This window comes from Anguilla rostrata, chromosome 3 (assembly GCF_018555375.3).
Source record: "Anguilla rostrata isolate EN2019 chromosome 3, ASM1855537v3, whole genome shotgun sequence".
NCBI lineage: Eukaryota > Metazoa > Chordata > Actinopteri > Anguilliformes > Anguillidae > Anguilla > Anguilla rostrata.
This window is the reverse complement of record NC_057935.1, coordinates 4,438,302-4,506,744: the sequence shown is the minus strand read 5'-3', so window position 1 is coordinate 4,506,744 and position 68,443 is coordinate 4,438,302. Positions and strand designations below refer to the sequence as shown.

At 46.9% G+C, this 68,443-nt stretch overlaps 7 protein-coding genes across 21 annotated transcripts in view; 6 read left to right on the top strand and 1 right to left on the bottom strand.

Moving 5' to 3' along the window:
* Positions 1-2,543, top strand: part of cldn7a (claudin 7a) — a 10,993-nt gene extending 8,450 nt beyond the window's left edge. The window contains exon 4 of the mRNA XM_064325596.1: positions 1-2,543. This exon is cut by the window's left edge and continues 375 nt beyond it. The gene's annotated coding sequence lies outside the window, so the exon portion shown is untranslated.
* A 10,788-nt stretch (positions 2,544-13,331) lies between these two features.
* On the top strand, positions 13,332-19,079 carry LOC135249907 (placenta-specific gene 8 protein-like). Of its 2 annotated transcripts, none has more exons than XM_064325594.1 (4): positions 13,332-13,485; positions 14,168-14,291; positions 14,943-15,097; positions 18,721-19,079. In XM_064325594.1, exons 2-4 carry the CDS (start codon positions 14,174-14,176, stop codon positions 18,817-18,819), a joined length of 372 nt encoding a protein of 123 aa, XP_064181664.1. In that variant the 5' UTR covers positions 13,332-13,485; positions 14,168-14,173; the 3' UTR covers positions 18,820-19,079. The 2 variants fall into 2 exon arrangements, with proteins under 2 accessions (XP_064181664.1, XP_064181665.1); XM_064325595.1 differs by having other exon boundaries at positions 13,333-13,520.
* A 2,398-nt stretch (positions 19,080-21,477) lies between these two features.
* LOC135249906 (cornifelin homolog B-like) lies at positions 21,478-26,074 on the top strand. 2 transcript variants are annotated; one of them, XM_064325593.1, is made up of 4 exons: positions 21,478-21,968; positions 23,752-23,914; positions 24,242-24,396; positions 24,966-26,074. In XM_064325593.1, exons 2-4 carry the CDS (start codon positions 23,809-23,811, stop codon positions 25,086-25,088), a joined length of 384 nt encoding a protein of 127 aa, XP_064181663.1. In that variant the 5' UTR covers positions 21,478-21,968; positions 23,752-23,808; the 3' UTR covers positions 25,089-26,074. The 2 variants fall into 2 exon arrangements, with proteins under 2 accessions (XP_064181663.1, XP_064181662.1); XM_064325592.1 differs by having other exon boundaries at positions 21,479-21,968; positions 23,796-23,914.
* Positions 26,075-27,310: 1,236 nt separating this feature from the next.
* LOC135249904 (cornifelin homolog) lies at positions 27,311-34,385 on the top strand. Of its 6 annotated transcripts, none has more exons than XM_064325586.1 (4): positions 27,311-27,452; positions 28,071-28,187; positions 29,348-29,532; positions 29,760-30,173. In XM_064325586.1, the coding sequence occupies exons 2-4, from the start codon at positions 28,079-28,081 to the stop codon at positions 29,913-29,915; spliced, it is 450 nt and encodes a 149-aa protein (XP_064181656.1). In that variant the 5' UTR covers positions 27,311-27,452; positions 28,071-28,078; the 3' UTR covers positions 29,916-30,173. The 6 variants fall into 6 exon arrangements, with proteins under 6 accessions (XP_064181656.1, XP_064181657.1, XP_064181658.1 ...); XM_064325587.1 differs by having other exon boundaries at positions 27,353-27,463; XM_064325591.1 differs by lacking the exons at positions 27,311-27,452; positions 28,071-28,187; positions 29,348-29,532; positions 29,760-30,173 and adding exons at positions 30,275-31,082; positions 31,739-31,855; positions 33,249-33,406; positions 33,634-34,385.
* A 2,580-nt stretch (positions 34,386-36,965) lies between these two features.
* Positions 36,966-41,293, top strand: si:dkey-165a24.9 (probable G-protein coupled receptor 132). 8 transcript variants are annotated; one of them, XM_064325584.1, is made up of 4 exons: positions 36,966-37,770; positions 38,136-38,177; positions 38,353-38,964; positions 40,324-41,293. In XM_064325584.1, exons 3-4 carry the CDS (start codon positions 38,387-38,389, stop codon positions 40,736-40,738), a joined length of 993 nt encoding a protein of 330 aa, XP_064181654.1. In that variant the 5' UTR covers positions 36,966-37,770; positions 38,136-38,177; positions 38,353-38,386; the 3' UTR covers positions 40,739-41,293. The 8 variants fall into 8 exon arrangements, with proteins under 8 accessions (XP_064181654.1, XP_064181653.1, XP_064181650.1 ...); XM_064325583.1 differs by having other exon boundaries at positions 38,136-38,190; XM_064325580.1 differs by having other exon boundaries at positions 36,966-37,785.
* A 542-nt stretch (positions 41,294-41,835) lies between these two features.
* On the bottom strand, positions 41,836-48,055 carry LOC135249903 (prostaglandin D2 receptor 2-like). The gene is made up of 2 exons (XM_064325585.1): positions 47,708-48,055; positions 41,836-44,386 (listed from the first exon to the last, which is right to left on the bottom strand). The coding sequence occupies exon 2, from the start codon at positions 44,290-44,292 to the stop codon at positions 43,150-43,152; it is 1,143 nt and encodes a 380-aa protein (XP_064181655.1). The 5' UTR covers positions 44,293-44,386; positions 47,708-48,055; the 3' UTR covers positions 41,836-43,149.
* A 4,130-nt stretch (positions 48,056-52,185) lies between these two features.
* Positions 52,186-68,443, top strand: part of fxr2 (FMR1 autosomal homolog 2) — a 22,756-nt gene continuing 6,498 nt past the window's right edge. Inside the window, exons 1-11 of the mRNA XM_064325575.1 lie at positions 52,186-52,890; positions 56,978-57,030; positions 58,645-58,738; positions 60,534-60,605; positions 61,665-61,813; positions 62,112-62,209; positions 63,286-63,581; positions 64,135-64,215; positions 64,471-64,578; positions 65,464-65,550; positions 67,796-68,018. Coding sequence (XP_064181645.1) covers positions 52,840-52,890; positions 56,978-57,030; positions 58,645-58,738; positions 60,534-60,605; positions 61,665-61,813; positions 62,112-62,209; positions 63,286-63,581; positions 64,135-64,215; positions 64,471-64,578; positions 65,464-65,550; positions 67,796-68,018 — 1,312 coding nt within the window. The 5' untranslated portion in view covers positions 52,186-52,839. The remainder of the gene's footprint in view (positions 52,891-56,977; positions 57,031-58,644; positions 58,739-60,533; positions 60,606-61,664; positions 61,814-62,111; positions 62,210-63,285; positions 63,582-64,134; positions 64,216-64,470; positions 64,579-65,463; positions 65,551-67,795; positions 68,019-68,443) is intronic.

The following is a 68,443-nucleotide window of genomic DNA, read 5'->3' as shown; positions in this document are numbered from 1 at the left end:
CACACTGGTCCTGATTTTTCATTTTTGGGGTACATTACTTTGAAACGCCCCTCCTGAAGGACTTGTTTTATACCTAGACTGAGAATGCTTCCCGAGTGCTTGTGTCTGCATCTTCGAACTCCTCTTCCTCATTCAGTCCACTTTGGTCGTCTCTCCAGGTCAATCTTCTTGCTTTTTCTCTCGTACACCTCTTCTCTTCACCCATCCCCTCTTTCCTTTCTCCTCTCCGGCCCCTCTGTACCTCCCTCTCTTCTCTTTCTTCAGTTTAACCCTCCTTCACTCATCTTTTGGGACGATTCCTCTACACACATTCCATGTTAATAATTATACCCTTTTTTTTAGCATTTGTTTGCATCATGATTCCGACGTGCTGACGTTACCCCCGCTAATGGGAGAAATGGCCCATTTTCAGTTTTGGGTTTAAAATGTTGGGGGGCCCAGCCAGGGGGTTGGGGGGGGTGCAGTTTCTAATCTCAGGGTGGAGTTGAGAGGGAGTAACTAACTCATCAGGGCATTTGCGTTCGTACGCCCCTGATTGGCTGTGTCCAGAGGGCAGCGTGTCACTAATGCACCAGTGTGACGACTGCACTGTGAATCTGCAGCGCTGAGCTCGTCCAATCACAGGGCATCTTTCACGCTGTTCATCCGTAATTGGTTGGCTTCTTTGCCACACATTTCTATACCCACCCAAGTCGAGAGAAATTACATGATTTTGTTTGTGATTATCAATCATATTTTTTTGTTTTAAAAAAGTGAATGTAATTTTCCTTTCAAACAACTGTTCTTCCCCCTCCCCTGCCAACAAATAATGTGTAACCAACATCATAGCCATGAAGTAGAAGTGAGTACAGCTTCTGAGTGTGTGCCCCTGTCTCCACCATCTGTTACTCATGGGGTCAGTGTTGATCCAATGGGAGTAATGTTCTTGTACTGTAGTTGCACAATCCTTGGTCCCCCCCCCCCCCTTTTGACTTAAGTAGACCTTTGTCCTCAGACACACATTGTGCCTTTGTCCTGTATTTCACGTTGGAATGCCGATCTGAGATTTTTAAATTATTTTTTAAAACACTGGAAAACAATTTAATTCTGCATCTCTTCCCCCCCCTTTTTAAAAAAATGTTTGTACCATAATGGCTGAAGAGCTAAGGTGGGAGTTTTAATGTTTTAATGTAAAAGTTCAGATCAACTCCTTCCAATGTGTCGTAGCACCATTTTTTGCTGACTTTTATTTGCAAAAATGTTTTTAATAATAAAACTATGAAATGCCACATTTGCTTGAAACCGTTTTGTTTTATATTTAAGGGAGCCTTGTACGTGACATTAAATTCACTACATGATTACAAAGGTGTGTGTGTAAGCTGGTGATTTCTTTTTCCCCCGCCCAAAAATGGACACGAGTGTCAAAACGAATGCAATTTTAATCAAACCCATTTTAGAACCATTCCAATACAACAACGCAGTCATTACAGAAAGTAACATTGCATGCATATACAGAAAGCGAATTCATATCCCTGTGAATCTGCTGCCATCTGTCGACTGGTTTCAAAATTACGCTGTTCACAGCAAGACAGAAACAGCATACTTTCAGTCAAGATTCAGGTGACGAGAAATGGCATCAAAATATTTTCAGTTGGTAAAAAACCCAATACAATCTAACCCATTACTTGAACATTGACTGTGTGATCTGTCTGTGTGATTAAAGATATGTTCTCCATCCGTTGCAATATTTTATTAAATCCATGCAGTTTTGGGCCGTGTCCAAAACTGCGTACTTGCTTACTATTGAGTATACAAGTTGTAAAACTTGCGTGAAACGTGTAGCCTATACTCAATAGCAAGCAAGTAAGCTGTTTCGGAAACGTCGATTGTCTCCAAACACCCTCGTGATATGTCTTTTTTTTTTCAGCGTCAACTTAAATTGCAAACTGAGGAGCTGCACAGTGTAACCGACTTAATGAGCATGTCACCAGATGTAGATATTTATAGCGATTAGGAGACATAAGTAGCGTACACAAGACGTTCAATATTTTTCTTTAAATTTTCCAACAAAAGCGAACATGCAGTATATGTGTATCACTGGAGAAATGCACAAAATATACCTTTGGATAACGCAGTCCTGCTTCTGATGACTGTCTATATTAACGTTTTGAGGTTCACCAAGCGAGTTTTTCTTTTTTTTTTTGCAATGCAGGATTGGCAACAATTTATGGGGCGCGTAAACCAGCGCACATCGACTGCAGTGAACATGAACGTATGTTCGTCTCTAAAATGCATGCACGTGCGGTACAAACCGCAAGTTGTAATCAATGTACTTCTTCCCACCTCCACAGAGGTACGACCCGTAAACACGAATGCTTGGTTTAAGCTCTGATTTGGCCAACTTGCACAGCTACTGTAAAATGTATATTGTGTATATTATACCTTAAATATGGTAAATAAATATTTTACACAAGCTTAAATGTCATTTTTTTTTTTTAAAGAATAAGTGTTACCGTAAAGATACAACAGGCTATACTCGCGCACAGTGAGCCTTATAAAGGAAATAAATATATATATAAATGGTTAGAAAAACCTTACGGTCCTTTTATAATCAAATTAGCTCTTTACCCATGTAAACGTACACGTTCTGGACCAAAATATCCCAACAGGTTTACTAGCTAATGTCTCCGAACGAAGTTATTTAAGTGTAGCTTTTCGCGTATCTTCATCACCGCACACAGACGTGTCTCATCAGCTATGAGCTGCGCGTGCTGAGATCGAGCCACTCAGGACATTTACGTCATCCTCGTCAATAAGATTACGTCAACAACAAAAAACACACACACACACACACACAAAATATTGTGAAATTATAATAATGTTCCTAATCAGCTGTGATGCGTTTGTGCACTGAGCCCTTCAGTAGTTTCAACGCCACCATAAAGTAAAGCGTGACGCTTTCCCCCAGGTTTCCATTGCAGAAGCTAAAGTACACTAGTGATCCAGTTCTATTTTTTCCTCGACAGCGAGATCGAATAGTATTTTAAACCAGCGTTTCTCAACCCTGCGGACCGGGTGTGTATGCTGGTTTTTTGTCAAAGCCCATCATCTCTTGATCGATTAAGGTTGCTGAAAATGTGGTTAAGTTCTACCATAGTTGCGTGGTTACGTTTACTTCAACACAACGCACGTTTTACTATTTGCTGTCAGCAAACTCCGTTCATTTCACACAGATGGCTTCAGGATTCCACACGCTCAGCACGAGGGAGCCACCTGCTTTCACCTGCCAGTTTGTAATTGAATCAATTAAACATATGTTCAGAATTGTCTGCCGTATAGTAGCTCACATAGAGCACAGTGAACGCTGGGATGTGAATATGGGACATTTATTTATAGGGCATACGTTGCTATTTCTTGCATAAGGTGGATTTAAGAGTGTATGGTGCTTCAATAGATGTATGTCTAATTAAGAACAATTACCAGCTCGTTACAATAGAGAGCTTGTTACTGCGGTTGGAACAAAAACCAGCATACACAGGGGCGTTGAGAAACATTGTTTTAAACGATACAGCTGAAATACATGCAGTAGGAAACGCCGCAGTGTGTTAAGACTGCGTTCTAAGCAGATCTATGTCGCGACACGGAAATGTGACTTCCGCTTCATAAAGATTTGGATAAAACTCGCGCTGGCTTGTGTTTTGCAGAGGTCTCACGTGAGAAAAAGCGGTTTAAGGTTTGGCCCCGCAGAGAGGGTCGATAGAAGCTGTGGTTGTTCATTCAGTTGACAGGTGAGAAGTTGAGGGCAACGGAAAATTGCCCGTTGTTGTTCATTATGTCGTCCAAGTCTTCATCTTCTATGACCACTGTAAAAATAAAAAAAGAGATGAAAGGATTAGACCTAGTGCACGTAATGTCTTCAAATCGTTTAGCGTATGATTAGGCTACTGTTCATTTGGAGTGACTGTGTGCTCTCTACACCATTAATACAACCACTAAATAATTTATCATTCATGAATTAATCAATAGCCTACGATGAACAGATAGCATTAAAATAAAGTGCGGGTACCATTACTGATCTCTTGCTTCAACCCCTAATTATGAGATTGCTGCACCGACATACAGCAGCACAATGCTGCTGTATGTGGTACTCTGAGCTACTCCGTGACCCGCCGCACTCACCTTTCTTCGAGCGTCCGATTAGTCCTAATTTTGGAGCCCGCTGTCTCCTCCGTGGAGAGTCGAAGCTTAGCTGACCGCCCAGCCCATTCCCCGTGGCCTGCTCGTGGACGGGAGCGGGCTGCAGGGAACTCGCCGGCGGGAGAAGATCGGGTATGCCCGACATTCCGTACATCTCCGGTTCTGCTCGTGCGCTCGCGGTCTCTCCCTCGCTCTGCCTGTTCAGCAACGCTTTCTCTCCGTTCACGCTGTCCTCGTCGCTACTTCCGCAACAATACAGCATACAGAAGCTTGACTTCCAGCGGCCAAAAATAGACGAAATTCGTTTTTTATCACCACCTAAGGTTTAGAAGAAAGGAATGTATAGATTGAAAACAGAGGACGCAATATCTTGTCAATAATTAACACACCATTTCAACGAGGTTAGCAAAGATCCATTAGCCCACACTACCACTTTCGTTCGCCGCTGCCGATTGTCATCCCGGTATCAACACAGACTACCTGGCAACGCCTACGCAGACTTATCAAACCTATACAAATGTTAATCATTATTAAAAAGCACAGTTACCTCAAAGTAGATATCTGTTTTCGTGTATCGCCAAAATTATTCCCGACGACAGGGCAATACTAAGTTTCGAGGGCGCCGTCTAGCTATAGGCTAGAATAACAGCGTTAAGGATCTGCCTCAAGGTGCGTCTTACGCAGACCGCCAACCTTGAATTTTTACATTATTTTTTACTTCGTTTGCCTTGTAGCTACATCGATGGGCAACATTTTGTTTCTTACCTGGTGGATAAACGGTCCTCTTCGGCGAAGAAAGTCTGCGCTACCCTCTTCTTGTGTATGCGATATTGTCGTCTATTTCATATGGCAATACCGTTTCAGGAAGTCCCGATCTCTTAAAGGAGTAGCAGCGCCTGGTAAAAAAAAAAAAACCGTGACATGGGGATTTCCCCCACGCGTGTTTACTGACTGCGTCACGGTCCGAGCGCACGGCAAGTGTACTTTCAAACCAGTTGTGTAGCATTCTCAGCTGCAGGCGTGGAAGGTTTCGGAAAAGGCCTCCCATTGTTCCGCTCTGATGTACTGAAAGGAACTTGGTTGACACTTTAACTTCCCGCTGTCTTCACCGTGGCGTGAAGTGGATTTGAACAGATTGTTTTTTTTTCCCTTTTTTTTTAACCGGACCGGATATGCTCAGATCTGGCCACTGAAACCAACAGTTGGCTCCCGCTGTGTTTCATATCACTGATTGATAGCTCAGTTTATTGATTGATTAATGGCACTGACTGGCCAGATATTTCGGTTTCGGTATTTTAATGATCACTGCTGTAGGCTGTATTGATTTCCTCATTTTCCTCTTTATATTTATATGTTTTGCTTTGATGTTTTCTTAGCCATTAATTTGATCTTTTCAGAACATTTCAGGACATCAGATTTATGTAGGCAGATGTATTTTTTTTTTTTTTTAACAACTTATTTCTTATTCATAGAGAGCATTCATAGATATATAAAACATTGATTCTGATTGTTATCATTTATATCAAAGGGAGTATAAAATTGAAATTAAATTCGATTTCTGAGATGAAGAGGAAGCCTTTTTAAATGATGTAGAAAATTATTTGGGGCAATGTTCCCTACTGATTGCCTCATCAGTTTGCCCCTCTAGTTGTTCCACGCCAAACTCGGCAAACCATTTTTTTTTTTTTTAATTGGAACTTGCTTTTCACACGGGGTCATTGCCATGCTGAAACAGGAAAGGGCCTTCCCCAAACTGTTACCACAAAGTGGGAAGCACACAGTTGTCTAGAGTGTCATTGCATGCTGTAGCATAAATATTTGCCTTCACTGGAACCAAGAGGCCTGCCCCAGACCATGAAAAACGGCCCCATATCATTAGTCCTCCTCCACCTAACTTTACAGTTGGTACACACTGCGTTTGGGCAGGTAGCGTTCTCCTGGCATTCGCCCAAACCCAAGAATCGTCCACCAGTTTATTGTGTGGACGTGTGAATCTAAATTGTGTGTTTATACGAGCTCGGAAGGTAGAGAAGTTAATGTCCTTAAGGGCTGAGAGTCTGCAGTCATTCCAGTTATTTTTGTGGGGAAACCCTTAAAAACGCCAAACTCTCGGTGCTGTACAGGTATGCCAAGCGGGTGGCATAACTGCCGCCACCCCAGTATAACAACAGACACAGAATATGCAAGCAAGGCATTCAGTTTCCCTTCCCTTAGCAATGCTAGGCCTGTTGCAGCCGCGTAGGCCTCACCCTCACGCTGGAGAGCCTGAACCAGCTCAGCAGACTGAGTATAGGCTCCAGGACGCCACGTCAGCAACAAAAACTGGTTTCCCCATTACGTTGCAGGCATTTAGAAGACTGTCTTATCCAGAGCGATTTACGCGGCTTTCACACACCATTTAGACGGATATATACTGAAGGAATGCACATTAAGTACCTTGCTCAAGGGGAACACTGGCAGAGTTGAACCTGTGACCTTTAGGTTACAAGACAAGTTCCTTAACCCTTTATACTACACTGCCGCCTGTGGCTGCCAGCTTTTCCTTTGGCTGCCCTACTGCATGCAATCAAGTATATATTAACATAGGCAGTTTCCGGCATCGCATATTTTAATACTATGACCATGGCGATCGTTTGTAAGATCAATTTTGCTGAAGGAAATTACGTACTGCGTCACCTTGCGCATGGTAAATGAGTTGCAGTTTCACGCCTACATTTGTCCAGAAGGGGGCGCAACAGAATTACTAATTGCAGGGTTGTATGGCGTGAAGTTCAAATCAAACGATGAGGTTCATGGGATTTTCTTCCTTTACATAATCATAATTCCAGTGCCAGTTCTGCTAACACTTGTAACTATACTATTTATATATAATATTTATAGTGTTGCTGTCTGTTTTTGCGTGTACTAATCTTTTGATTTATTGTGTCAGTTCCAAAAAAAAAAGTTTCATGTTACAATGCAGATGAATTCTATACACAAAAGAATGTGTTCTTTTAAAAAATGTGAATTCAAAATATAGGTATGTTCTTGCATGCATGCACGCATGTGCACAAACACATACACATCATGTGCGCATAAGGCTGAGAATATAAGGAATGGTAAGTCCTTTATCCTTGATGTTACACAAGGGTTTTCTTTTTTGGGGGGGGGGGGGGGGGGTGGTGGCGGCGGGGTGGCACTTTTTTGGCCAAAGAGTCACAGTCAAAGGCAAACAACAGCATGTTCAAGCACAGCCAGGTAATGGCTACCCTTTCTGGTCTCTGGATTTGAATATTTCGCCCGTACTCTTTTCAGATTAAGTGCATTCCTGCTCTGGACTCAATGGGGTTTATGGGCAGCTCTTATTTCCTACCTGGAAAGGATTCATTGTTCATCTACAATACGCTTCGTGCACAATAATTGACTGGCATATTGATCCATTTTGTTGGACCGAAAAAACAAAAAAACAAAAGATTATTTCCTGTGCAAGTGTTTGAAGAATAATAAATATAGTCACGCACATGATTCTTTGCCGTTTGGACATTGCCTGATAGATCCAGGTCCACTGGGACATTTTATGAATGAACAATGAACATTAGAGTTAAGGAGCCAAATATCACCACTGTAGAATTATCTGAAAAATATATTTTTGAGTTTGTGTGGTTTTAGAATGTTTTGCAGATGTGTGCTTTGTCTTTATATCCATCTATCCATTCATCCATTATCTATACCCGCTTATCCTGAGCAGGGTCGCGAGGGGTGCTGGAGCCTATCCCAGCATGCATTGGGCGAGAGGCAGGAATACGCCCTGGACAGGCCGCCAAACTATTGCAGTTTATCTTTTTCTTTTTTGTGGGTGGGTTTATCTTAGTATTTCTCATTCTACATGGCCCCTTTCCTTCCACACACAGTAACACACATCATGCTGCTTGAGAAGGGAATCAAAGTTTTTTTTTTCTTCTCTGTAATAAATCTATAAACTTCGAAGTCTTCATTCCTGTACGCGTAACACCACCCCAGACTAATCTACAGTCCTCCGATCCGTATCCTAAATCGGTCTAGTATAGCAAAACACTGATCTAAGTTAACCCAGTCCCAAAGTTTTTTTGGAAATATTCTTTCAGAATGTGGGTTTGCACACATTTCTGGGGGGTTTTTTTTTGTTTGTTTTTTGAACATTGTGAATTGTACTCAGTTATGGCTGGACATCTCATGACGCATTTTCTGCCTAATCTCATGACTGCTTCAAGGTCCACTTGTCTGATGATGTTATGCTTGTTGGCGTAAGATCATCAGCATGTTATGAGTTTTTTGCATGCATTGTTGTGTTTATGCCCAGACCTGCTGTCTTCTGTCCGCAATCTAAAGACAACAGTTTCCTGTAGGGTCCCTGCGTCCTCGGGCCTTGTAACTGGCATCTGTGCAGATAGAGAGAGGAGTTATGAGGCGCTGGGGTCGACTGTGAGCACAGCTCTCCGTCATCTAAGTGTTATGGCGTTTGAACTTTGAGAATTGCCTTTCCTGAACAGTAGTGATGTAACATGGCGAAGGGGCTTTTCATTGGGAAAATGCAAAGTTGGGCGTGTGTTAACTGACTGCGGGAAATTAAACCGCAATGCAGTCGATGCAATTACAACATCGACGTGAAGTTCCTCGCAAGTTCTTTTGACCGTTTCCTTTCCCACATTTGCTGCGTGTAGTTCTTTCACAACTTGACCAAGTTTTGATAGATTGCTTTTGCAGGCGAGTCTGAGTCTGGTGGTTTCATTCAAGTACCGTGCCTGCGGCCAGACCTTTGAATCCTGCCCATTCGGATTCAGAAGATGGAAATGGAGTGTAACGAGTTGACAATTCTGTCTGATATCAGGCTATCAAGTACCAGCAGGCAGGGATAAAATTCTTACGTGAATAATGTCACACTTTTTATTTTCCCCCAAGACCCCAATCATCCATCACTGGATGTACAGCGATGTTGACCACATGACACAACCTTGATTATTTTGATGTATTGACCCTGTGGAAGGACTGTGAGGTTAGTCAAATCTGGCTAGTACCTGGGTCGATGTACCTATGGCGAAGTGGACTTAATGTTGTTTTGCTCGGGAGCTCTGTCAACAAAGAGTGAAACAGAGGAAGGGGTCAGAGGCCACAAATAAATGTCAGTTTTTTTTCTGGACTTTATTAAACGCCGTGGTTCAATTACAGCGTTATTAGCTGAGGTTTAAACCTTGTGCTTTTAAATCTTTAAACTTCAGGTTTAAACCCCTAGACTATGGAACTGCATTGCAACAGCAGCAGCTATCCGAATCTGTGAAACATGGATGCGCTGCTACAGTTATAATGCGGTTCTTTGTCTCCAGAGTTTTAAACCTGAGATTTAAACTCAATCTAAGCACACTGCAGTTGACCCCATAACCTCTGGATTCCTGTCACGATTGAATATCAGTAAACGTATATGTAACAGAGCCAATCTGGAGGCTGATCCATCGTCTCGTGTTAGTAAGGGGGGACATTTTAAATATGGATATGGGAGGCAGGACCTTCCTTCTTTGGCTCGCTGAAGAATAAAGAATGCATGTTTTTTTTTTTTTTTTTTTTTTTTTTTCCACAGTTATGACTTTCTTTCACATTGTTTAGATTAGACAAAGGACACAGTCTCCTTCCTCACAGTTCAAGACCTAAGGAATTTTCTGGGAAAAAAAAAAAAAAACGCCAACAAACTTCTCAAACGTGTCCTGGCAAATATGGATCAGGGTTAGACGGGAGCTGCCACAGTCACACTGGGGGGGTGGTTGTGTGATCTGTTGTTTGGGGGGGGGGGTGGTTATCTTGGTTATAAGAAGCAGAAGAAACAGGTACCACTTTCACTGCCACTCTTACACGCGACAAAGGACAAAAGCACAGCAGTGATCCAGATCGTCAAGGACTTCAGCCAGCATGTCCAAACTCTTCTGCCTGAGCCTTCTGTTCCTCCTGGTCATGACCTGGTGCAGCTGCGCAGGTAAAACCCTCACCTGTGAGACATAGGTAGCAGGATTTTTTAGAAATGTTCCCCCGACATCCACAAAGAAGAATTTTAAGCCAATCGGACACAGATTTTTACTTTTATTTTTCTTTACTTTTCAAACCCATGATTCATCTTCGCTGTGAAAGTATTGAAGTTTGTTGTAGGTTGCCACAGCAGCACGGTGTTTCAATGCCACTGGTTTATTAACAAATCTGTTAATTTCCTCCTAGAATGTACCATTTCATTTTCATTTTTGAGCTGGTCATTTGTAAAGCAACCACCAAACACCTCTTTACCTTGTCTCTGCCCAGTCGAATCCCGTCGACGGATCTGGCAGGCTCAACCGCAAAATGAATGCAAGTGCAAAGGTGAGCACGCCAGTAAAATTGATTTCGGTTTTTGAGCCGTACAAAGAATTATTTTCTGATATCTTTGAGTTTGTTTGACACCGTAAAATGTGGTAACAGGTTGTGGTGAATAAAACGTGTTTATCGCCGAAGAATAAAATTGCATGAAATAAGAATTTTGTTTTGAGTGGTCAGTAATCAGTAATTATTCAGTATTTCATGTTTTTCAAAACAGTCCTTGAGCCAGGTGTAGTGTGTGTTTTCTGTACTTTGAAAGAGAGGCATTGTTCAGAGGATAACAATGCATTTTGGGCAATAAAGCTTTTCTCTTTTCGTCAGAAATTCAAAATAAGTTTCGTGAACTGAGGAAGCAGGGGCTTCAGCCCGTTCACAGCAAAGCAACCCACCAAAATAAGACATGCTGTTTGCAATCCCATGTTTATTATTATTATAATTAGTAGTAGTAGTAGTATTAAATAAGACATGCAGTTTGCAATCCCATGTGCATTATTATTATTGTTGTTGTTGTTGTTGTTGATAGAGGGTTTTGAATTTGCACAGACTGTTCAAATCTTGCAGAAATGGGTGCAGACCCATTAGGTCATTTAGTTGCTGTGGATGATGGTGACCCAAAGACCAGGCAAAAGTAGAAAAGTTCAGCAACAGAAAGAACACAGCTACAGGGATTATCAGGTGGATTTTATTGTTCATTGTTTGTGCCCTCTCTCTCTCTCCCTCCCTCTCTCCCTCTATACAGTTGCGTCCAATACGAAACTGATCTGTATGAGGAAAGGCATGCCACGATCCCAAGAGCAGAAACTGGATGCTCTGAAATGCCTGTGCAAGAAGCATCGCTACGGTACGTTACTGCACCTGCTGGAATGGAGTAGGTACTGCAAGTGCATTGCGCTGACCTCGAAGTGCTGCACGTGCCTAGTGTAGAGGGGCAGCTGCCTCGAGAGAGAGAATTAGCTGCCACCGATGTGTCCTGGCCACCTTAACTTGAAATCTGCCTGTCTGTCTGTTTGTTTGTCTGTGCACAGAGCGAAAGATGAATGTACTTCGAAAGACCTGCAAGAACATATACAGAGATATTTCCATCCCTCTCACGCTGGCTTGAAGATTCCCACTAGGCGATGGTTGGGGGCGGGGGGGGTTGTTCACACCGGTGGTTTCATTTTTCATCACAATTGCCGCTTTCTTTCGTTTTCTCTCTCACTCCACTAAATTCCATCGCGACCCTTGTTGCGACGTGTCCTCCTTACTCCAGCATTTACGGGGGTGCTGTGAGAACGCGGCATTCTTTTTGATTTGAGAACACTTTAAACGGGACTCACGACTGTGGGAGAAAGACTCGCCCCCTCTTGAACCCAACACTGATCACAGCACTTGCGAAATCATCGGCTGGTGATTATAAACAGTTTGTGCAGCATTGTCCAATGACTGGCTCCCAAATAAGTCGCTTTGCGGTGTACGGCAGTGTAGAATCACTGGCTTCTAATTAAAATGTCTTGTGCAGCAGCGTGCAGTGATTGGCTAGACATTAAACAGCTCATACGTGATTGGCTATAGAATATATATAAAAGCTTGATGAGGCATCGTGGGAGTGCTAATTGCAACAATGCTAAATGACGTTTATGCTCGCTTCATCGCTGCACTCCAGGGCTTTTACGTGCCAAGTCTTGTGTGTAAATGAGATTGTCACGAGGCAAATATCGCATAATCTGTATAATCTAAATATTTTTCAATAAAAACATTTATATTAATCATTAAAAAACATTAAAGGTTTTTAATGATTAAATATCTACAGGTGTGGTCTGTTTTATTTGTGTCCTGTTATCAGTTTGTGTTCATTTGAAGAATGACTGGTGCATATCATCGGCTTTAATATTAACGATACTACTATTAACAGATCAGTTATCTGAGCCATATTCATTCCATTGTGAGGTGCCCTGGTAAAAAATGCAACACACTTTCACTTTAAAATACCCCCCCCCCCCCCCCAAATAACCCTTATCCCTTATCTGCCTCCATCCTCAACTTCTTCATTTCATCCTGGTGACACTGTTTACTGTCAACATGGGGATGGGATGGAGGGGGGGGGGGGGTTGATCTTACATCTGATCTAGACTGTTTACATACCGGCTGTGGCCTTGGTCTGATGTTCATCTTTCCCGATGCTTTCCTGGCAAAACATCTCTCTGGTTTCTCCAGGAGAAAATGTAACCTGCACAGCCCCTGGAGGTTAGGAAGGGTCGGAGGAGGTCACCCTGGGGAAATGCTGATTATTTTCTCTGTCCTTCCTTGGGTCCAGGTGTGATAAGTGTGATTTAATTGGCTGAAAGAATTGTTCTCTGCCTCTCCACGTCAGCTGATGTGTGGTGAGCGTTTTGGCGCAAAATGGCTGCCGTGCATCACCCAGGTGGGTGCTGATTATTGGTGGTGGTTGAGAAGTTTTCCCCTCATCACTGTAAAGTGCTTTGAGTGTGACAAAAGCACTATATAAATGCAATTAATTCATTATTATTAATAATAATAATAATAATAATAATAATAATAAATCAATTTTAATCTGTTGGTAAAGGAGATTACATCCAGAGATAATTAGGAACCTACACTGGTAAGGCATCATAAAAACAACCTGGACCAGGCCACAGTATCCGCAAGTCAGCACCATGCTCCTCGACGCCCTTCATGGGAACTGAGGCCAGCCGTGTTTACCCCCCGGGAAAGGGCTGTTTGCGCTATAAACACGACCCAGCGAGCGAGAGGAGGAACATGCCAGGCCGGTTATTTGAGCGGACAGAGCGACAGCCCCCCCCCGCTGGGCTCACTCGACTCGGCTCCCAGCCGTCAGCTCCTTCCCTTCCGTCAGTCTGGTCCGCCTCTCCGGTGCGGACCGCAGAACGGCTGGACCCCTTGTACCCAATCGACCCTTCACACGGGACTCCGGATCCAGGCTCACCTCTTCCACAGGTCGGAGTCCCGTCGCCAGTGAGCTCCACTGACAGGTATGTTTCCGTGGTTGTGTGAGATGGGTTCTCTTGGTTTTATCTTTTCTGACAACTTTACTAATCTATTGTGTTTTCTTACTTGGAAGGTGTAGCTCCCTTGAAAGCATTAACCATTTGAAGAGTAGGTTTTTTGGAATTTTTTATTTTCAAAATTCTAAGTTAGTGTTCTAGAACTCTAAATTGCATTTCGGTTACTTGTAATGATTGTTGCATCAGCATTAGAATGTTCATTTAGCAATGATCTAATCACACATTTGTTATCATTACACCTTGACTCACTGAAAGGGGATGTCTGCGCATGGCTATTCACTCAGTCTGCACTTTGAGACAGCTGACAGCCTCCTGCCTTTTGAGGACTAAGCACCAGACAGTATGTTGCCGTCTATGCCTGAATCTCGCTGAGGCACCAATATATCTGGAGTTAAAGGTGGAGCGTGTACCCACAAAATGGCAGAGGCCCAAGCACAGAACCTTGTGGAACACCAGTTTCCACATCGCCCAATCAGCACTTAATAATAATAATAATAATAATAATAATAATAAATTTTATATAGCCTATATAGCACCTTTACAGAGCCCAAACGGGGTAGGGGTTTTAGCTTGGACTGCAGGTTAGACACTAGGCGGTCTCCCTCTGGCCACAGGGTGGAATGGAGAGAGACGTGGAGCTGCAGCAGCCGCTGGTGGTTCAGTCGCAGCCGGGGGGAGCGCCGGAGCCGGGGCAGTGGAGCACCGGGCTGTGCGACTGCTGCAGCGACGTCGGGGACTGTGAGTCCCCTGCCTCTGAGTCGAGTGTCTGTGTTTCTGTCTGTGATTCTGTCTGTCAGCTGGGCCCTTCGATTTCTGTTTCTGTCTGTGATTCTACCCAGCTGGGCCCTTCAATTCCTGTCTGTGATTCTACCCAGCTGGGCCCTTCAATTTCTGTTTCTGTCTGTGATTCTACCTAGCTGGGCCCTTCCGTTTGTGTTTGTGTCTGTGATCCTACCCACCTGGGCCCTTCTATTTCTGTTTCTGTCTGTGATTCTACCCACCTGGGCCCTTCCGTTTGAGTTTGTGTCTTAACTGCATGATTATATCTATGGCTCAGATCTATGTCAGCATATTTCCTGTTGTTCTTGTCTGGGTTAGTCAACCTGCACCTTTCTATCTGTCTGTCTGTCTGTCTGTCTCTTTTTGTGTTTGTCTGTATGATTTTTGAACTGTATGTATTTGTTTGCCTTTGTGTTATGTCTATTTGTATAAATATATAAACGTTTGTGCTTGTGTGTGTGTGTGTGTGCATGCTTGTGCACACGTGTGTGTGCGTGTGTGTCTGCGCATGTGTGCGTGCCTGGCTGTTAATTTCCTCTTGCCCTGTGTGGGTGTGTTTTGTTTTCTCTCTCTCTCTCTCCCTCTCTCTCTCCCTCCCTCCCTCTCCAGGCTGTTTTGCTCTCTGGTGCCTCCCGGTGTTCGTCTGCAAGACCACGGGTGCCGTGGGGGCGTGTCCGTGCCTGCCGCTGCTGGACTGCGTGGGGTGCGTCCCGTCCGCGTCCCTGGCCATGCGGGCCACCGTACGCGCGCGGTACGGCATCAAGGTAACGCTCCGCGGGCGTTTCACCCACCTGTTAACCCGTTTAACCGCTTTTTTTTTTTTTTTTAATATACCCTCGAACACGGTTCTGAATTCTTAATTCCGGTGGAATTCCAATACCGTTGGTAATAGGTCAACTATTGCGGCGTATATTCTGCGGAAGTCCTGGGTACGTGATGGAGGAATGCACTGGAAAGAGGAAACGCTTAATAGCCTGCACACCTTTCAGTGTTCAGTCAATTAGCCGCGGAGCTGCGTGCATCTGAACTGCTGACAGTCACCGCTATCGCCTCCTCGTTGCGCAAGTAAGGCTATCAGGCGGTTGGATCTGCAGTTTACCAGCTTGCTCATATCGTCTTCACGCGCGGAGAGTGATGCGATCGCGAGTATAAAATACGGGTAGCGCGGTAAGCACAGCGTCACTGAACGCCCCCATCCGGAACCACAACAGGCAATGTTTATCATGGGTACGAAGGACCAGAGAGATTTCAGAGTGATAGGGAAAGTCACGACTCGCAACAACGCTGTAGGGTCACGTCGGTTGTGACAAAGACAAAGACGGTTGCACTTTTGCGTCTAGCCTTTAATTAAACCCCCATCAACCTGAATTGTGGTTCTAATTAAACTCCAGTTACCGGGATCACAACTTTAATTAAGCTATAATGACCTGCATGACAACTCTGAGTAAACTCTAATGACCTGAATCGCAGCTATAATTAAACTGTAGCCTAGCCACCTCCATCACAGCTCCAATTAAACTCCAGAAGTCGCGATCGCCATTCTAATTAGGCTACAGTGACCTGGATCGTAGAGCTAATTGAAAACATAAACTGTAATAACCTAACTCACAGTTCCAGTTGAGCTCTAAAACCCCATGGATCACAGCTGTAATTTTAAAATCTAACGACCTTGATCGCGGAGTAATTACACTCTAACGACTTGATCCACACCTCCAGTTAAACTCCAGTGACTAGAGAGGAGATTTTACTCCCTCCGAATACGTTTAAAAAGTCTTCAAGACCATGATACATTACTCCGGGTAGCGAACAAGAAACCATTTGCACGTGAAATAACCCGCATGGCCTTGCCTGTCCACGGAGCGGTCTGCAGTTTGACTATCAGATTCAGCAACAGAAGCAACTGGTCAGTTTGAAGATCAGATTTAGCAACAGAAGCAACGGGTCAGCTTGACTGTCAAATTTAGCAACAGAAGCAACCGGTCAGTTTGACTATCAGATTTAGCAATGGAAGCAACCGGTCAGTTTGACTATCAGATTTAGCAACGGAAGCAACTGGTCAGCTTGACTATCAGATTTAGCAATGGAAGCAACCGGTCAGTTTGACTATCAGATTTAGCAACGGAAGCAACTGGCCAGCTTGACTATCAGATTTAGCAATGGAAGCAACCGGTCAGTTTGACTATCAGATTTAGCAATGGAAGCAACCGGTCAGTTTGAATATCAGATTTAGGCAACGGAAGCAACTGGTCAGTACTGTGGACTCTTCCTAAAATGTCACCTATTGCCATCGCTCCTTCTTGCGCACTGAAAGCACCCCTACCCAGCTCACGCAAAGCATTCTCAAAATGTTGCTGCAATGTTGTGGCAATGCTACAGCATTGAGAAAACAGCATTCCAGTGACCGTCGTGAGAACATTTTGTGTTCGCTGGCTGCTGACCAGAGCGGTCTGTCTTGCGAGCTGAGCTCGGGAAACCTCTGAGGACCAAAACTCTCCCTCCCTGGGGTTAAGGAGGACTTGCATGGGCAGGGTTCGATTATGGGCCATGGGGCACATCCTCGCACGGAAAGACAAGCGTTTTGGCTGGGCTGGTAGGTCAAAGGCGGCTTATTTTCAGGTATTTCCAGTATAACAATGGCATGATTGTCACGGGTTTTCCACGGCATTAATTTGATACGCTTCAGTGCTCTTGTGTTGGAACAAGACTCTTTCAAAGAACTGTCATTCAGCCACTGTGGTGTGGGCGTGGGGTTGGGTTGGTTTGGGTGAGGTGGGGGTGGGGAGAGCAAGGAGTACAGTAATCATGTTTTAACTTGAATTCTTATTTGCAGGTTAGTGTTTCCTTCTCGTACAATTGATATCCGACCTTTTTTTTAAGTCGGCACAAACACGACCGCTCGGTAAAAAAAATACGTTGTCACAGAGTTGCACGACCCCAGTGCTCATAAACTGGCTAAACCAGCTGAGCAGCGTATCAACGAACACACCACTATTTAACAGAATTATATGATTACTGGCAGCGCAGAACACTACTGGTTTTTTCGGCCTTTGAAATGGGTTTATTTGATCTGTTCTGAAAACGTATATTTATGCTATTTTTATTCCTGTTGCTGGAATGACGATGATCAGCCGGGCCGAATCTGGAGGAAAAAATTCGCCTCTGGCTTTTACCGCTTTCACCGTTCCACCACGACCAGCCCTACACGCCAAGGCTTACGTTGTCAGGGGTGTGAGCAGACGGGAAGGCAAGGGAGATCGCGATCGCCAGGAATAGAGATTGTCATCGGGCAGGATTACCAGAAGGCTCAGCGTGGCCGTGATGATGATGATGATGATGATGATGAGGATTCTCAGCATTCTCTGTGTATATTCCCCGCTCTTCAGGATGACTTGTGTTTTACACGCACTACCGCCTCTTCACATCTGCAGCCGGGGCCCTGTTTCACGAAGCAGAGTAACTGAGTCAGCTGGATAACTTGCGCTGAGTAAAACCCGGAGCCCTCCCAAATCTGGAACGTGGGCTGGAGTAAAAAAAAAAAGGGCTGTTCTTGGTTTTGATTTGATTTGATTTGAATTTGCACTCATCATATAAAAATGACAAAATAGCACAAATACACTTACTTAAAACAATACTAAAAGGAGGACTACTGTAAAAAGTGAGATGTTAAAATGAGAAACAATTCGTAAAGCATTGAGTGCTGCAAGGATTACCCATTAAGCCAGCAGTAGCTGGCTCATTTTCAGTGGGGTCCTAGACTGGATTGACGTAACTAAATATACAAATCTGGATCTCTACATTTAAAAATGTCCACAATACAAAGACATGCACACACACACACACAGCGCATCAACAACAACAGTCAACAAGGATCACTGGGCAAGGAGAAAGTGCTTTAAACGATATTTAAATGCAATATTTTTTTTTTAACGCCGTGCAATTGTCCACCTGATTCGGGAATCCTGCTTTGTAAAACAGGGCCTGGGCGGGGGGGGCGGGGGGGCATTTCAGGAGGCAGGCTTGCTGAGCTGGCCGTGTGACTGCACCCGTGAAATCCAGTCCGCTGAGTGAAAGCCGGAACATCTCTTTTTTTAATGCAGTCCTTAACCCAGATTTTTTGCCAGGCTCCGGGTTTTACTCGGTGCAGTTATCCAGCTAACTCTGTAATCCTGCTTTGTGAAACGGGGCCCCGGGGGTCATAGTCAAACCTGTCTGCCATACATACACTGTATTGGCCTGTGCCTTGTTGTGTATAGCATGGAGGTAGATCGAGCTGTCTTGTGTTGTTCCACAGTATGCTTTGCAGTGCTGTGCTGTGCTGTGCTGTGCTGTGTCTTATGTTTTAATGTAGAGCTGACTGTGCAATTCCCCTGTTTTTTCTCTGCGCCAGGGCAATGTCTGGAGCGACTGTTTCTATGGCTGCTGTTGCTATGCCCTGTCCTGGTGTCAGATCTCTCGCGAGATGAAGCGCCGTGCACTCCTTCCCTGAACTTCAGGAGAAGGGTTCAAGCTACAATCTGCCATCACCTCTCCCCTTAATACGCCCCCCCCTACCCTCCCCCCACCCCCCTACAGCCCTTACCTGTCCAAGCCCCCACACCTTCCTCCCACCCTACCTGAGTTTTCTGAAGTGTCTCCTTATTACAGCGTTTTACCTTGAAGCTGATATCTATTAAGAATCATCACACGAATGATAAACGTATTATTATAATTGTTTTGTACTTTTCTAATTAAAACATCATCTGTCCTGCTGGCACGTCCTCTTGCACTTTGCATGTCTCCGCGGACATTTGTCTCCTGAAAGCTGTAAAAAAATAAAAAAAATAAATAAATAAAAAAGATTAGATATTGGGACCCTGGGCGACAACTCCATGGGAATGCCTGGGAATACAGATTGGTCGCCGTACTGGAATGAGGCCAGCCGAGACGTGACGGAATTTAAAAGAGGAATGCAGTGGGAGGGTGAGAGAGGGGAGAGGGAGGAGAGAGGCGTGGATGCAGTGAGGAGCTCATATTTTAGGGCTTTCATCCGTGTCACAGGTTGGCCCGGAAACCGCGGAGTGGCGGGTTCGGCTGGTTTGGTCGCTCGGGGCTTCTCATTTCCACCACCTTTAATTTTCACCGGATGCCGATTCAATTTATCTTATTTCTTTTTATTTATTTTCGTCAATTCACAGTGTGTTTCTATCAGAATCAGAATCAGAATCAGGTTTATTGCCAAGTAGGTTTACACATACAAGGAATTTGTTTTGGTCAGGTGGTGCATAACAGTGAACATAAAATAAGATAAATAAAGTAAGATAAACATAGTGCAGTAAAAAACATAACAGACATAACATAAACATAGTGCAAACGGTAAACATCGCTTTCACGCTGGTGTTCTGCGGCGATGCGCCCACCCGCCGAGGGTTTGAAACTGACTGCCGAGTCTGTCCGTGAGGATGCTGACGTTGGCTCTCTGCTCCCTCGTTCGTCTGTTTGGCGTTAGCCTGATTCCAGGGCTGAAAGGTTTTTGCGTTCTCATCCGTTTCCTGCGCGCGGCTCTTAAAATCGGACCAAACAAAATAAGAAATCTGACCGACTATACCACATCGCTGCTGAACCTTTTCCTCTGGAACACCACTTTTATTACTGGACGTGCAGCTAACATTACTAGGACTATCATAATAATATTAATAAAGTCCCATCAGTTGACTGTATTCGATAAACTGTCAAATTCCATTGGCTGGTGGCATTAGATAGACAGTCAAATTCCTTTTGTTAGTGCTATTGGTGTGTACGCATTCTAACAATAGTAAGTGTACAGATAACGTCATGGCTTTAGACTCAGACTGGAGGCCATTATTTACCTGTTTTGGCCTTTGTCACAGCCTTAGGGTCAAAATGTCAGTCTCCTTTTCATTTATGCCAAAGAAAATGGCGACTTGGCCTTAGAACTCCGGTAGTGTCAGTTATAGTTACGAAGACAGCTTTGTTGTGCAATACTCTCCCTTCAGAATGTGTTTTTTTTCTCAGAAACTGGGGTCACTCAAGGTTACATCCTTGGACCGCTGATTTTTATCTGCACATCAATGGCATAAACTTAACCCTTTCATGCCTTCTGTTTCTATACTCAGAAACTGCCGCTTAAGAGCAAAGAAATTGGAGGACAGATTGTGGGTACCAATGACCTTACCAACATTAACAAGTCGATGTCTGACAATTAAATATTCTCTGTTTTGATTAGACAAAATATAATATAATCTGCATGGCAACAGAGATAATATTTTTTTAGAAAAATCTAAATTATTGTTTTTTGTTTAATGGAGTAAGAGTAAAGGAAAATGTTCTGTTACAATATTTAGGATGTAAATTAGATTGCATTGTATCAGGTGGACACCTTACCTTGGATGTCATTGAAAAGGTTAATTCAATGATTGCCTTGACAAAGTGACCAAAATGATGACACAGTGTTATGACAGTGCCTTACCAAATAACTCAAAGAGAGAATTCAAACAGCACAAAATGAACTTAGAATCCCTCTTGCACTGCCCGAGGTTTATCATTTAATGAGGTTAAACTTGCTGCCGCTTCTGTAAATACAGAGAAAACAGAACTTTCATTGTGCAGAGAAAACTGGTCCCGATTTTGAAAAGCTGCGCAGTTCAGCTCACTGTTCCATTTCTCCCCAGTTAAACGTGTATCTGTGCAACACGTATAAATTCTCTTTGAGATACTCACAGCCATAAAGCACGAACCGGCATTAAGAACGCTGCATAACAGAAGCACAGCAGGGGAACGCATTCAAAAATACTGGTGCGGTACAAACTGAATACGTTTTACCAACGGAAAGAAGGCCCACTGACTCTCTGGGGAGTTTCAGGGGCAAAGTAAGACACTGGCCGCTGAGCAAAGTAGGAAGAGCTTGTTTTATTTTGTGTTTAAAAAAAATAGATTTATGTATTAATTTCACGCTTGTAGAGCATATTATGATATAGCTTATCATCCTCTAGCATTCTTTCAATCTTGCTGCAAAAAATTGAAATAAAATAAAAACCACAGAGGAAATAGGTTCTGTGACTGCATTGTTATCCCTGGTACTAAATTAATTATAGTACGTCTTCAGAGATATGTATGTTATTCTACTGTTAATTATCCAATCTAATCAATTAATCAATCAGCAGTAACTATCTCCTTAATACAGCCTTATACAAGACAATGTCTTTGAATTTGTAGTTTTGCAGCCAGATGTTTGCTTTTTTTTCTCTCTGATGATATTAGGAGGTTCAATAATTTTTTTCTGAAGATACACAGCAATACAACGATCTGTTTGAGGTCACAACCCAAAACCATGTGACTGAACAAATCCAGCTCTCACACCATAAGTCCAGATTGCTGCCTTGTCTCTTGTCTACCTCCCACCTTTAAATAAATATATTAGCACAGATGAGAAGGTTTTTCCAAAGTGCTGGTGAAAGATGCCATTCATATTTTTTAAGGTATTCCGGATGGACCGGCTGGTTTTGGTGTTTTTCATTTTTTCAAAGACGTCCTACTGCCTTGAGGCCTTTCCACTGACACTCCTGATAAAGAGTCTCACTTCCTGCCTGGCCTCATTTCAGGAGCCAGACATTGATGTGTTGAGACGACGCCACACAGGTAAGACATCACCTGTACGCTCGCATGACACGCGGTGCCTGTAGAACACGCTGGGCAGACGTTTCCGTCGATCTATAGCAATGCAGTTTGCGTTATAACTGACATCGATCTGCGCACAAATCCTGCTCCCGTATACTACAAATCTGTTGTTCTTTCTAGCAATAGTCTTTGGCTGTGTGCGAAACGTGACTTCATAGAACAATTATGAGGGAACAAAGACACAATCTGACACTTCATTTTATTTCATTTTTTGTTTTTACTTGTAGACTTTGTAATTATAGTAGCATAACAGCTGGGAGTTCTCCATCTGCTCTTTGTCACAATTGGGGATAGTAAAATGGCAGTGTGATGAGGTGTATGTTTGATAATGTTATTGGTATCAAAAATATTGTGCATCTATGGTTTTGTGTAAGTAAATACTATGATCCTTTATTTGGTAATCGATGCACCTTTTAAGACACCGCATAAAAATTGTAGTAGTAATTTGTCACCCTCTTAAAGGTGAGTGGTCTTTACTGATAACGGAGAAAAAGGTCTTGAAAAACAGCTTCACGGCAAGTTATGAGAACTTGGTTATTAGACCAGAGGCATAGGCTTCATTTCAAATTTGGCGGAGTCTCACGCGTGTACTAGCTAGTATAGGGGCCAATTCACATGAAAAATTTTGGGGGTGGCATTTCTCCCTGTCTCCCCAAACCTGCACGTTTCAGACATTCCAGTTGACTGTCCGCCATCTTGTTAAGGAATGTAATGCTAGGCTGTCTGGGTAGTGCAGAGGCATACGCACTCGCCTACCACCGCAGAGACCTGGGTTCAGTCCTGGGTTCAGCGGTACTTCCAGCTTGGTCAGACGTTCCTACAAACACAATTGGCAGCGTTCGCGGGTGGGAAGCCGGTGAGGGTATGAGTCCTGATCGTTGCATTAGCGACTGGTTGATCGGGGCACCTGTTCAGCAGGGAGGGGATCTGGGGGAGATAGCGTGACCACACGTTACGCTCTCCCAGTGAAACTCCTCGCTATCAGGTGAAAAGAAGCGGCTGGTGACTCCACATGTATCGGAGGAGGCATGTGGCAAGTCTACACCCTCCCCAGACCAACAGAGGATAGCGCATCTACCAAGACTGTGATACACACGGGGAATTGGTATAACGACTAAATTGGGGAGAAAACCATGACCTGCAACAACAAGAATTCTGAGAATTTTTTTTACATAGGTCCGCCACACGGCTGTATCTACAGCTTGTGCACTTTAACTGTACTCTCTCTTGCAGAAAACAATTAATTTACATTTTGGGCTTCTAGCAGACTTAGCTCGGATATCTTTCTCCAGAGGGATTTACAATATTTTTTATGCACAATCCTTTCATACAGATGGATATTTACTGAGGTAATTCAGGTGAAATACTTTTCTCAGGGCTGTATTGGCAGCACCCAGGCTGGCAACTGAACCAACAACCTTTGAGCACTTTCTGACGGACCCATTAGTGAGAAGGAACGCCCTGTGATGTCACCAGTGTATTTTCCAGTTTAGATCGTGATGGTTTGCGCATCACAATGACACATGATGCTTACGGTCCCTGGACCATTGCAGAATCAGTAGTGATGAGAATATGATTCATAATCCAGCTTTTGGTCATATGAAGCAAGTATGAGCAGATGGATCAAGCGCTTCTCTCTAGCCAATGCCTGTTTCCATGTGGAGTTAAATTTTCTTCTGATGTGTAAACGAAGAACAATATCTACCATTGTCTTCCTCTGGGAATCTTTTTTTTTAACCCTCAGTACAGACAGAGGAAATAAAAGCACCCCTTTCTGCTTGTTTCAAGACTTCCAGTTACCATGACGACGATGATGGTAGTCCAGCAACCGCAACCTGTTATGGTTTCCACTGACTCCAACCAATGGAGCTCTGGCATTTGCGACTGTTGCGATGATGTACCTCAATGTAAGTGTGTATGTGTGTGTGTGTGTATATGTGTGTGTGTACGTGTGAGTGTGTAGGTGTGAGTGTATATGTGTGTGTATGTTTGTAGGTGTGTGCGTATATGTGTGTGTGTATGTGTGTGTGAGTGTGTGTGCGTGTGTGTGTGTATATGTGTGTGTGTAGGTGTGTAAGTGTGAGTGTGTGTGTGTGCACGTGTGTGTGTGTATATGTGTGTGTGTGTGAGTGTGTGTGTGTATATGTGTGTGTGTGTGTGTGTGTGTGTGTGTGTGTATATGTGTGTGTGTGTGTACTTTCTCCAGTCTGACGTACTTGCTGTATCTCCTTTAGGCTGCTTTGCGTTCTGGTGCTTCCCGTGTTTCGCCTGCAAGACGGCGAAGGACTATGGAGAGTGCCTCTGCCTGCCACTATTGGACGGCTTCGGCGCCATACCGCCCATCACCCTGGCGTTGAGGGCGTCCATGCGCCACCGCTACGGCATCACGGTAGGGACAAAAACAGCCGCAGGGATGCTCATTCAAAGTCCTGGATTGGCTGTGTAGCAAGCGCAAATCCGCGATAGCTGCGACCGCACACGCGCATGCATCCACACACACACCCTCACACCCTCACACAAACACGTGACCTCTTCTTTGGCTCATGACCAACCTTTCCACAAAACCTTGTGCAAATCTGTGAATCCATTCGGGAGTTATGCGCCTTTTTGTGATAGGCCACGCCCATCTCCACACCCCCTCTCGGTCAGTCGGCCTTGAAAGTTACTCAGCTCTACCTTCGGTCATGACCAACGTCCGTGCCAAATTTCAGCCTCCTGGGGCGAAAACTGTGGCCGCTACGGGTTGGGACACTTTTTGTGGACCGACCAACCAGCCAACCGACAGACAGACAGAGCTGACAGACAGACAGAGCTATAGAGCTGCGGTCGCAGCTAAAAAATCTCGAGTCTAACCAGTAATGTCTCACCGGTGCATATGTGTGTGTACACAGACCTTTGGTTGCGGTTGCGTTCAGCGCTGACCTCCGACCTTTTTCTTCTTCTTCCTTCCTGTGCCAGGGCACCATCTGCAACGACTGCGTCTATTCCTTCTTCTGCGGGCCCTGCTCCTGGTGTCAGATGTCGCGCGAAATGAAGGCTCGCTTCCAGCCAATCACGCTCATCAACGCCCGGGCCAAGTAAACCTCCGCCCCGCCCCTCCCGCCTCCACCCCCGGGGCCTGACCTCTGATCAGCATTCCAACGGATCGCTCAGCTGTCACAGCTCACGCTGTCGACTGACCTGGGATCAGTACAGGCTCAGGGAGTAAGGCAAACCAAACAATGTGACCAGTGTTGCCCCACACCCCCACCCCCCCCACCCACAATTATCAGGACACGCACTCTCAAAACTGATGTGCAAAAACCGAATCAATCAATTAATCAATCAAGCTTTATTTATATAGCGCTTTCCATCAAATCGCATGCAATACGAAGTGTTTCCCATAACAACACACAGGCTTAACACTAAGCACACAAAACAAAATAAGACGTAGAAATACAACAACAAAAGGATGACGCATTTTGTGTTTCTTCCCACGCAGTCTGTATAAAAAAAAGTCTCCCTTTGTAACACATACATTTTGTAACGAAGAATGTCGAGTTGGATCTAAACCAGATTATTATATATAAGGGAGTCAAATGTCCATTATGAGCCACTTGTGATGGTGACATGGGTGAGGCCATTCCTTTATATCTTATTTCTGTGAGTGCGGTCTTACCATGGCATGATCAAAAGATCACTGTGATGATATCTAAGGCAGTGTCACTATTGTGTATTCAATTCATTAAATTATGTACTCTGAACAGTGAAAGATATAACTGAGAGTTTTGGTGATTTTCAGTACCATTGAAATATATACTCTTGAAGCTGTATAAAAACGCTATGAAATATTATTATATCACAAGCTAAACCCGCTCTTTAATAAGAAATGATATACATTATTATTACTGGATTTACAGTCATAGGCTAACCCCTGAGCAATGTCAGGGGTTGACCATTCAGATTTGCATCCTCAATAAAGCTCAAAATCTTTTTTTGCTTTTTTTGGCCAAACACCTATACTTAACTGTGAATTTGTACATGCCTCTGTAAAACCATCAGAAAAATAAAATGCTTTTCTTACACTATGGTGTTCTGTTGAAGCGAAACTTTCTGAACTCATTCAGATTTGGCCCTCGACAAAGTTCAAGCATCACTTTTATCTATTTATATTTTTTTGTCGAACACCTACACGTAACTGTGGATTAGCACGTGCCTCCGTACTTTCCTTACACTACAGTGTTCTGTTCAAGTATGACTTTCTGAACTCGATCGTGATTTCTTTGCTAAGACGCAGGCTCTCAGCCCACACGTTCAATTCAATTCGCTTTTATTTTTACATTACAGGCATTTAGCAGACGCTCTTATCCAGAGCGACTTACACAACTTTTTTACATAGCACTTTTACATTGTATCCATTTATACAGCTGGATATATACTGAAGCAATGCAGGTTAAGTACCTTGCTCAAGGGTACAACGGCAGTGTCCTTACCCGGGAATCGAACCTGCGACCTTTCGGTTACAAGCGCAGTTCCTTACCCACTGTGCCACACTCCGTCCGTCCTTCGTCCGTTTTATTTGCATAGCGCTTTTTTACAGAGACCGCTCACAAAGACGCTTTGGACTGACACATCCCACACATCCCCAACCTGTCATACCTGTTTGTGCTTAGTTCCTCTTCCGTGTGTCTCACTCGCGGGTCAGATACACTGCAGGCAACCCCGGTACCCAACGTGCCGGTGATATTTCTGGTTTTTTTTTTTCTCCGCTCTATCTAAGGCTTGATGACGAGAGATTTCGAAGGAACGATTAAAAGCCCGAGCCCGAATGTTCAGAACGACGAAACGCCGAGGGCCTCCAGCACACGGTCACCTGCGTTCATTAAATGGACTGCATTTATGTAGCGCTTTTATCCAAAGCGCTTTACAATTGATGCCTCGCATTCGCCAGAGCAGTTAGGGGTTAGGTGTCTTGCTCAGCGACATGCCCAGGGCGGGGGATCGAACCGGCAACCCTCCGACTGCCAGACAACCGCTCTTACCTCCTGAGCTATGTCGCTATGTCATTAGACCTGATTAATCAAAACTAATGAAAAGATTCCAGTCACGCGGTCACGGGTTTGGATGGAGCGACAGCGTGGACTGATCTCTCACACCCGAGGTGCGGGTATAACCCCTGTAATAGGTGACACGGACGAGGGTTCCTGCACGGAATTTGATAGTGACATTATCCGTTGGAATCACGCGTGACCCGAAACAAGACAGAAACCTGTGTTCACGCGGGGGGGGCGGGGTCGGGGGGGAGGGGGTGAGGGTAGGGAGATACATAAACAAAGAACAGGAATTTTAGTTTAATCGTAATGTTCCATCGGTACGCGCAGGTGCGAGTAGCCATCACCTGCGTTCCACTTTCACAATGAAATCAGAAGGGTGCGCTGTCAGAGCAACAAGAGGCTGAGCAGCCAGGTAGGCACCAGGTGGATTTATTATTATTATTATTATTATTATTATTATTATTATTTCAATTGGGTTTAGACTGCCTGGCATAATGATTGATTTGATTGATTGAAATTTTGCCCCCTCTAGCCAGAGATGCCCCAGATACAGAAATCATCAAAAGGATAAAAACACAATGAAGCCCAAAGGCTTATTTCCATTGTGGTTCTTTTAATCTATGCAATGCACAGGTCCACATGAGTCCAGGTGATCGCTGTTTCACCAGTATGTCTTTATTCTGTGGCTGGCTACAGAGAAAGGCTTTTTGTTCTGAAGGAAAGCCAATGGGAACATATACCTACAGTGATTGGCTAATTATAGGGCACTGGGCCAAACTAGTCGGTGCGCAAATGCTATAACAGCCCTTTTCCCCATAAGTTTTGGCTGGTCAATTTAGGCTCAAAGACATGTTTTAAAGGAAGTTTTGTTGATTAGGGCTTGGGGAAAAAAAGATCAATAACTGTAAAAGTATATTGATTGAAAGATATTCATTTGTGAATAAAAGCTTAAATACATCCCTGCACTTATAAACATTCCAGAAAAAACTGTTGATTTAAACCTCCTCACAGTGCGTCTTTCCATCTGCAGAGATCAATATGACAACTAATGTGATAATCCAGCAGCCACCAGCGGTGCAAGTTGGGACGGTTCAGTCAAATCAGTGGAGCACAGGAATCTGTGACTGCTTCGATGACCTGCCTAGCTGTGAGTCTTTCTACCTCTGTGTGACCAGCTGATTGTCTGTGAATCTTTCTAGCTGTTTGTGGCTACCCGATTGTCTGTCAGTTTCTGGCTGTTTGTGACTGTCTGTTTGCCTGTGAGCTGGACTAGTTGTGTATGACAGTCTGTTTGTCTGTCAGTTTGTCTAGTTGTGTATGACTGTCTGTTTGTCTGTAAGTCGGTCTAGTTGTGTATGACTGTCCGTTTGTCTGTGAGTTGGCCTAGCTGTGTATGACTGTCTGTTTGTTAGGGGCGACATAGCTCAGGAGGTGAGAGCGGTTGTCTGGCAGTCGGAGGATTGCCGGTTGGATCCCCCGCCCTAGGCGTGTCGAAGTGTCCCTGAGCAAGACACCTAACCCCTAACTGGTACCTTGGTACCTAATTGGTAACTGATTGGTACCTTGCATGGCAGCCTTTCACTGTTGGTGTGTGAGTGTGTGTGTTTGCCTGTGGGTCTTCCTGTGTCCCTTTCAATTTTTTGACCTTTTCTGTTTTTTTTCTATTAACATGCATGATTGTGAGTCTGGCTGTGCCTGTTTGCCTATATGTGGCACCATCGGTACATCTCTTTGTCTTTCTGTCCGAAAATTGCTAAAAAAATAAAATAAAAATACAAGCTGTGATACTGATTATTTGTGATCAGATAGGCCTACTATGTATTCTGTGAAGATACTAAGCTACATTAAATATCAAAACATGCTAAGTCGTTTATGTTCGCTAACACCGACAATCGACTTAAATGCGTAATTACGAAAACAAACACTAAGAGCAGATAGGACAGTAATTTCTTGTTCAGTTGAATGTTCCGCTTATATTAGCGTATGTGATGAAACCAACACAGTAGCATCTGGAGATTTCGCTTAGTATAATACATCTCTGGTTGTGTAAATAGACAAATTATTTATTTTTGTTTAGGGAGGAGAACGGGCAACTGGATCACGGACATACTGGTGGCCGGAACATGTAGTAAACTGAAAGTTAAGAAGCTTCCGCACTGTGTAACCAGGCTAAAAACAGACGTACTGTGTGCGGTTACAAAGTATCAGCGCTTCCACAGCAGATGGTTTAACTCTTAACAACGTCACCGTGTTGTTTTCACAGCAATGCTGACAGAACATTACGTGTTAACTGAACTCTCCTCGCAGGCTGCCTCGGGTACTGGTGCTTCCCGTGTTTCGCCTGCAAGACGACTTCGGAATTCGGGGAATGCGCCTGTCTCCCCCTGGTGGACGGCCTGTGTATACTCGCGCAGTTTGTCGGTATACCCTCCTGTGTGCCCCCCGTTTCCTTTGCCATGAGGGCCGGGGTGCGCAACAGATACGGAATCCAGGTATGCAACATGGGAGGCGCCGGGGGGCGGGGCGGGGTGTGGGTGGGGGAGGGAAGTGGTGGATGACGGTACCCTATCATAGTAAATCCCATCTTCAGGTTTTTCCATCATTTTTCCATAAGAAAATACTTAGCTGCACGAGACTCATAAGGGTATGGAGGGTCTTGGATTGCACCCAGTATTTTGAAAGGATTTGACTGACAGATGAGACGTGTGTCTGTCCACAGGGAGACATGTGTTCAGACTGCATCTACGCAACCTTCTGCAACGTCTGCTCCTGGTGCCAGATTTCCCGGGAGATCAAGCGACGCAAACAGACCCTCCTCTTCGTCAACGTCCAGCCCACGCCCGTTGCCGCCGTACCTGTAGTCATGCCATCCTAACCCACTGCCCTGCTCTCACCCCCTACACCCCCGCTGATGGTCCAGAATATAAGAATATGTTAGGATAAAAGGCATGGCATGCGACCCGTGAGCATAGCAACTGCTGCATCTGCCACTGATTTCCAAGTAATGAATGCACTGTTATACTTGTTGTTAAAGTAAAAAATTGTATCTTTTGTCAAACACCTACACTGAACTGTGGATTAGTATATGCTTCTGTAAAACCATCAGAAAATAAAATAAAATACTTTATTTCCACTACGGTGTTCTGCTTAAGTGAACCTTTCGGAACTCATACAGATTTGGCCCTCAACAAAGTTCAGGCATTATTCTAATCTGTTTATTTACTTTTTGTCAAACACCTACACTTAACTGAATTAGTTCTTGCCTCTGTAAAACCATTAGTAAATAAAAGACTTTTCTTACGCTACACTACAGTGTTCTGTTCAAGTATAACTTTCTGAACTCAATCATAAATCATTTATTTGCTAAGACACAGGCTCTCAGTCCACACATTCAATTCAGTTTTATTTGCATAGTGCTTTTTTACAGAGGACGCTCACAAAGACTCTTTGGATTCACATCCCAACCTGTCATACCTGTTTGTGTTCAGTTCCTTATCCATGTATCTCATTCACAGGTCAGATATGCTGTAAGCAAACCTGGTCCCTGCTCTGTCTAAGCTTAATAACAAGAGTCTGACGGATGACTGAAAGTCTGAGCCTGAATATTCTAAATAACAAAACACCAAGTGCCTCCAGCACACGGTCACCTGCATTCATTAGACCTGATTAATTAAAACTAATGAAAAGGAATCCTGTGATGTAGTTGCAGGTTTGGATGGAGCAAAAAGCAAGGACCATCTCAATGCCTCGAGGACCAAGCTTAGGGTTGACAGATGACACGGATTTGGGTGCCCGCGTGCAATCTGATATAGTGATATATCCGTGGAATCACGTGTCACTTGAAGTGAAAGTAAGAGACTGTGTGTTCATAGTCAAAATCAAAACAAACACGGATGGATTCTACGTGACGGAATATGGCAATTTAGTGTAATCGTAGCGCTTCGTCGACACAAGCGGGTGCGAGTAGCCATCGCCTGCGTTCCACTTTCACACCGAAATCAGAAGGGTGCGCTGTCAGAGCAACAAGAGGCTGAGTAGCCAGGTAGGCACCAGGTGGATTTATTATTATTATTATTATTATTATTATTATTATTATTATTATTATTATTATTTCAATTGGGTTTAGACTGCTTGGTGTAATGATTGATTTGATTGATTGAAATTTTTTATTGATCATTTAAATGCAAGTGCCCCCTCTAGCCAGAGATGCCCCAGATACAGAAATCACCAAAAGGATAAAAACACAATGAAGCCCAAAGGCTTATTTCCATTGTGGTCCTTTTAATCTATGCAATGCACAGGGCCACATGAGTCCAGGTGATCGCTGTTTCACCAGTATGTCTTTATTCTGTGGCTGGCTACAGAGAAAGGCTTTTTGTTCTGACGGAAAGCCAATGGGAACATATACCTACAGTGATTGACTAATTATAGAGCATTGGGCCAAACTAGTCGGTGCGCAAATGCTATAACAGCCCTTTTCCCCATAAGTTTTGGCTGGTCATTTTAGGCTCAAAGACATGTTTTAAAGGAAGTTTTGTTGATTAGGACTCGGGGAAGAAAAGATCAATAACTGTAAAAGTATATAGATTGAAAGATATTAATTTGTGAATAAAAGCTTAAATTGATCCCTGCACTTACAAACATTCCAGAAAAAACTGTTGATTTAAACCTCCTCACAGTGCGTCTTTCCATCTGCAGAAATCAATATGACAACTAATGTGATAGTCCAACAGCCACCAGCGGTGCAAGTTGGGATGGTGCAGTCAAATCAGTGGAGCACAGGAATCTGTGACTGCTGCGATGACCTGTCTAGCTGTGAGTCTTTCTACCTCTGTATGACCAGCTGATTGTCTGTGAATCTTTCCTGCTGTTTGTGGCTGCCCGATTGTCTGTCAGTTTCTGGCTGTTTGTGACTGTCTGTTTGCCTGTGAGCTGGACTAGTTGTGTATGACAGTCTGTTTGTCTGTCAGTTTGTCTAGTTGTGTTTGACTGTCTGTTTGTCTGTGAGTTGGTCTAGCTGTGCTTGACTGTCTGATTGTCTGTGAGTTGGTCTAGCTGTGTATGACTGCCTGTTTGCCTGTGGGTCTTCCTGTGTCCCTTTCAATTTTTTGACCTTTCGTGTTTTTTTGTATTAACATGCATGCTTGTGAGTCTGGCTGTGCCTGTTTGCCTATGTGGCACCATCAGTACATCTCTTTGTATTTCTGTCCGAAATCATGACGCAAAATACAAGCCGTGATACTGCTTATTTGTGATCAGATAGGCCTACTATGTATTCTTTGCAGATACTAGGCTACATTAAATCTCAAAACATGCTAAGGCTGACAGGACAGTAATTTCTTGTTCATTTGAATGTTCCGCTTATATTATGTGATGAAACCAACACAGTAACATCTAGAGAGTTCGCTAAGTATAGTACATCTCTGGGTGTGTAACCAGGCAAATATATTTATTTATTTATTGTTTAGTGAGGAGAATGGACATTGGGATACTGGCTGGCAGAACATAGTAAACTGAAAGTTAAGAAGTTGCCACCCTGTGTAAACAGGCTAAAAACAGCACATGCTGTGTGCGGCTACAAAATATCAGCGCTTCCTAGGATTCAACCTTCCTAGGATATAGGGCAGCAGTGTAGCACAGTGGGTAAGGAACTGGGCTTGTAACCGAAAGGTCGCAGGTTCGATTCCCGGGTAAGGACACTGCCGTTGTACCCTTGAGCAAGGTACTTAACCGGAATCGTTTCAATCTTCAGCTGTATTAATGGATCCAATGTAAAAATGCTGTGTAAAAGTTGTGTACGTCGCTCTGGATAAGAGCGTCTGCTAAATGCCTGTAATGTAATGTCAACGCAAATGGTTTAAATCTTGTGTTATCGTCACAGCAATGCTGACAGAACATTACGTGTTAACTGAACTTCTTGCTGAAACAACAAAGCTATCAAAACAAAAAACATTTGTGCAAAATCTTGCCAAAATTTTAACTTTCTCCCCTGAGAATCCAATTTAAATTTGTATGAGAAATGTATGGATATTGAGACAAAGTATGTCTTTTATATTTTTTTAATCTTTTTACTGTATTATTTATTTCATTTTTATTTTTTACTTTTGTCGATGTTTCCTTTCTCTACTTGAAGTTTCTTTACACGACTGTATTGAAATATATGCTGTTCTTTTTGAAAAAGTGTTAACTGAACTTCTGCTCCCCGCAGGTTGCCTTGGGTTGTGGTGCTTCCCCTGTTTAGCCTGCAAGACGACTTCGGAATTCGGGGAATGCGCCTGTCTCCCCCTGGTGGACACACTGTCCCCCTGCGTGCCCCCCGTTTCCTTTGCCATGAGGGCCGGGGTGCGCAACAGATACGGAATCCAGGTATGCAACATGGGAGGCGCCGGGGGGCGGGGGGGGGTGTGGGTGGGGGAGGGAAGTGGTGGATGACGGTACCCTATCATAGTAAATCCCATCTTCAGGTTTTTCCATCATTTTTCTGTAAGAAAATACTTAGCTGCACGAGACCCATAAGGGTATGGAGGGTCTTGGACTGCACCCAGTATTTTGAAAGGATTTGACTGACAGATGAGATGTGTGTCTGTCCACAGGGAGACATGTGTTCAGACTGCCTCTACGCCGCGTTCTGCAACGTCTGCTCCTGGTGCCAGATTGCCCGGGAGATCAAGCGACGCAAACAGACCCTCGTCTTCGTCAACGTCCAGCCCGCGCCCGTTGCCATCGCACCCGTAGTCATGCCGTCCCATGTAGTCACCCCTGTTCTCACTACCTAGCCTCCCTACTCCCCCCACACCACGGTGTACGCATTCGACAATAGTGGACACAAGGATCACCTGATCGATCACGTGACTGACCCCCAAATGGCTTTGCTAATATCCCCTCAATTCTGCATGCACCGTCAAGTATATTATGAGTGCGCTAAAATATATCACCTGGGTCTATTTACTATGAATCATTAATTCTTAAGACATACAGTACCTGGACACATGAAGTATACATAGAAGTTGTTTCAGACCCTCGAACTAGAGTACATTGGCTCAATATTTATTCTATCCGATCAACCTTTTCTACAATCAGTGCGCTCAACCCACAGGCAGCCAATGGGAAGCCTACTTGGACCACAGAGTTAATGTTATGTAGAACGTTTGTCACCATAGAACTAGATTTGCTGATGGCCCAGAATATAAGAATGTGTTTTGTGTGAAAGGTGTCGCGGAAAGTACAGCACTGCTGCAGCTGCATCAGCCGCTGATGTCCTTGTAATGTAATATTTATATCTGCTGTAGTTTCCTGCTTTCAGTTCCTGTTCTCAGGGGGGAATAAAATTAACCATCTTCGCTTCGTTCTGTGCTGTGTTCCCATTTGCTGAACGCTTGAAACAGACCCAGGCTACAGTTGAGGAGGTGCATAAACGTACGATTGTATTTACATTCTGTTTAGGAAGTCGAAGAAGAGAATCTTGGCGCCTGCTGGGTGGCTCATCCTGTTAAAGCGCTGTGTTCTAGTACACAGATGTGTTCCATGGAGTGGTCTAATAAGTTGGATTATTCAGCTAACTCCACACCTATGATTAAAAGTGGCCATTTGTTGCCTTCTTGTTGATATTGAACTTTTGTATTCCTGAAAGCAACGCTGAGTCGGACCAAATGTAGTCTGTTTGGGATGAATTAACACTGGATGTTTTACTGTGTATTCGCACATGATTTGTATATTTGTTAGAGAACTGGCCTGCCACGTAGAGCTGCCCTGTTGTTTCCCCGGTGGGCCAATAGTTGTGCACATTTACTTGTGTTTGAACTGAATTGCTTCAACAGCTAGCCATGTATGTTCAAAAATAATAACAGTAATAGCCTAATAAAAAATTTAAAAAAAACATTGTAAACATGAAAGGATAATAATGATGAACTGTACCATGTAAACACCAGTACAGAGGCTAGGAGGTTGTGAATCAACAATCTTTGACCTCCGATGGCCTTGTGAGCTGGGTGTGTTCTCAGCGAAGTGGGCAAGAGTTCCAGCCAGGTATGTTTGCTTCCCAGGATCCACTGCCATTGAAAAAGGCGTCTTTAAGGTAAGTAGCTGCGTGTTTTATAATACAAACAGCAACCAACAATTTAAAGAATCTTGTGCAGTTACCCTGTGTGATTAACTACATCATTCGGAGGCTTGTGTGCACATTTGAAATACTTATTTTTGTTGATTTGCATAAGTTTGAATGTATTCAAACTTATTCAAAGACACAGAGTCACACATACTGTACACAAATACTGATCGCTTGCTAAGATTGTCTTTCAAAGTCACGTGTGGGTGTTTCTGTTGCTGCCTAGTTTAAGTGAAAGGCCTTTCTGCACAGAATTTCCATTTTCCCAACCTATTTGCATAGCAATTTTTTATTTTCATTTTACACTGCAGAGTATTGTGCTGAGGCAAGTGACTGTGATTACAAATGCGCCACCTATTTCTGCTTCCTGGTTATCCTCCCCTTTTTTCTTGTGCTACCTCACAGACCACCTTAAAAGGGGAAGTGCGCCATTTATGAAAACTGCAGTTTCCTGACAACCGTTTCACATTTACTTTACATTACGTGACATTTATCCGGCAGACGCTTTTATCCAAAGCGACGTTACAATAAGTGCATACCAAAGGTCATTGGGACAGCTACAAAACACAGGTCCGATACTCAGTACTCATTTTGTACAGTTATTCATAGCGATGAAGATTTTAAATGTGTGTGTAGCTGACTTTTGTCGTCGTCGTTGTTGTCGTTGTTGTCGTCTGTTCCAGCCGAGTAAGAAATGGGGGGCTACGCGAGGATGCTTTCTCCTGACTGCCTTCTGCCGGTTGCTCCTCCCACCCGGCGGTTGCCGTGGCGACAAGATCCTGGTGGTCCCCGCCTGACGGGAGCCACTGGGTGCACATGGACATCCTGCTGAAGGAGCTGCACGCCCGGGGACACCCCGGCTGACCGCCATCCGCTCGGCCAGCAGCTGGTACGTCGAGGGCAGCGCGCCACACGACGCCGCCGCCGACGCCGCCGAGCCACGGAGGACGAGGTGGACCTGGCCTTCTACGACAAGCTGGCGCGGCGTACGCTGGAGATTCGGCGCAAGGGGCCGGTGATGCGTTTCCTGTACCCGCGGGCGGAGGCGGCCTCCTTGCAGGCGCTGGGGCACGGCATCTGCGCCAAGGTGGCCACCGCCACGCTGGAGGACGCCGCCGCCTTCGTGTCCGGGCTGCGAGACGCCGGGTACGACCTGGGGGACTGACCGACCGCGCCCTGCTGTTCGGGGCGCTCCTCGGGCGCTGCCTGCGCCCGCCCGTGGTCTGCGACGCGCGCTGGGTCAACGCCGGGGACGGCCACTTCCTTCCCCGGGCGGCGCCGACCTGCTCGCCGTCCAGCGCGCCGCCGCCCTGTGGCTGGGGCGGGCCGACTTCGTCCTTGAGTGGTACGCCTACCACTGCCCGGACGTGGCGGCGCTGCTCCTTGGCCCTCGCCGCGGCCTCCGTCTGGGCCTGCGCGGCCGTCTGCAGGAAGGCGTGCTGCAAGAACCGCCGCGGCCGCAAGAGGAAGACGGACTGAGAAAAAAACAAAAAACAGCCGCACACACCCCTTCCTCCCGCAAAAAAAACCGACGCCAGAGAGGGGGGAGTCATGCACGAGTGACGTGCACGACTGCTCGTTTAAAAATACAACCAGCCTCAGTGCGCACCACATCCCACACACAGCACACCTCCGTGCCCTTTCTTGAGTTTCCTCAGGTCTAGCAGCGCTCAAAATTCACTCCAGCTCCACATAAAGTGCGCGGATTAATTTTTTATGTAATAATGTATAAAAAAAAAAAATGCTATGTAAAAGTTGTGTAAGTCGCTCTGGATAAGAGCGTCTGCGAAATGCCTGTAATGTAATAATGTAATGTAATGTATGCGGGACACTGCTCCAGCATACGTGCCATTGTTGTAACAGCATTTCTAGTACTCATGTACCTACTTGTCTGGGCATTATAGGTTATTTAATCAAGCTGAAAAAATGTATGCTGTGAATTAACCCTTCGAAGAGTAGGTTTTTTGGAATGGTATTTTTTTTCTTCTAAATTCAGATGTCAGTGTTCTGGAACTCTGTTGCTTTCCCAGTAGTGATTGTTACACCAGCATTGGAATGTTCAGTTCAAAACATTCTAATCACGTATTTGTGATCTCACACCGTGAAAGGGGCTAATTACCTAAAAATATTACCTGGGATATTTGTGAGGTCGGTCAAAAGTTATTTCAGAAATCTTTCATTCTCAGTTTCAGCCGCACCACCAAAACCAACAGTGAACATTTCTAAAATGGCACATAAAGGCACGACAGTTCATGCACTTCACAGGGAGGAGGGGGGCGGTATCAAGCAACACTGATAGATGGCAGCCCTTGATATTTGAAACTTTGCAATTATGTTCTGACTTCCTACTGCATGCTTGCTCTTCCTGTAGCCGGCTCTGACAGATAGGCAGTGAGGAAGTTAAGCAAGTTGGTTTTTTTTTTTTTTCCTGGCAATTCGTACAAATAGTTTTCTTGTACGATGCTCTGTCAATGTTCAGCACTGAGCCAGGCGTGTGTGTGGCAGTCCTGCGTGTAGGTCTCGCGAAAGCGTTCTTTTTCTCTTTCTTGTTACGCAGGGAACCAACCAGGCATATAAGTTTTCACCATTTTGTACACAGTCCTGAACGGTGCCATTGTTGCGCAGGGTAATTTGAGTACAGGTGAGTGTTGAATATAGGTAACTGTCTGGGTTGTCTGGGTCTTCCTGAGTTTTCAGTATTTACGTTTTTATTATTATTAGTATTGTTATTATTATTATTTTTTTAAGTGTCTTAAGTGACAAAAGAAAAACATGTTGCGGTGAAAACATTTTCCAAGATATTGCTTATTTTATTTGTAATGAATGTCCCTCGTCTTGTACGTTTCAGCATAGTAGAATATGATGTTCTTGAAATTAAGGACAGTGACTCATTGGGTCCTACTGTGGACAAAATCAATTGGCAGGTCTCAGGAGGACGTGCAGTAGAGAGAAACATTTGTTTGTTCAGAGACAGACTGTGTTGGTCCACAGGCATGGAGCTGAAGCTGAGGGTTAAGGGGCACTGGTGTTAAGGCTGAGTATAACGGTGATGTGTAAAATTTCTTCCCAAATTTTCTGCTTAAAAAAATTTTGAATTCGCATTATACATTTGATTATTTTATCTGATTTTTTTTTTTTTTTGGAATAGCATTAACCTTCCCAAGACTCATGTGATGCTCTGCTTTTTTTTTTTCTTTTTTTTTTTTAGGGTTTTTGACCGTGGAACTATTAAAAAGCCCATCATGAGCAACGAGAGTTGCAACTTCTCACTGGATGCTGACATCTGGGGGCTGACGTGCATCTACGGCCTGTCCTTCTCCATGGGGCTGCCGGCCAATCTGCTGTCTCTGTGGGGACTGTACCAACTGGGCCTTTCCGGCGGGGGGGTCCAGCTGGTCTACCTGATCAACCTGCTGGTGTCGGACCTGCTGCATCTCCTCACCCTGCCCGCGTGGATCCTCTACCTGCAGCGGTCCCACCTCTGGATCTTCGGCTCAGCCGCCTGCAACTTCGTGGGCTACCTGTTCTACGTCAACCTGTACGCCAGCGTGGTCTACCTCTGCCTGGTGGCCTTGGACCGGTACCTGGCCATCGTCCACCCGCTGGGGAGCCGGCACGTCCGCACCGTCCGGGTCGCGGTTCTGTCCAGCCTGGCCGTCTGGACCGGCACCTTCCTCTTCAGCCTCAGCGGGCTGTACCCGTCCGTGTACCGGCCGGTCAGCGGGATGTGCCTGGAGCAGTACCCCGTCAGCGCCCGCTATGCCCGCTTCAAGATCGCCACCATCGTGCTGGGGTTTCTGCTGCCCTGTGGCATACTGGGGTAGGTGTGGGCTTGTGTGTGTGTGTGTGTGTGTGTGTGCCTGTGTGTGCTTGTGTGTGTGTACGTGTGTGTGTGTGCTAGTGTGTGTGTGTGTGCCTGTGTGTGCTTGTGTGTGTGTACGTGTGTGTGTGCCTGTGTGTGCTTGTGTGTGTGTACGTGTGTGTGTGTGCTTGTGTGTGTGTGTGTGTGTGTACGTGTGTGTGTGTGCTTGTGTGTGTGTACGTGTGTGTGTGTGTGTGTGTGTGTGTGTGTGTGTAGTTGTGTGTGTGTGTGTGTGTGTGTGTGTGTGTACGTGTGTGTGTGTGCTAGTGTGTGTGTGTGTATGTGTGTGTGTGTGGTTGTGTACGTGTGTGTGTTAGTGTGCATGTGTGTGCTTGTGTGTGTGTACGTGTGTGTGTGTGCTAGTGTGTGTGTGTGTGTGTGTGTGTGTGTACGTGTGTGTGCTAGTGTGCATGTGTGTGCCTGTGTGTGTGTGGACGTGTGTGTGTGTGCTAGTGTGTGTGTGTATGTGTGTGTGTGCTAGTGTGTGTGTGTGTGTGTGTGTGTGTGCTAGTGTGTGCGTGTGTGTGTGTGCAAGTGTGCATGTGTGTGCTGTGTGTGTGTGCAAGTGTGCATGTGTGTGCCTGTGTGTGTGTGTGCAAGTGTGCATGTGTGTGTCTGTGTCTGTGTGTGCGTGTGCTTATGTGCATGTATGTGTGTGTGTATTAGGTTATCATGATTTTTCGTGCGATTGCTTTGCTACAGAGGAAGGTCCCGTAGTCCTTGTAGCTCGCAAGGATGGAAGCACATGTCAACGTTGGCACTTCACCAAGCTGTCAATCTCCATCACACATTGACATTATTATTTAGTGGATGCCATCAGGCTCATTCGGCCAAGGCACCACGCTGTGCTGCATGGATAAACCTCACAGTCTTGCCTGTGCCAAGCGTAGCCGGTGGCACCATTGGGTGACACAGTTGCCGATTGCGCCAGCCAGGGTACGAGAGGGTTCAGGTTCGGTTAGGGGGTCTGCGTTTCACCGCTCTACAGTGACCCCCCCCTGTGGTCATTCGGGGGGGAAGGGCTGCATGTGACAGCAACGCACGAAAGGTCTTCCTCCGACTCCACTCTGTGCGAGTTTGGCTTTAGTCCACGGTGTGAAGAAAAAAAAAAAAAAAAAAAAAGTACTTGAGAACGGTGATTGTCTGTACTTGTTGCACAGGAATGCGGGCTGTGTTTGCAGATTGAACATTCCAAGTTGGGGTGGGAATTGGGTATACTCCACGTTTGGGTGCCCGATGTAAATACATAAGCGAGTGCTGTTTTGACTCTCGCCCTCTCTCTCTCCCCCTCCCTCCCTCCCTCCCTCCCCTCATAAGCTACACCTCCGCTCGCATCATGGTGGCCCTGCGCGAATCGCCGTCCACCTCCGACCGCGAGCGGCGCAAGATCGTGGGCACCCTCGTCGTCATCACCGTCATCTTCTTCGTCGTCTTCGGCCCGTACCACCTGGTGGGCGCCTACAAGTTCGTGGCGTACTTCCTGGCCGTCGACCGGTGCGACCTGGAGCGGTCCCTCTTCCTCGCCTACCGGCTGTGCTTCGCCCTGACCAGCCTGAACAGCCTGCTGGACCCCTTCTTCTACATCTTCCTCAGCAACAACGTCCGGAAGGAGCTCAAGTCCCTGCGCTGCCTGGGCAGGTGGGGCTCCAGAAAGAGCAACTCAGGCTGCAACCTCTGCCTCGAACAAGACGACAGCCAGTATAAAGTAACGGACAATTGTACTAGGGTATGATAATACTGCTGGTAATAATAGTAATATTAATAATAGTAGCAATAATAATAATAATAATTATTATTATTATTATAACAACAATAATAATAATAGTGTTATTATTATTATTATTATTTTGTGCCCTTCATACAACTGTTGTAGCTGAAAGTGCATACGGAAGCTCAAGTTATAGTAAAGCAATCAAAGGACGCTTAAAAGAAACAGGACATTTCCCTTCAAAACGGTGCATGTAAAACGATATGTAAAAACACAGTAACCATAATAGAGAAGAGCTGCTGATAAAAGTCCATTTGGTTATCTAAAAGCTGACTTAAAAAAAAATATGAGTTAGACCCCTGTAATAGGGCAAATCATATACTGCATTCTCTACATTTTGTGTCTTACCATGTTTTTTTGGGTGGGGTGGGGTTGTTCTATTTGTTCCGTCTGCCTTTATATATTGCCTAAACAAAACTGTAAAAATGGGACGTACATAGTGCTTAGACTCGGTACACTTCATATTTGCGTGTATGTCTTGCATACGTCTCCCAATAAACAAATAAGAGCACCTTAAAATGAGTTCTGAAATTAATTAATTAAATGAACAGTACCCAGTGCAGAGATATAAAAACAGGTGTCCTATGCGCTCTCTTCTCGGTTCTTGTCAGAACAAGTGCTGTCGCATTTTGCTCTGTTTGCGACCGTTGAGTGTTTTTTTTGTTTTTTGTTCTGAGAATACCAGTGAAGAGAGCATTGCTGCTTTGAGTCTCTCTGGCTGTAGTCTAATCAGCTGGTGACAAAGGCATTTGCTAATTTCTCTGCCAGGAAATACCTCGCATTTACGATGTTCCACAGATGATAAAAATAAACTTTTTAAAGCTCAAATCAGCACCCACAATTACGCCAAGATCTCTTCCGTTTTTGTGTTCATGGCCAGCCTAACACAAGAGACACATTTTCTCTGTGACCCCTTGACTCAGTGCCTTGGACTTTCGTTTTATCTTGGTTCAGCTGGAGAGAATTCTGCTAGAATTTTGCCACTCATCTTACTAAGGTGCAGTCTGAGTATATCCTCACAGATATACTTGCACAGATATACAGTTATAATTGCATACAACTGGCAGAAAATGACATTTAATACCATGCTTTCTGATGAAGGGGAAGCATGTACAAAGAGGAGACAAGTGGGCCCAAAATATGACCTTTTGGAACTCAAACATTTCTGATGTTCAGTATATTCTCCTAAGGCCACAAAAAAAATGATAGGTTAGAAAAAAAACAAAAACTTTTTAGTCATGGCTGAAAACATTTTTGTACTCCCCGAGGGGGGAGTTTTTAAGATGACTGATTAGACTTTTACGTTGAAAGCAGAACTAACGACAACAGAAGAGTTTAGATATGGATCTAAAATGACTAAGAACCGTGGTACCCACAACGCTTTTGATAGAGATCCATCACGGCAGTTTTAAAAAAGCAGAGGGCAAATAATCAGTTAATAACAACCAGTTTACAGTGTCTGTGAAATTGTCTTTCAAACAACAAAAATGTTTTAAAAAATCATGGTGGGAGCAGTTTCAAAACTGTGCCTGGATGGTTTTAATAATGATAAAATAATAATGATAAAATCTTACTTATTATCTGTACATCAGCAAAGGTATAGGACTGAGTGACAGTCCTGACAGCTGGGCTGTTCTGTGAAATAGGCGTGTCTTCAGTCTGGTGCTATTTATCTCTTCCCCAAAAGGATGATGAAAAGTCAATGTCCGGAAATAAAGATGGAGGTCCACATTAATGAAATAGCACCTCCTGGTGGCAAAAAGTTGTAACAAAAAGCAACTTCAGCATCTGGGTGAAAAAATTGTGTGCAGCAAGCAGCCTGCCAAGCAGGTTTGAGAAAAACAAAATTCTTTTTGTGTCTGTTAAAGATATATTTTTTTTCTCTCTACATCTCCATTTTGGACGCACCTCCTGGGGAGGGGGGGGACACACGACTAACACAACTTTGGAAAACATCAAAGGCCCCCACCCCCAATGTTATCATGTTGTATTGGGTGGTACTGTTAGTGTCCCCCCCCCCGCCCCAGCCCTGAAAAAAATCTGAGAAGAACATTTCCTGTTTGTGGACACTCCCCCCACGCCACCCCTCCCAACCCCAAAACTGAAATGAGATCTACGTCCTTGGGTGCAGTGAATTGTAAACAAGATAAAAATCTATTGAAAGTTCTTATCCAGAAGTGCATTGGCTGCCAGGGGCGAAGCCAGGAATTCTGGGCCCCCTGAAAGAACATTGCTCCAGGTCCCATCCTACTGGTATTTTTGTGGGCCCTCTCTAGCACTGGGGCCCCCCTCAACTTGTGGGCCCCCTAGAATCGTCACCACCTTTCACCCCGCCAGCGGTGGCCCTGGCGGTAGCAGCGGGGTGGGGGTTCCCCTCAAAAGACGGGGTGCTCCGCCTCCTCCTTGTCCCGCCTCGCGCCGTTGTCGTTGGGCGCGGGGCGAGGGTGGGGCCCCTTCGGCAGCAGCTCGCTGGCGCTGACGGAGGAGGGGGCGGTGCTGCGGCGGCGGGCCAGGTCCCCGAGGTCCTCCGCCAGGACGTTCTCCAGCACCGCCCCCAGCGACTGCCGGATCTTGGCCAGGAAGTCGGGGCAGCTGAAGACGTAGACCAGCGGGTTGAGCACGCTGTTGAGGAAGGCCAGGCTGGCGGCGGCGGGCAGCGCCCGCGCCACGGGCTGCCTCAGGGCGGGGTTGTAGTCGGCCCCTGCCTCCAGCACGCTGAAGGTGTGGTAGGGCGCCCAGCACAGGACGAAGGTGACGATCACCGCCACCACCAGCCGGAGGAAGCGGAAGGTGTGGCGGTGGCCCCGTCGCCGGATGCTGACGCTGACCGCCACGTAGCTCCCCACGATGGCCAGCAGGGGGAGCAGGAAGGCCAGGAGGAACTTGCTGACCGCCAGGGCGTCCTGCCTGCTCCGGCAGAGCGTCTCGGCCGGGGCGCCCTCCGGGGCGTGCTGCCGGAAGTTGTAGTAGCACATGATCCGCCCGTCGCAGCGCGGGATGGTGTCGCGGAACAGGTAGTAGGGCACGGTGTTGAGCAGCGCCAGGCCCCAGACGGCCCAGCACACGCGCGTGGCCAGGCCCACGTGCCGGTGGTTCTGGCACCAGACGGGCCGCAGCGACACCAGGCAGCGGTCCAGGCTGATGGCGCCCAGCAGGAAGCCGCTGACGAACATGTTGAGGAAGAAGACGGAGGAGTGCACCTTGCAGAAGGCGGTGCCCAGCGTCCAGGTGAAGCCCCGGGCCAGGAAGAAGGTGAAGAAGGGCAGGGAGGCGGTGGCCAGCAGGTCGGACGCGGCCAGGTTGAGGATCCAGGTGCTGTTGACCGAGCGGCGCACGCGGAAGCCCACCACCCACAGGATGAGCAGGTTCTCCAGGATGCCGAAGGCCGAGATCACCCCGTGGAGGCCCACCACGCCCATGTTCAGCGCCCACTCCGAGGAGTTGGACGCCGTCCCGCCCCTGTTGTTCATCATCTCCTGGATGATGGGGCAGTACAGGGAGCTGTTGCAGCGATTCATCTTCAACCAGCCAACCAACCAACCAACCAACCAACCAATCGGCTTTGGCCTGGCCTGGCTGCCTCACACGCGTACCATCTGTCTGAAACTGGTGCTGACACAGAACAGGAAGGAAGACACGACAGTGAGAAGAGCAGTGGCCCGATTTCAGGCTCAAAGACTATTTTTTTTGCGAAGTGGCGAAACCACTGTAGAGTGCTGCAGAGAGGAGTTTAGGCAGTGTGAACTGCCCCTCACGAAACGTCCGATCACCAAAGTACTGAAACACTGAAACTGAAATTGCTCTGGACCGTTCCATGCAGCTACACAAAATGGAGCTTGTGTTTTGTTCATGGGAAGCTCTACATCACCCTTGGTTTGGGTATATGCGTGCGGTCCAGACCTGGATCAAATACATATTTGTTTTGGATTCAAATACTTTTCTACACTTTACTGATATTGTCTGGTGATCTTGATCTTGTCTTGTCTTGTCGGAACCAATGAAATACTCTCAAAAAGTGCAAACCCCGCCTTCTGGTCATGTTGACTGGCTAAATTACACCACGCAAGATCAACAGAGCACAGAAAAGTATTTGAATCCAAAACAAATATGTATTTTACCCATGGGTCTGACGGCGTCACTTTTATATGGAAACTTATCAAGTTCCAAGCCATGAGAACGTGGTTACAGTGCAGCCACAGAGATTGTTTTTGCAGTCATGTCGGGTGCAAAATTATCTCTGTAATCAGTACCAATTTCCTTTGTTTTTTCTTTTTTCTCTCAATGCAAGTTGCATGCTTTCCATTGCCTCTGAACTGTACTAAACTATTTGCTTTCTTGTCTGAGCATAAATGGTAGACTCGATTAGACTAGCCTGAGCGTATACAATCGCACAATCGTGGAAGTAACGCATAAACAATATGCTAATCTCCTTTACTAGTAGTCATTTGAAAGTGCCTCGATAGTGTCCTGCCCCGAAGGAGTCTGGGAAACACCATCAACCACGCAAGACCAAAGCCCCAAAATATGCTTTTTTTGCACCTTATAAATTTAAAATGCGCAAACTTTATCATTAAAGTTTATTACAACAAACTGCGGCTGGCTGCCACAGAAGGGTGTTTTTTTTTTTTTATTTTAATTTAATTTTAGGAGAGCAGGACAGTAGCCTACTCCGTCCTTTTGCAATTATTTGTTTATTTACTGTTGTATTGGGACAGGTAGAAAGCAGCGAGAACAAATGATAGAGAAGGGACCACAGCTGAGAGAGGGATAGGACCCCCAAACGGCGCATATATGGCTAACGGCTGCACCGCCGTCTCTTACGGAACGGTTTGATGAAACTAAATCGTTATGAATCTTTCTGCCGCGCTAGCGCCTCACAGTGTACTTCCTATCCTGATTTTGTTTGATTGACCGGGCGCTGCTGCCGTCGTCCGGTTCTGACTCAGAAGCGCATGAGTCAGAGTTTTTTTTTTTTTTTTTTTTTTTTGGCGGTCCATCTCCACATCCTTGATAGTTATCGGGTCTTTTTATACTCTTTTGTACTGAATTCTTCTGTTCAATTAGCTTAAAGATTAGCTGCATTTCAGCCATAGTTTGTTCTCTGGTCTTTGTGAATGGTGTATGCTTCCTGACTCCAAACGCCATCTCCACAGATGAAAACAAATGCGAAGACCGAGACTAGGCACTCGCTGGTCTTTTATGTGTGAATAATCCATGCAAAAGGAAACACCTGAGTAACACGTGTCATTCATCCGTTGACTTAATTTTGCACAGCAGAAAATGGTGGGATTCAACACAAAAAGATATTCCTGTAAAATGGTAAAACATATTGGCTTATTTACACAGGCAACATGAAATATCTGATTGTCTGTACTTCAGTCTCTTATTCATCTTTTGGACTCAAATCCAATGCCTGAAGTATGTAGCAAAAATAACAAATTTTACTCTACTTTTCCCATACTTTTGGCTGGGTCCCATACTCAGGGGTGTATGAAGCGCGGGGGGGGGGGGGGGGGGTACTTTTAGCCTGTTACTGACACTATGAGATACCTGTATCTCGCATACATGTAGAATAATAAAGAAACGACAAAGCCCGCTCTTGCAGGTGAGAATGAATGAGGGTAGCTGGCTCTGGTAGACCTAATTAACCTTTCTATCAGCTATAGTATTTATTGTGGGGAGGGCGGGGTGGCATTGATTGATTGATTCAGTCAGTCAGTCAGTCAGTTATTCAACTGATGATGCGCAATAATCAACATTAGACTACTTCAAGTACAACTGCGTAAAAATACCAGAGTTTGCTGGAAGGCTGCAGTACCTGAGCAGGTAAAAAGGCATAAAAAGACAGATAAAATCATGCAACATTTTGCAGCAGCACATTACCGCAGCAGACAGGCACGAGGAAGTTGGAGGCAAAATAGCAGAAACAAAAGGTGGCAGAAATACAGCAGTAATAGACCAGTGTACCAGGAAATATCATATGTGATCGCTGCAATAGAATATCACATGGCCGATTGCATAGGCTATCATGTACAGTAGCAGCACAATTGCACAATAAAGTCACCGGGGAAATAGTTCCAATGTGCAGCCAGCGGCTACGTGTAGCTGAATCTATAGCATATGACCGACGTCGATAAAAAGCTGCATGAGACATAACGCCCCGAATTACTTAGCAGTTTTTGCTCTTGCTCTGTTTGTGCTCATTTTGCCCCCCTGTAAAGCGTCATTGTGACAGTTTACTGCAAAAAGCGTACTATACTAAAATGACTATGGGTGACCCATAACTGTAGAATACAAAATTAGGGAGCCACTGCACACGGTTGTTCAATTATCTAACAATATTGCATTCTCGAGACTGCATTGAGAATCCGTTAAAACATATTTATTCAAACAAATAACAGTACCAATAGATTTATCCAAATATATGCACTACAAATTCTAACCCCGAGAGCAAAATCGCGTCCTTTCGACGAACGTGGAACGCCGCCGTGTTGTCTGTTTGACGTCTCCTGAGTAACCAGACGTTTCATCCGGACGTTCCCTCGTACACCTCACACGTTATTCAGGCTGAGTTAGAAGACATTAAACAATATTTTAGTGGTCTCGATCAAGATTGGCAGATAGACCATCTAATGTGGATGTCCACCGTACGTTGACAGAAGAGCCAAGAACGACCCGTTTCGATTTAATCGGTTTATCCGTGCGACGTCGCTTGCTCACTGGGAATAAGAAGCTCAGTTTTAAAATAAAAAAAATAAAAAAAACTTATAGAGGAAAGAAGACAAATTTTCATTGTAATACAACCTTAAAACGGCATAGAGTCAGAAATAAGAGCTCGATGTCCCCTATATGACAATACTACCAAAATATAGACAGAGCTACGTGCGACATTCGGTATGAGCGCAAAAAATAAACTAAATAAGCAAAAGTTACCTTTAAGTGCGATGAGTGGTCTTGTTTGGATTTTGAAATAAGAAAAAACGCGCGCAGGTAGATGGCAGATTTTCCACGGTTGGAGATAAAGTGCGGCTTGTTGAGATGCAGTGCGATGTGCTTATCAAGTTTGTCACGCGGATTTGCATCGACTGCCCAACCTCTCTGGCTCTAGTGATTTTTCAGTAAATTCGCAAGCCATGTGCCCAGTGCACTAGTTTCCCGTAGCACAGCTAAAACCGGGTCAGAAACGAAAGCAACGTTAATCTCAGCTCTCTCCCAACGCCAAATTATGCGCTGGTGTAGCAGGGCAAGTCGCGAGACAACAGAAGTAAAGAATTCTAACTACGGTTGAGCAATGGCCAGTGTTCGCTAGTATTATTTCCCTTTATAGCTTTGAAGCTTGAAAGCATGCCAATATCCTCCTGAAACCCAGCGGAAAAAAGTTTCAGTCAGCCTATTTTTGTTTATTTTGCTGACATAATTCCAGTGTCTGGGATGACTCGAATATATTACAGTGAAAATATTATTTAAAATATTATTTCTCTCTTTCTTTCTGAATACCCACCGTAGTGTAGATTTCAGCATAGTAGAATATAGTAGATATGTTTTTTTTGTCCTAAAGGGGACAAAAATGAACTACAGGGTCTGTTGGTGTGTTGCCCTCCGATTGTTAAATAGCATTGCGTAGATCATACCTTTAGAGAAAATGACTGATGGGTCATGATTGATTTCTTTTTAATCGCATCGTAAAATTCACACGTTGAATTCGTTATGTTAATTTATCTAACGAAAAGCCAAGCAGTGGGTGAAAGAATATATTGATGCACCGCCTTACCTTATCAATTATTACTTATTCGTCCTTTAAGTGATTCCTTAAAACTAGAAAGGATACAACTTGTCTCCAGTTGAGCAGTAGGCCTATTTAATCTACAGCTTCTGTGTAATGACATGAAACCCGACGCGGTGATGACTCTTTGTTTTTAATGTACGAGATGTTGCAATATCCAGACTGAAATGTGACGGTTCTGCTTCTCAGGAAAGTCTTCTGCTTACATAGCTGAGGCCTCACCAGACGACAGACTTGTTGCATCAACCAGGCTGTCGGCTTAGCCTGAGTTTAAGGTAAAATAATGAGGCGTTGGCTACGAATTTCATAATTTGAAATATGAGTAATGTGATTAAAAATAAATAAATAAATAAATAACAGCAGCAGCCTACCGATAGGCTAGCCTACTACATGTTAGGGCCAGTCAGTTGATCCGATAGACTGTGATTTTGTTTGTTTATGTTTTTGTGTGAACAACTGTGCAAATGAAATATGGACCGGATAATTGCAACGTAGGCCTGCAGTGGGCCTATTTATAATAGGTTATGCATGAAAGTGTTGTTGAAATACTGCCTTCGTGATACTTATGGACGCATTAAAATGCACTAAATGGACGCATATTGGTCTAAAAAGAAAACTCATTTATGTGGCGCGGTGTTCATTATTAGACTACGCCTATTCCTTGGTTTTTTTCTTTCAATGCACGGATCATATTACTCAACTCTGACTCACAGAAGTAATGCAGAAAGAAGAACAATCTCTCTGTCCTGAACCTGCTTTGCGTAATTTCTCCAAAGATAAGTGGCACAAAGGGAGGTTGCGCGGACGCAATATACCGAAGCTGAGGCTGACGCTGCCTTCTCGTTTGAATTAAAACCGCGTGACTACCGTGGAACAGGGAGGGCTTCAGTTCTAAAAAAGGATAATGCAAATGTAATTGCCAAGTATCTGTGCACGGCTTATGCTTGCGCCCTAACTGCGTCCATATGCAAGCATATTGCGTCTTTTAAACCCTGCACTGTCGGTGTTCCCCACACGGGACAATGCTGCATTACTTTTGATAGAGTAAAATGTATGTTTGCTGGATCCATATAAGCTGTGCAAGAATTGAATTGAAGCCGAATATATTACTGTGTATGAATACAGGCCTACCCTACAGTATAGTATAGACACAAGCCTGAGCTATGATCGTAGCCAGCTATGCCAGGCAGTTCACGGCTGCTGAGCGCTACTGGCCTGGTCTCATCAGGAGCAGGGTGGGGTTAGGCCACTGGTTTAGGCAGACTGGCTTCCTCATCCCATTCCATTAGTGCCGCCATTATCAGTGCACACACAGTGTCAGCAGCTGCACCGCTGAGTTACACCTTACTTCTAATCATTGCTAGCCCTGGCTAAAATAGTCGTTACCAACTGACGGGTTGGTAAAACGAAGCCCGGACCAACGACTGCTTTTTGTCTGTAAATTGTTAACACATTTTGAAAACCCTTCACTGACGACGACGGACTTCCAGTAACCGTACTCTGCGCTCAGTGAAAAGGGCAAAAAGTCAATGCAAAAAGATGGATTCCGCCCCTGGATTTCAAGAGAAATTAAATTGGGTAATCCTGCCCTCTGGTGGAAGCATTAGGATATGATTTTTCTGCTGATTGTCTGTATTTCATAAACCTTAGGAAGCTCTAAGTACCTTGGGATAGGGAAGCCACAAAATCCATGATGCAATCTGGAAGCTTATGCATTACCAGGCCCTTCCGAATTCCAGGTAACTGCACACCTCCGTGATTGAAACTGTGTATTTTACCACCTAACTGAATTAACTACCTCTGATTGTAACCTGCGAAACTCATTTGATTGTTTTCTGCAAGATTCCTTATTAAATGTATGTTACCATTCATTCTGTCTTAACTATTACACTGGAGAGTTTTGTTCTCACCACCATTTATTCCCTCTGAGGAGGTAAAAAAATTACTTTTGTCTGTCCTTTTGGGGGTTCAGGCCTGTTTTTTTTCTCCACGTTAAAGCATCTTTGAGACAGTGTCTGTTAAAACAAAAAGCTATATAAATAAAGTTGAAGGTTGAAATGCAGTGAAAAGCGATAATGTTTTGGGGAGCCCCGGGTTGGACGGCACCAAAATTTTCTGAATTTATAATAAATTATATTTAATTGTACTTGTCTGTTTAAAGTTTTTATAAATTCTATTTGTTTGCAGATCTCTTTTGTAAAAGAGATCTTGATCTCAATGAGACTACCTTGCAGCAGCCATACCACCATGCACCCTACTCCTGCTGAATGGCTGATGCTCAGCAACTGTGAGCTTTGTTAGTACTTGGATGGAAGACCACCTGGGGAAAGTTGCTGCTGGTAAGTGGCGTTGGTGGGCCAGCAGGGGGCAATCTTCCCTCTGGTCAGATGACTCCTGGGCCCCAGTGCTGTGACGGGGACACTGCTATAGGAGATGCTATAGGACACCGCTTATCTTTCGGATGAGATGTTAAACCAAAGTCCTGACTCACTGTGGTAATTAAAGACCCCATGACACTCATTGCAAAGAGTAGGGGGATCCCTTCTGTCCTGGCTAAATTCCCAACCTGGCTCTTTCAGCCTGCCACCTCATCATCCCCTGATTTAACTGGTTAAAAATAGTTCAAATGAGATTGCACATGGTCTTTGATTCTTTATTGAAATTATTATTATTATTATTATTATTATTATTCGATTTCTTGTGGAGGTGTGCACTGTGCAAGAGGTGGTATTGAGATATAATTAAATACTGCATCCTGTAGGCCCACGGGCTGGCTGGACCTGCACAGAAAGATCAGAAGATTGACAGGCAAGTCAACCACATCATTATCCCTTGCACTGTTCTGTTCCTGATTATAATGGCCATGTAATAATGGTTAAAATTACACATTGGGCAGAGTTGCGACTGTGACAGGGTTGTTCGTTCGTCCTTTCCCAGGACCCCTGATGGTGGTCGGTCGTGTTCTGTTACCCCCAGTTACCCCTTGGATTTGTCCCGGGACACACCACCCTGTCCCGTCTTATTTTCACACAACTGTACGGCCTTGCAATGGCATAGGTGTAATTTATGGGGGTAAGATGGGGGGTTGGGGGAGTGGGCAAATCATTATTTATTTCTCCTAATTAACCTGTATGGTCAACTATATCTTTATCCCAGACCCTGAAATGAGCAAAACCCTCCCCCTATTGAATATAAACCCACTCTGCTTTTTCTACACTACATGCATTGCTGGGTTTTCCTGCATATACTTTATGTTTATCATTTGGTATCATTTGGTTTTAAAGCTAAACGGCGTCACAGTTCTGCTCATAAACACTTCAGACAACATCGGAATGCGTTTTTTTTTTTTTTCTTTCACCGAATAGCTCAGAGGTGACAGAATTGGCCAGACAAGAAAAGCGAAGAACCAATAAATTTTGAGCCCAAATGCGACAGACGGACAATTGCACCAATCATTACACCCATTGCAGACCAGAAACTCAATCAAGGGGTTGTGCCCAGGCAGGTCTTTGGCTGTTAACCAATAATAAGCGGTATTGCGGGCGAAAGGCAAACATATTTGCCAATAGAAAACCCGCGTGTAATTTTGGGCGGCTGCTGGAGGACCAAGGGGAGGGGTCTTGGAGGGTCATTCAGTCTGTAGCCGTCTCACTCTGTCGGCGTGCGTTTGAGGGGACGGGCAGTAGGAGTTTTGCAGGAGCTGCCGGGTGATACTACGCTGAAATCGCTACTGGGAGGAGGCTTCAGTGCACATACACTTAGGTTTACAAAACGGGATTGCCGACGAAATTAAATAACTCCAAGATATATTCCTGCCCAGAGTACGACAATAGTTTACCACATTTATAATCGTTTTGATACATCGCTCGCTACCAACCAAGGTATTCAAGGTGTCGGTAAATTTCAGTAGCTCGCTAGCTTGTTAGCTAGCTATTTGTTAATACCCCATTCACATAGCTAACGAAATAGCAAGCTAAAGTGGTCCACCGTCGCGCCCCTCAAACGCAACATCACCTTGCTCCGTAACTGGCCGGTTGATTGCCCTGCTATTAACTGCTAACGTCGTTGAGTAGCTTGGCCACCTGGAAGACGTTATCGACAGTTCTACCCAATCCCTTTCCCTCACCCTATCACCTTTGCCCCTACCCCTCAATCCGAAACGCTGGAAATCCACAAGAGGCCGGAGAGCGGCGACGGGCCAGCGAAGCTGGGGGTGTTACCGGACGCGCACGGAGTCGGAGCGGCTGCGGAGAGGCACAGTCGTGGGGAAGCAACGACAACCATGGACGGGCTGGCGGTGGAGGTGCGCGGCTCGAACGGGGCCTTCTACAAGGTAAGGAGCAGAAACGTGAAAACACTTGAGTACCGATACGTAGCAGGCCAATGCCCGAGCAAGGAAATTGCCAGTACGCCGAATAGTTTTGTCTTTGGCGAATTGTTTTGTGTTGAGATGCTTCGCCCAGGAAAGGCCTAAGTAACATTAAGGTGGCTAGCTAGCGTGGTTTAGCTTGCTAGCCAGCTAACGAGGCAGGTCAGGGTTAGCTTCTTGTGGGACAAGCTTGTCATGGCCTGCTGTGGTCGGTTTCTGTGTCGAGCAGCGTTAGCGAGCTAATTCTTATATAAGCTAACTTGTCTGCTATGAACTGACGGCTACAGATACATCTTTTCACGAGGGCACTCCTTGTTCTAACAAGGCTCCGGGTTCATAGTGTCGGACCACTTTGTCAGGACAGCTATGTTTTAAAATCAAAGTGAACGCGAATTTCTGAAACGCAAGTGTCCGAGCTAGATAGTTAACTACACAACAAGCAGTGGCGATGTTTTTGTTCGTTTGTTACAAAACCACTAAGTACAGGTATACTGCAAGCAAGACTCGTTTGTGGTTTGTAGTTAGCTTACATTATTGAGTTGCTGAGTGATGGCCTTTCGTTTGTCTATCAAACTAGTATACGCAAATTTGAGTTTGGTTAAGGCGGCTAAGTTATGTGATAAGTCAACGAGTTATGTTATTTGTCAATGGCAGGGCTGAAAGTAGTTTTTGATTATACCTGGGATTAGCGTTCTGGTACCTTCGTGCAGTCACCTGGTGTCTGTACACCAGTGAACCGGGAGGTTACTCTGCACCCCTCAGCCCGTACCCATCATAAAATTATTTCTGCTTTGTTTTTTTTTCCTGTTCACTCCACCCAGTCCCCAGAAGCTATCTAGCTGCCTTCCGCCCAGACGGAGTGGAGCTTGAGCTGGCCCCCCTTGCTCGCACGCAGGGCAATATTATGATTATGGCGGTACATGAGCTATGGGGCATCGCTTCACCGTCAGGGACCTGCATGTGTGCAGTGTTGGTCCGTGGTCACGTGGAGAGCCTTGCCCCACGCGCTTTCCCATGTGCAAGCTCGCTCTCTGCAAGCTTGGCACTACTCTTTCGGCATTGCCAAAAAAGGAAGCTGGGGGAAAAAAACTTCAGCGATAGCGTTTAAGACATTTCTGCTTGTGTGTAATGTATTGCGTTCTGCCATTCTGGGTTAGTTAAGTTGAGGGTGCGCTTGTCCTTGGTTTGAAGAGTTCGGTGGGCCGCGTTTTGAAGTGTGTAACTGGGTGAATGTCCCCCGGTGAGCATGCTTGGCTCCGTGCTGAAGAACCGCAACAGGTGTTGGAGGAACAGGTGATCCTCATGGTGACATTCAGCTCCCCAAACCCCCCCTCTCCCCCTCCCCATCCCCTGCCTGCCCCTCAACACCTCTCTCTCTCTCTCTCTGCCCTCCTGCTTCCTCTACCCGTCATCTGTTCTTTCAACCCCCGTTCTCTCCTTTCTCCCTCCTTTCTGTTCATCCCTTCTTTTTCCTCTTCTTTCCCCCCAGCCCCAGATTCGACACGTTGCCTTCATCGTCCCTTAACTCATCCCCTTCATCCTCCTCTTCTCTCTTTCCTCCTCCTTCACACTGTTCTCCCCCTTCCTTTCCTCCTCCTGTCTAATGGCTCTTGTCTTCCTTTTTCTCTGTTCATAATGCCGATGTGCCCTGCTCCCAGTAACATCTCCTTTCTTCACCTTGGCTCTGAGTCTTGTTCTTCCCTGCTGTTCTAACCCTTCTGTCTGACTGATTCCCTGACTGACTGACTGACTGACTGATTCACTGACTGACAGACTGACTGATTCACTGACTGACAGACTGACTGACTGACTGATTCCCTGACTGACTGACTGTCGCTGGACTTTCCTGCGACTGTAAACGCACCTTCACTCCAGCGCTTCTCTGAAAACAGGCTTTAATCAGGATGCATCGTTTCCCCTCAGAACTCTTCTTACTTTTCTTTCGCTTCCCTCGCCCTGTTTGTTTTTGGGGGGGAGCCGTTTATCCCGTTAACTGGTGACACAGACCGCCCCGTGCGGTCACTGAACGCAGGTTGCTCACGGTCGTTGACTGCGCCGCGTTTGAACGACGTCAGCCTGACCGGCCGGTCCGATCGAACGTGGACCCGGTCCGGGTCCGTCAGGACGGAGCCTGGGTGCATCTGGAGGGGTGAGGATGTACAGAGGACTGTCTTTCATCGTGTTCGCTTCCCCGACAGGGTACCCCCCGGCTTTAGGAACACTGCAGACCCACAGGGTGGGATTTCCATGTGTTTGCTTCCATTTCCATGGCGACCGGATCTGCTGCCCAAGGCCATGGGGGAGATGAGTGCTGTGCTGTAGGTACGGGACGGGTCCGCTGGCCTTGGGGCCGGGATGCCCAACCCTCTTTCTGGAGATGTACCCTCATGTAGGTTCTCGTTTCAACCCTAATTTGCCGCACCCGAGTTGCAGCTCAATGAGATCTATAGCTGTTGAGTGAGGTGATCTTTGTTGGGGTTGGAGTGAATGCCTACAGGATGGTAGATCTCCAGGAACAGGGTTGGGCAGCCCCTGCTCTAGCTGTTGAATGAGGTGTAGCTTTATTAGGGTTGGAGTGGAAACCTACAGGACGGTAGATCTCCAGGAACAGGGTTGGGGAGCCCAGCCTTTGGGAATGTGGTAACTAGCCGGGCCGGAGGAAGCGACAGAGGAGCTGGCTGTTGATTGGTCGGAAGAGCAGCGAGGCCAGTTGGGCGTCACGCAGCGAGCGGAAGGCCTTGTGGAGCGTCTCCGTGGTGAGGTGTCGACAGGAGGGCGAGGGTCCCCGGCCGGTGGAGAGCCACGACGCGCGCTCCGGCGCGGCGGTGGAGTGACCTCACTCCCCAGAGACGCGCCGCGACAGCCCGTCGCTCCTGCTCCGGGAGGCGGGGCCACGCACGTCATCGGGCCCCGCCCCTTCCTCCTCCGGCCAGTTCCGCACGCACACACGCGTGCGGCTGGCCGTGCGGGGGAAGGACCTGTGCTTCGGTGCGGGGCTCCACGCGGGCGGGCCGAGCGGCAGAACCGCACGGGACGGCGGTTGGCTTCGGTCGCGGGGGCACACGGTTCTTGGTTTTTGGGGCGTAGAGGGGGGGGGGTGTGGTCGTTGGCGAAATTGCGGCGGCTTGCTTTTGGTAAGCGTGCGCAACGTGTGTGTGTGCGCGCGTGTGTGTGTGTGTTTACGCCCGTCGTGACTGTGGCGACTGCTCCAGCGTTGGATATGCCCTTTCTGGTGGGACAGATTCCTGTGCTGTGGTCTCACCCTCCCTACTGAGAGCCCCCGGCCCCCTCTGTCCCAAATAAGGCCATGTCACACGGGCCGAGGTGGCACCCCCCTCCCCCGGGGTCTGGGGACGGGTAACGGCCCTCTGTGATAGATTTGTGGCAGGGCAGTGATTGACGAGGAACAGATTTCTAGGAGGAGTCACTCCTATCTTTATACTCCCACACACACTTTATCACACACCACACACACACTCTCACACACACATTCCCCCTCTAGCATTCATTAATTCCATTAGCCACACACATCTTACGTGAGGCGTGTTTGTACGCGCACAGGCGTGTGCCTCTGTTTTCCACATACGTGTGCAGTGTACACATGTCTTTAGACCCCTGCTTCTCCCTCTTCCCCTCTCTCTCTCTCCCTCTCTCTCTTTCTCTCTCTGAAATGCACACTAAAGTTCACACTTTACCTCAGACTCCCATGCAAGTGCGTGTGTGTGTGTGGGTCTCTGCGTGTGCGCGCCTGTGTGTGTCCTGGCGCCCGGTACCGGCCCAGTTTTTGGGGCTCTTTGCTCTGGAGTCCAGTGGCGGTCCACGTGTGACCTCTCAAAATGGCCGCCCTGTCCTAAGCTGCATTAATCTCCGTTCCTCTCCCCTGTGATCACTTTCACAGCTCTGCTTTAATACTTCTGGCCAGCAGTTCAGTTTATTGCCACGGGCAGAGAGACCCTGTATGGTATTCTGTGCTTTCTGATTCCACAACTGACCACATGAACCCGCATTTTCTTTTCTCTCCCCTCTCCCCCCTCCCCCCCCCCCCTTGCAGGCTTTCATCAAGGATGTGCATGAAGACTCGCTCACAATAGTATTTGAAAACAAGTAAGTTTGACTTCACCTCTCTCTCTCTCTCTCTCTCTCTCTGGCGCAGTGCTCGTTCAGTGATTGGCTGAACGGATTGTGTTGCTCATGGTGTGTGTAGCTTATAGCTACAGTGTGTGCGGCGTGCGTACCTGAACCTGTTCGTGTGGCTGTTTGTTCAAACGACGCGTCTGAACTGCACACCTGGATGAGAACCTACAGCATACCGGTGTTGAGCGCGGGTGATCTGACCACCATGTGGTGGTCAGGTGGTCTTCCCCCCCCCCCGCCCCTCCCCCCCCGAGGTCAGAAGACGGGTCCGTTCCCGTCCTGGACGACGGCCTGCCGCGGAGGCAAGGGGGGTGGGGGGAGGTTTCGGGCACTTTAGCACCTGTGCGTGGCCCACAGCTGTTGCCAGATCTATTTGGGTTGTTTCCCCCACTTTTCTCGCCTGCAGTTTGGCCCCCACCCCCCGGTCCCCCCCCAAGCCTCTTCTCCCCCATTGGGTCCCCCTCTGCTCTCGCCCCTATGTGCTCAGCGTGGCAGGCCTAAAAATAGTGACCGGAGGTATGCAGGGGAGGGGAAAGCAGGGTGGGTGGGTGGGGGGGGGGTGAGTTGGACCTGATAGTGCCCCTTGCCATTCTCGGAATGGTTCTGTCATTAAACCCCCCCCCCCCCCCGAGGTGTCAGGCCCTAGTTTGCCTGTCATTTATTTAAAATCTGTTTTGATCGGGACCGCATTTCTGGACAGTGAGCGCTCCAGTTTTTCGGGAAGGCCCTGTGACACGTACGCCTTCGCCCCGGAGCGCACCGGCGTAACCGTTACCGTTTCATTTCACTCAAATTTTTTCCGTTACCCAAATCTGGACCCCGAGGAACCGGGGGCGGCGTCTCAGACTCTCGATCCGTTCGCCGTTCCCCGTACATCCGTTTGGGTCAGAGAGAACTTAAACCCAGGGAAGGTGCTTGGTTGGCCGTGAGGCACGCACTTCCTGTACCGGTTGATGTCCCCCGCCCACAGGGACAGCTGGGAAAATGGACTGGTGCTCAAAACCAAGAGACTTCTTAATAACGTTCCTCAGCTTTATGATCGTCTAACGGCTTGAGAAATGAGTTAAAGTGTGTCTGCTCTTTATGGCGATGTGATGATGCTCGAAGTGCAGCGCACCCTGACCTGCTCGCTACCTTAGACAAGTTTTATTCTGCGGGTCCCGGCTCTGTCGGGTTTAGAGTTTGTAAAAAGCTTAGTTCTCGTAAAGTTTGTCGCTCTCGTAAAGCAGATATTGGCGCTCTGGGTGTGGCTTTCTGGAGAAGTGAGAGGGGAGGTGTGTTTCAGGGCTTTGATGGACATGTCACAGTGTGAGGGTGGGATGGGGGGGGGCAGGGTGACAGGGCTTCCCTGTTAGCGTCTCGAAGTGACTGACGTGTCTCTGTGTGTGTGTGTGTCTGCGTGTGTGTGCGTGCGTGTGTCTCTGTGTGTGTGCGTGCGTGTGTCTCTGTGTGTGTGCGTGCGTGTGTCTCTGTGTGTGTGCGTGCGTGTCTCTGTGTGTGCGTGTGTGCGTGTGTGTGTGTGCGTGTGCGTGTGTGCGTGTGTGTGTGTGTGTGTGTGTGTGTGCTCTCTCTCTCTCTCCTCAGCTGGCAGCCTGAGAGGCAGTTGCCTTTCTGTGACGTGCGCCTGCCGCCCCCAGCAGACTACCACAAAGACATCGGCGAGGGAGACGAGGTGGAGGTAGGCCCCCTCCCAGCCCCGCCCCCCACCTCTTCTCTTTTCATGAAACGCTGCGGGACAGTGCAGTGGCCTCCAGAAGTCACGCGCCCCCTTGATAACGATGACCAGAAGAAGGCTGTACGAAATCAACATGTTCTTTTGCACTAATTCAGTTCCTCTGATGCAAAAGATTTGGTTCAGAAGTAGTACTTATTTCCCTAAAAAGTGTGTCATGGTTTCATTGCCGCCGCCCCCCCCCCTCCAGTTTTAGTCCTTTGGGCTCCCTCACTTTGCAAGTATAATATGAAGCCGTTAGTGGTGGGGGTGGGTGGGGTGGGGGCGGGGCGGGGATTTAACTTTTCCACCAAACTGGATCCTCGTGGTTTGTCCTCTTCGGTTCGAAACTGCAGCTTTTTGTCGATTTTTGCTCTGGAGTCCCAAGTTGGCCGTTACAAAAACGGTACATTTGTGGTCAGTTAGCAGGGGTTCTCCTGACTCCGAACGGGGCGTCGGTGGTACCTCAGCCGAAAAATGGAAAATGCAGGCGCTGAACCCCAGCCAGATGTCCCGGGGTGAATTTCCTGACACCCCATTCAAATAGTCTCATGTTTGCATGTCGATTTGTATGGACCTATGTTAAAAGGCCCCCGGTTTTGGCTGTCAGTGTTAAAGTGTTAAAATTATACCCCAGCAGCAATTTGTGTGTGTGTGTGTGTGTGATAATGCAGCGATGTGAAACTCACCTGATTTAGAAACCAGACATTTATATTCTCCACATCCCTTATTTATTTAGTATTTGTGCTCTTTCTTGGTACGATTTTTGAATTCTCAACAGCCTAAAGAAACATATGGGAATTACGTATTTGTTTTTTTCCTCTTAGTTCAGCGGTGTTTGTTAAAAGTACATCGTTGACGGAGCTACAATTCCCGTTTTACTCTTCCGTGGCTCCATAAAGCGTTTATGTATTTTAGTCGGAATTAATACCCCAGGTTGTCCTGGTTTACTCCTGCCCTTCAGGCAACGTGCGAGGAATTCAGAATATTTCACTATTTAAACGTTCATTATAAAAAGCAGTATAACCGGACGTGAATTCGTTGGATTAACGAGTTTTAAAAATGATTTTTTTTCCAAAATAGTTCTGGTAACCCGTCGGCCGAGCAGCAATATTCAGTCATTTTATTTAACAAGCTGCGATCAACACTTCTACAAACGCTGTTTTGAAGTGGCAGCAGACGTCCAGTAGAATACGCTTAGAATTCTAAATTCCGTAAATGTAACGTTAGTTGTCAGCTGTAGTCAGAATTCTGATCTCTTAAACTGTGACTACGAAGAAAGACACCGCGTTGCAGTGATCATACAGTTCCGTGGCTATAGCGCTTTGTGAAGCTAGCGACAGTTCTTCTTCTATCTCTCTCCTTTTTTTTTTCCTTTCCTTCCTTTTTCATCTCTTCTCTCCACCCCTTTCCCACCTGCTCTATCACTCCACCCTCCCACCGGCACTCCTGCACAGGTGTAACGTTAATGTTTTTTTTTGTCCACTGGCCACAGTGGCTGTTGCATCCCATAATTCACTAGCCAATTTCACTGCTTTTACCACACCAGCAGATGTTTAGAGTAGAACAGGACCTCTGAGTGATGGGTGGTGGCCTGCCAAAGTGGCTGGTAGAGTAAACTAACTTACAAGCCACTGATCAACTGACCCAGCATGGGGTGGCTGGGGTTAATGTCCTCCCCCAGGTGTACCTCTCTCCCTCCTCCCCAGTGTACGCCTCTCCCCCTTCCCCAGGTGTAACGCTCTCTCCCCCTCCCCCCCAGGTGTACTCCCGAGCCAATGAGCAGGAGCCCTGTGGTTGGTGGCTGGCCCGGGTTCGAATGATGAAGGGAGAGGTGAGTCAGGGACTGGTGAGTCAGGGTTGGGCGTTCACGGGGTCGGCATGGAAACGGTGTGTGGGGCCGGGCGCAGAGGTGTAGCCGCTGTGCAGCGCGTCTCGGGGCTAGCCGAGCGGTAATTGAGCTGGCCGCTGTGCCTACGCTGCACTGCGCGTAGCGGGTGTCTGCAGTGTGCGGTCTGTGCTTCGCAGTGCTAAACGCCAGCTAAGGGCTAAGCGCGGCGTTGTGCGTGCCATGCTACTGCTAGCGTGCCATGCTACTGCTAGCGGGCCGTGCTACTGCTAGCGTGCCATGCTACTGCTAGCGTCCCATGGGTTTCTGCTGCATGGCTTCCAGGGAGCTCAGGCTCGCCTTGCTGTGGTCGGTCTGTGAAAGAACAGCGGACAGTCCAGATCTCCCTGTCCAGCCTGAGGGTGGGGCTTGGACCCCTCCTGCTTGCCGCCATTTTTCGCGGCGTTGCGTGTGTCCCAGCAGCCCACAGCAGCTTGCCCAGCACGCCGTCATTCTGTGTGGTTCAGGGCCCCCTTCATAGCTGCCACCGGAAATGTGTTCCCCATCCCCAGAAAGGACTGTCATTAAAAACATAAATATAATCTATCAAAAAAAGCTGTAATTGTAAAAATATCAGTAATCCAGTTTTATAAAAGTGATGAATTACAGCTGATGGTTGCATAATGCTTGCATGTGTCTGTGTTTTTGCAATACGTCCTGTTCTTTGGAGTGCAGTTGTGAAATGTGGCGTGATGCTTGCTGGTTTTGTGTGATAGCGTGTGTTTTGTATTTTTGAACGCGTTTCTCTCTTCCTGTGCGGACCTGCCTTTTGCGCAGAGCTCTAGGCCCACCGCACGCACCCTCACACGCTCACTGAGTGGTCTCGGTGCCGACGCGCTTGTGTCTGTAGATGTCGGTTGCGGTTGTTGCGTCTGTCGGATGCTGTGAACGCGAGCGTTCGTCTTGGCGGTTACGCGCGGTGTCACGCGCTGGTTTCTGTGTTACCCGGTACGCTGTGACGGTCTTCTTCTCTTTCTCTCCTCTTTATTAAAAAAAAAATTCCAGTTCTACGTCATCGAGTACGCCGCCTGCGACGCCACCTACAACGAGATCGTCACGTCGGAGCGCATCCGACCCGTCAACCCCAACCGGCCCTCGTCCCGCAGCTCCTTCCACAAGGTCACCATCGCCGCCCCCGAGGACCTCTGGGACATGTGAGTCTCCGCTGTGCCCCGGCCGGGATTCAGACCTGCAACCTCTGAGTTGCCACCATTGCACTATGCAGCCTTACTTACCCGTTGTGCTGTGTGGAGTGTTTGTGGGGGCGCCATAGTAGGCCAGTCTGGAGACTGCAGTCTAGATTAATGGGAAACTCCAGTCCTCTGATATGTGAAGCTCGTGTGTAATTATGGCACGTCTGTGCTGAAAGAGCTGCATTGCCTGACGGGGCTGGGAAGGTATTTTGTATGTGATCTGCTCCTCCTGACCTCCGTGATGTCATCTTTCTCCCAGCTGTGTGAATGACTCCGTACACAAAGACTTCAGGAAGGCTATCGGGGCCAACTGCATCTTCTACAACGCCACCTCCCACGAGCTCATCATTCTGGTGAGTGGGGGGGCTCCTAGGGCATGTGGGTAGCAGGGGGTGTACAGGGTGTGCGGGAGCAGGGGGTGTACAGGCGTGTGTGAGGGGGCGGATGTTCAGGGTGTTTGGGCGTGACAGTGTTGGGTACACGGCGTTAGGAGTACAGGCATTTGGGGTGTGTAAGGGCGTACAGGCGTTGGGCGACTGGCGTTTGGGCTGACAGACTTGGGCACTGGCGTTTTGGGGCTCACTGGGGTGGGGGCGCACCAGGACGTTGGGGGTACAGGACGGTGGGTGACGCCGCTCCCCGTCCCCTGCAGTCCACACGATCCACGACAGCAAGCACGCCTGCTGAGGACTGCACTCCCACATCCACACACTGAACTCATGTCCAACGAGACCACCAAGCACCTGGAGGTATTGCACACTCACATACTCACATACTCACACACCAAGCACCTGGAGGTACTGCACACTCACACACTCACACACACCAAGCACCTGGAGGTACTGCACTCTCACACTCACATACTCACACACTCACACACTCACACACTCACATACTCACATACTCACACACTCACACACTCACACACTCACACACTCACACACTCACATACTCACACACTCACACCAAGCACCTGGAGGTACTGCACACACACACACTCACACACTCAACACCCCACACTCAACTACTCACAACTCACACACTCACAGCACTACATACTCACACTCACACACTCACACACCACACACTCACACACTCACACACTCACACACTCAACACTGCATACTACACACTCACACACACACACTCACATACTCACACACACACACTCACATACTCACACACACACACACACACACACTCACACACTCACACACTCACACACACACACGCGCATACACACACACACTCACACACACTCACAGGCACACTCACACGCAAATGGTTCCGTTCACAAACTTCGAATCCCAGAACCCTCTATATGCAGTAATGACATCACTTCTGCTTGCCTAGGCCTGTTGGTTCTTAGAAATACACACGTAGCATCAGTCATCACAATGGCCTCATTTTACAGTGCTGTAATGATAATGGAGTAAATGCTCCCTCTCCCTCTCTCCCCCACTCCTTCTCTCTCATTCCCTCCCTCTCCCTCTCTCTCTCTCTCTCTCTCTCTCTCTCCCCCCCCCGCCCGCTCCCTCTCTCTCTCTCTGACTTGCAGACGAGTAAACAGCTAGCCTCTGCATACCAGGAGGAAGTGCGGGTCAGGGAGGACCTGATGGGATTGGCCATTGGTTCCCATGGCGCCAATATCCAGCAGGCGCGGAAGGTTCCCGGTGTGACGGCCATCGAGCTGGAGGAGGAGAGCTGCACCTTCCGGATCTACGGAGAGGTGAGGAGGCCCGGGCAGAGCTGCCATTGGCTCGTCTGTTCTGAGTGGCGGAGGCTCCTCCGCGTGCTATTGGTCAGATCAAGTTGAAAGTGGGGCACTGCTACCCTGAGCAGAGCCTCAGTTCCACCATCCCCGGGAAGACCCCCCCCCCCCCCGTCTCTCTCTCTCTCTTTGTCTCTCTCTCTTTCTTTCTCCCCCTCCCTCCCTTGATCCCTCCCTCTCTGGCCCTCTTTTTCTTTCTTTTTTTTTGGATGGTATTAAAGATATGACTGTGTAGAGAGAGATAATCTGTGCTTTTGTTTGCAGTAGTAATGGTTGGTTTGCTGGGCTGGCTTCACCCTTACTGATTATGAGTGCGCCTCCGGTGTGTTCTTTGGCTGACGGCGCGCTTTTACATTCCTGAGCGCCGCTCCAGTGGCTCTCCGTTTCTGCGCTCGGCTCCTGCCCGTGACGCGTGTCCGTCGTCGCGCGCGCGTCCGTAGAGGCTCCTGAGCGCCGACGGTGCAGTCGCCGTCGTTCCGTCGGTCCGGGCTAAAGGCTGTTCCTCTCACAGACTCCTGAAGCGGTGAAGCAGGCCCGCGTGTACCTCGAGTTCAAGGAGGACTACTTCCAGGTGCCCCGGAACCTCGTGGGGGTGAGGTGTGTGTGTGGTGTGGGTGTGGTGTGAGTGTGCGGTGGTGTGGAGTGTGTGTGTGTGTGAGTGTGGTGTGTTGAGTGTGAGTGGTGTGCGTGGTGTGAGTGTGTGCGTGTGTGGTGTGTGTGTGCGTCGAGTGGTGCGTCGTGTGAGTGTGGTGTGTCGATGTGTGTCGATGGGGTGTCGTCAGAGAGGTTGCTCCAGTTTCTGGGCTGAATCCGTTACTCACTCTCCCCCCCCCTCGCCCCCCCAGGGAAGGTGATCGGGAAGAACGGCAAGGTCATCCAGGAGATCGTGGACAAGTCCGGCGTGGTGCGGGTCCGAATCGAGGGGGACAACGACAAGAAGCTTCCCAGAGAGGAGGTACCGTGAGGGGGCGGAGCCGGCCGGGGGGCATTGTGAGGTCACAGGCAGGCCTGAGATGATGAGCAGCACTGTCATCATTCCATTAGACACTGTGGCCTCATTAGATAGAACCTGCTGCTTCACTGGGCCAGGGTGACCCCGCCTTCGGGAATGCAGGGGTCGCTGGGAAATGGTGTCTTCCCGAAATAGGTGGTTTATTTTATTTTATTTTTTTGTTGCTGACTGTCGGGTGGTGCCTCCGCATAAGGCACCAGAGCTTAAAACTTTAAAGAGTCTTTTGAAATGTTTTTTCTTTCTTTTTTTTTTCTGAATTCCAAGTCAGTGTTCTAGAACTCCACCGCTTTCAGTCGCCCTTAGCGATTGTGACATCAGCATCAGAATGTTCAGTTAAGAGCACTCTAATCACTTATTTGTGACCTCACGCCTTAAAGGGTTAAAGCGGTGATGCAGCCTACTGTCTTGCGGTCCGCGCTACGGCCAGGTGCTGTCCCGGGGGGGTGACAGAACAAACGTAGGACCGTGATTGGCGGTTCCAAATTGGGAGAAGAGGAAAGGTGTAAAGATATCTTACGGCCATTCGCAACCATGGTGTCTGCCACTCAATTTATAAGCGTTATAAGCTGGTAGTTCACCAGGCTTCGAAGTCAAAAAGTAAACTTCTTGACTTTGAAATCGGTTTGATTGGTCAGTTGTTTTCTGTAAACTTGTTGTTCAATACTGAATGGACAAAGACTAATGGGAGTTGTGTGGAAATGTGAATCATTTGTTGCTTGGGCAGCTGAAGTGTTTGTTAGTCTCAAAACAGCCACGCCAGCACCAGACCGTCTACGGTGAAGCCAGCGTCGAGTTTCCCCTTTTCTCATTGGCTGTTTCTTCCTCCAGGGAATGGTGCCCTTCGTCTTCGTGGGGACGAAGGAGAACATCAGCAACGCGCTCGCCCTGCTGGAGTATCACGTGTCTTACCTGCAGGTGAGTGCCTGCCGTCCCCGCCCCACCCGCACCGCGTGCGCGCACTCCCCTGTGCCGCCAGCAGGGGGAGCACTGTTCGCTTACACAATCAAAATGCAGCAGGCGGCTGCGTCTCAACGCTGCGTTTCTCTTCTTGGGCTCTGCGCTGCTCCCGTTTTGGAAGCGTTTGCTCTTGAAACTTGATGTGCGCTCGCTGGGAAAGTAATTTGGGAGCCCCTCTTCTGACTGCGGGTGCGTCAGAGTGCTCCCTAAAATTTTTCAGCTTAGAAGCACGTGTTGAAAAAAAAATGGTCAACGTAGAGGCGCGGAAATTTAGCACGGAGATGTGTGCCGAGAAGTCGTGCCACGCGGTGGATTTGTGTGTATGGCGAGGGGGCGTGGCCTGTGAGTGACGTGTGTGTCTCTGAGTGAAGTGTGAGGTCAATTCAGCAAATGATGGAATCATGGGACGGAGTGTGGCACAGTGGGTAAGGAACTGGGCTTGTAACCGAAAGGTCGCAGGTTCGATTCCCGGGTAGGACACTGCCGTTGTACCCTTGAGCAAGGTACTTAACCGAAATTGCTTCAGTATATATCCAGCTGTATAAATGGATACAATGTAAAAATGCTATGTAAAAGTTGTGTAAGTCGCTCTGGATAAGAGCGTCTGCTAAATGCCTATAATGTAATGTAATGTAATGTAATTTTTAAGTGAAGGGGCGCTGCAGAGCCCAGTCCTCTCCTGTCTCCCTGTGTCACTGTGTGCTCTCAGCTAGCGCACAAACTGTGAAACGGTGCTTTCTCTGGACACCAAGAGCAGGTGTGTAGTCCTGCATACTTATGTACACAGAGGATAAAGACATTTATCCACAATTAATTTCGTCCAAGGACTTTAAAAAAGAGGGGAAGCGTGTTTCAGACAATTGACCGGCAATTATATCCACCCAAATTAATATGGGTGCGAAAAAAAAAGCTGCAGTTTTTTGCTGAAAAGTGGCCCGTAACATCAGCTCTTCAGCAACGACAGTTTTCACTTCCCCTAGAAGTCCTGCTTCTAATTTACGACCTCTGATGGCCCGTCAAATTCCGAGAGATTTCTCTTCGCACTACGATCAGAGAAACCCCCCCCCCCCCCCCGACACCTCCCGAGGTGCGAACGTATCCCAAACTCTCCCGCGCTCTACGTCAGAGTGCGTTCCCGAGACTCTGCCTTTTGGGGAATGCGACTTTCTGCTCCAGAGTGCATTCCACAGCGGGTATTCTTAGCCCCCTATCAGAAGGAGTAGCGGGTTAGCGTAGCCGCGGAGTCTTTGGGTGCGCGTGGATGAACCTGTTAGAGCTGGGGGTGTTCGGTGGGGAGTGCGCCCCGGCGGTGGGGCGGTGCGGAGAGCGGTGGGTTTACAGGTGGGTTCACAGACCTTCTTTGGGGGGGGGGGGGGGGGCAGCTGATCGTGGGATGAAGCGGGTCTTCACCTGTCCCCTCTTCCCCTCCACCTCTGGAGAAAGCTGCTGAGACAGACTCATTTTGCCCTTACTCCGTGCGCTTTTTAAAAATAGCACCCCTACCCCCCCCCTCCCCGAGAAGTGGGGGGGGGGGGATGAATGGCGGCAGCGTCTGGATTACAGTGGCTCTCTAGATCAGCCTCCCAAAATAACACCCCCCCCCCGCCCCCCCTCTCTCCGGCCCCTTCCCATGGGGTTCAGCTGTTGTCCTGGGGAGCAGCTGTCGTATTTTGAACTGACACCCGCCCCCCTTCCCCCCACACACCTCCACCGCCAGTTTAAAGTTCCACATTAAGAACTGCTGCCTCCGTAGTTCAGCTCGGCTCTCTGGCTCCCCCTGGTGGCGGTCCTGAGCGTTTTCAGCGTTTTCAAGTCCTCCTGAAATGGTCACCTCGTGGCATTTACATTGTGTATTTTAGGCAGTTGGCGGCCGCACTAATCTACACAGTTCACTCTGGGTTTCTTTTATTATTCACCATTTATACAGTGGATATATACTGAAGCACTTCAATTTCAGAACCTTGCTTAAGAACCACCTGGGAATCGAACTGCACTGGCAGAGTAGCCCACCATAATGGGGGGGGTTTTAAAGTTTGACGCCTTTATCAAATACACACTGCAGGCTGCTGTACGGTGGCTGTTCAGAACCTATGAAAGTGTCTGAATCCTGATATTATGTGATTGATTTGTGTCTGAGATAATGCTGTGTATGAATATTGAATGTGCGCGCGTCTCTGTGTGTGCATGTTTGTGCGTGACGCAGGAAGTGGAGCAGCTGCGTCTGGAGCGCCTCCAGATTGACGAGCAGCTGCGGCAGATGGGGGTGGGGTACCGCGTGCCCCCCAGCCGCGCCGGGGGCCCGGGAGCCAATGAGAGGGAGCGGGGCTACACGACGGACGAGAGCAGCAACTCCATCCACGCCTCGCGCACCTACGGGGGGCGGGGCCGGGGCCGCAGGGCGTCCAACAGCCAGTATTCCGGATACGGTAAGGGGGCGGGGCTTCCGTCTCTACCCAGCATCCTTCACTCTGTGACACTCGCCGTCCCGGCCTTTCCCCGCGAGCAGCAAAGCAGGTGTGAGACGTTCCAGGTGTCACCTTCACTAAAAGCAGCTCCACCAATCAGGGGCAGCTCCGGGGATTTTCGGCCCCATGAGAAGATCTGACATTGGGCCCCACCACCCCAGAAATTCCCATGCTCAAATAAAAACAGAAAACAGAAAGCATGAGCTCCACCAATCACAGAGTATGTTGATTACAACCAACTTAATAGTGCTGATGGCAGTTGGTTTGACTGGTGGCAGTTTGTTGACTGGTGGCAGTTGAGGAACTGGTGGCAGTTGGTTTGATTGGTGGCAGTTGAGGAACTGGTGGCAGTTGGTTTGACTGGTGGCAGTTGGGGGACTGGTGGC

Coding starts and splice junctions, on each gene's coding strand:
- LOC135249907 (XM_064325594.1), top strand. CDS start 14,174: ATGGAGAGAGACGTGGAGCTGCAGCAGCCGCTGGTGGTTCAGTCGCAG. Junction 14,292..14,942: donor CTGCAGCGACGTCGGGGACT/GTGAGTCCCCTG, acceptor CTCCCTCTCCAG/GCTGTTTTGCTCTCTGGTGC. Junction 15,098..18,720: donor GCGCGCGGTACGGCATCAAG/GTAACGCTCCGC, acceptor TCTCTGCGCCAG/GGCAATGTCTGGAGCGACTG.
- LOC135249904 (XM_064325588.1), top strand. CDS start 28,079: ATGACAACTAATGTGATAATCCAGCAGCCACCAGCGGTGCAAGTTGGG. Junction 28,188..33,248: donor CTTCGATGACCTGCCTAGCT/GTGAGTCTTTCT, acceptor TGCTCCCCGCAG/GTTGCCTTGGGTTGTGGTGC. Junction 33,407..33,633: donor GCAACAGATACGGAATCCAG/GTATGCAACATG, acceptor GTCTGTCCACAG/GGAGACATGTGTTCAGACTG.
- LOC135249906 (XM_064325593.1), top strand. CDS start 23,809: ATGACGACGATGATGGTAGTCCAGCAACCGCAACCTGTTATGGTTTCC. Junction 23,915..24,241: donor TTGCGATGATGTACCTCAAT/GTAAGTGTGTAT, acceptor TATCTCCTTTAG/GCTGCTTTGCGTTCTGGTGC. Junction 24,397..24,965: donor GCCACCGCTACGGCATCACG/GTAGGGACAAAA, acceptor TTCCTGTGCCAG/GGCACCATCTGCAACGACTG.
- LOC135249903 (XM_064325585.1), bottom strand. CDS start 44,292: ATGAATCGCTGCAACAGCTCCCTGTACTGCCCCATCATCCAGGAGATG.
- si:dkey-165a24.9 (XM_064325576.1), top strand. CDS start 37,616: ATGTTCAGCACTGAGCCAGGCGTGTGTGTGGCAGTCCTGCGTGTAGGT. Junction 37,771..38,352: donor CGGTGCCATTGTTGCGCAGG/GTAATTTGAGTA, acceptor TTTTTTTTTTAG/GGTTTTTGACCGTGGAACTA. Junction 38,965..40,323: donor CTGCCCTGTGGCATACTGGG/GTAGGTGTGGGC, acceptor TCCCCTCATAAG/CTACACCTCCGCTCGCATCA.